At 36.1% G+C, this 72089-nt stretch overlaps 1 protein-coding gene across 1 annotated transcript; it reads left to right on the forward strand.

Moving 5' to 3' along the window:
- Window positions 1-17024: 17024 nt before the first annotated feature.
- Window positions 17025-43567, forward strand: Hapln1 (hyaluronan and proteoglycan link protein 1). Its single transcript, XM_027927861.3, has 4 exons — window positions 17025-17124; window positions 35008-35379; window positions 41012-41314; window positions 43278-43567. The coding sequence occupies exons 1-4, from the start codon at window positions 17025-17027 to the stop codon at window positions 43565-43567; spliced, it is 1065 nt and encodes a 354-aa protein (XP_027783662.3).
- Window positions 43568-72089: the final 28522 nt, after the last annotated feature.

Raw genomic sequence — 72089 nt, forward strand, 5'->3', positions numbered from 1 at the left:
AGAGGGCATTAGATGGCAATGGTAGTGAATGCCTGTCAGATCAAACTATTCACATCATGATCCAAGAAGTTGAGGGAGACAGAATGGACCAGTATCCTACAATCATCTTCTAGGACAAGTGCCCATTGACCTAAGGATATCTCACTAGTCCTCACCTTCTAAAGGTCCATAGTACCTTTCAATACTACCTCCCTGGGGACCAAACCTTTAACACATGGACCTTTGGGGGACAATATACAACCCATAACAGTAAACAACTTGATTTGTTTTCTTTTATATTTAAATACCTGCACACACATGCTGCCTTCTATATTAAAATCGCTGTAGAATTGTGGGTGTGGCTTGGTGGTCGAGTGCATGTTTAACATTAATAAGGCCATGTGTTCAAAAGCCAGCACCAAAATAATAATAATAATAATAATAAATAAAAGAAAGTCAGAATATAATAAATTAAAAATATCTGGAAATAGGTAGGAAATTTAAAGCACTCTCCATTTCTGAGAAAACTGGCCATTACTTAATCTAGTCTGCATTTTGATTTCACTTTCAAGTCTGAAATCACTCTTCGGTGTTCCTTTGATATTATCTCCCCATTTGTAGCTTGCTAAAGTTACCAAAGTTAATTTCATGTGTGCTTCATTTCCTTCAAGAGACACCCTTTTTCCTTTTACTCTTCTCTTTGGGTGATAGAAAAAAAATGTATTACAGTTGTGAAATCATTTATTGCTCTAAAAAAATCCTTTCAGCAGCTATTTATTCAAGGGAAATGTAGGAGAAAGTGTCAATATTAGTAATCTTTACTACTTACATGTTCAGAACTGTAATTTCATGACTACATGGGCTATATATATATGTAACTCTTTGATAATGAAAACAGTCACAGTTTATGTGTTCAGAAAGTTCAATTTTGTTGTTGGTTCATTTATTGGCCCTAATGTTCCACTTCCACCCTCCCAAATAAGAAGGATAGTAAAATTAATTTTTTTCATGTAAAAAAGAATCTCCTACAAACAAGGGTCTAATCACTGGAATCAGCTGAACAAATTTAAATAAGGTAGACTACACACCTACTGTAGAATTTGCAAATCCTTCAGGCAAGCTCGTTTTAAATGGCACTTTTGTCTGTGTAAACACAATGTCTGTTCAAAAAATTGTACTTAAGCTTGAACATAGAATGCTGAATTTACGTTCTCCATGGTGCTGCTCAGCTTCAGATATGGGCCAAATGGGCATAAGTTAGCAAATGAATATTGCATGAACTTCAGCATAGTTTTCTTTAGTTATTGTTTTGTTAGAGGAACTATTTGTAGTTATCTCTCACTGTACATAAGCAGAAGGTAATAGAAGAAGTCTAATTACTCTGTGCACCATTTCCCTGAATGCCTTATTTTTTTAGAGTCATAGTTTCCTCAGTCTATATTAATGTCTTTCATTTAAATATGCTTTCCTAAAATACCCACTCTCAAAATAAAGGGGGAAAAAAGACTCAAAACTGCATTTGGCAAATACTAACCCAGGAAATTATCCAAAATCATGGGTGCCCACAAAAGAGGTTAACATCCATTTGCTATTCATGTGCAGTTAATTATTGGAGAGAATTTGATTTGGCAATTATGCTAGAATTTTGAAGCCCCTCCAATTTACAGTTGAGAATGAGCTCTTCTTGAAGTGGGTACCATGCCAGAGAGCTTGTGCCAGATCCATTGTGGGTATTCAATAGGTTAGTTTGTGAGGGGAACTGAGTAGAAGATGGTGGGGGCTGTGGTGCTGAGGAGGGAGGGTGAAGCCTGACGCCTAGAAGCTGGATCTCAGGATGGAGGTGTGATGCTGTGATCAGGGATGACTCCTTGGAAAGCATAGTTCTCCTGCTGCTTATGAAACATAAACCTTTTAGTCAAAGACATTATTAGATCAGTAAGAGATTATTAGATAACTAGAGTCAAAGGAAGTGTTAGTTTTGATGGGAGAGTGTCATAAAGGAGCTAACACTTGGGTTAAGACAGCAGGACTGAGAAAACAGGCTGCAAATGTGCCTAGAATGAGAACCTAGAATGAGTACCCAGAATGTCCCAGACACGAGAGTGTTCTAAAGAGAGAAAGTCAAAGAAGCTTGGAGAGAAGGAAAGGATGGGTAGAACAAATGTATTTCACCTGACATGGACCATTTTATAACACAGAAAGTCTTATCAACCCTATATTTATTTTTTTAAGAGAAAGAGAGACAGAGAATTTTTTAATATTTATTTTTTAGTTTTTGGTGGACACAACATCTTTATTTTATTTTTATTTGGTGCTGAGGATTGAACCCAGCGACCCGCACATGCCAGGCAAGCGTGCTACCACTTGAGCCACATCCCCAGCCCTCAACCCTATGTTTATATCTTGAGAAAATTATGGTAGTAAAAACATCCTTTTGATGTTTCCATAGAAGAACAATAACTGGGAATTTTCCATACATGTATTTGCAAATTGTAAATATTTTATCTCTAAGGAGCCAAAAACAAGAGTTACCCAATTCTCTTCATGCTTTCTCTCTCTCTCTCTCATTTTTCTTTCTATTATATAGATAAAGGAATAAGACATGCCAAAACATTAAAATTGGTGGATATAACTTGCAAAATAATTATGAGTATATTTTCCAACTAATAAAACAATGTGGGCATTGCTCTGATCCTTATCAAACAGTTGCATGACAATTGGCAAAGCTGAGTATGTAATCATGTTAACAGGATTCCAAGTGCTAACTTGGAATTTAAAGAAGTCATTCCTGGTTTGGATTTCATAATTGTAAAAGATATTTGGGGGTATGGACTGCATTTTATGTGTTTGTTTTAAAAATATTGTTGAATGAATACCTTGTGTGGATGCCAACAAGTAGCTATTTATTCTGTTTGTGCATACAGCCAAACAAAAAATAAATGTTTTCCCTAAGAGGGGTTATTTTGAAAATATCTTCTTAAACTATCACCAGAAAATGCAAACCATGGTCAAGAGATTCCTAAATGTAGGGCATGCCTATAATCCCAGTGATTTAGGAGACTCAGGAAGATCACAAGTTCAAAGCCATTCTCAGTAACTTAGCAAGACCCTGTCTCAAAATAAAAAAAATGCAAAAAGGACTGGAGAGGTAGTCAGTCCTTTCTGGGCAAAGTGCCCCTGGGTTCAAACCTTATTCTCTATGAGAAATGGCAGATGCAATCCTTAGGCCATTAACTACTGATAAAGAGAATATTTGCCATTTTGTGCAGATTTTAAAAATTGATTTTTATTAGACCTGCATTGATGTTAATGATGCAGATGAGGTAATATTCTTTTCTTCTTTTCCTATGGGGTTTTTTTTTCTTTGTAACCACCAGATGCTCTGTTGTTGTTGTACACAATTCAGAATTTTAAGTTAATTTCCTATTGCTTTACATTCCGGAATACCTATCACCTTAACATTCAGTTAACTTCACCTGTTCACTCTTGTGTTTCTTTTTAGCAATAGCATTTTTACAGAAGGAAATTTTTTCGAAAATTCAGGAATGAAAAAAAAAAACACACCCTTCCAGATGCAGAGGAAATGAACCTTATCTTGCTTTTGAACTCTCTGAAATTGAAATGACCTTCTTTTGTTTACTGTCACTGCATCCCACCTGCTGCGCTCTCTACTCCCACCTCATGGCCTGGCAGCGTAGACTTAGAGAACTTTCCTACATTCACTTGATGACTACCTCCAAAATGGTGATCAGGGGGCTGAGTGGAAGGCATCTGCTGTATGTGCTTATATTGAATTGGATTTGCTACAATTTTCATCAGCAGTAGCATAAATGAAGAGGTGGTGTGATTTCCTCAGCATTCGCTCACTGCTAGAATTTACCATTTGAAGTCCAGTGACATTAAGCCTTTCTTACTCAATTGGTGCTATTACTAACATGAATTATAATATAATTAAAGTATGTGGGTTTCACCATCTTTGTCTCTGGTGAGCCAAGGGAGGTCTCCATGTGCCTAGCAGGAAAGGATAAGCAGAGTTCAGAAAGCTCCACGGGAAATGATCGATCATATTTGATGAGCTGGTCTTATTCCCTCTTCTACCTTTTCACCAGTAGCAACAGCTGCTTCTTTTTGTCCCCTGTCATAACTTTTGCTTTCTGTAACAGAGGTCAAATAATATGCACGGAGTAAATTGTAAGGCACAATCCTTAAGCAAATTTTAAATTAGCACAGAGAAGAAATTGAGATAGGCAATTCAGTCTCAAGTTTTGTCCTTTCCTTTTTTTTTTCTTTTTTGTGACATTTTTCTATCCTAATTTTTGTTTCAAGTCAGTCATTGGTGGTAGTTCAATTTAAAACAATCTCTAATGTATCAGCATAGAGAAATGAGATAAGGGATGCTAGTAGAAAATCATTCCACTCACACTAAAACTTTGATGGTCTGTACAGTATTTCTTTTCTATCAGGGTAAGAATATTCTGTCAACCTGGGCTGAGGATTGTCAGAGGAGGTGAAAAAGGTGGACAATCAGCATGAGAGACCATGTTAATGTCTCACAAACTCATATGCTTTGTTCTTCTCCTACAAATGCACTTTAAGAACTTTTGTGGAAATATTTGCAGGAAAGTATAGTCATATGCTCTTGGCCTAAAAAGGTCTTTTGCTATCAAAGTAGATCATGCTTTTCACAAAAGCAGCAAACCTTGAAAGATTTGCTTATGACAGGTTAAGACATCAACTGCCCCAAAGGGGTCATGCCAGTACACACACACATGCATACAAAAGGAATAACCAAGTTACACCAGTAACTATTTTTAATTAATGCAATTAACTCCAGTTAAACCTCACATCTAGCTGTGTTTAGAACTATAGAAATGCCAATCTCCTTTGTTCATTGACATTGAAAACTCAGTAGATGCTAGGCATACTAAGGCTAATAAAATAGAGTCCCTGTCTTGGGAGTTTACACTTTCTAAACATCAGCATTGAATTAGTTTTTGTTGCTTTGTTAATAGTTTGAAAATGATGAGATTTTTTTTTTTTTGTATTTCTTTGTAATGTGATCATTTATTTAAAAAGTAATTTGGGGTGTGTGTGTGTGTGTGTGTGTGTGTGTGTGTGTTTGCATGGTAAGTCTGATATCTACACATCTACACTATGTGGATATGCAGGTCAGGTGTTGTGCAACATTGGGGTGCACTTTTCTTCATGTGGTATATAGTACAAACCCAGCAGAGCCATCCATGGCACCCTGAGCTTCTACTGCATGCCAGAGGATGCCGGACACAGTTTCTATCTTCTGGAAGCTTGCATTGTGGCAGTTATGTATGCAGACAATGGACTGTATCTATCAAACCCCATTAAATATTCCTGGAACTTTAAAGTGTGTGGCTTGACAGTCTTTTGATATAATCCAATATGAAAGTGTATTAAATTTTTGATGTGTTTCATGATGTACTGATCATTACATTAAATATAACAATACTTGTTAATCTGGCCTACTGATGAGTGAATGAGAACCCAGTAACTGAATGTTAACATATTACATTTGGAAGTGTAGTATACATGTCTCTTTCTTTGTAAACAGAGTATATATGACACGATTAAGAAACTTCCTCTGTGTATTGTGTTCAAACCCAGTTGGGTATTCATAACCAGCAGTGGTGCCAGAACTTTGTTTAGAACATCTGCTTGCATTGGGAAAAACTGATATTAGCATGTTGTGGAAGGCTTTCTCCCTGCCCTACCTGCCAGTCCAGACAGAGGACTAGTCAGTCATGATCATCCCACTGTCCAGTCATACTGAGCTACAGGCAGTCACACCAGCATCCAGGCTCTCTCACAGCTCATTTTCCTTGTATGTGACATTCTCAGAGGCTGTGGTATCCATTCCCTCCTCTCCATCTCCTTGTCCTCCAGATCCATCTTCTTCATGAAACCATTCCTATCCCTGTCAGGCTGGGTTAGGTGCCCACCGAGGCTACTGCTTTGCACAGCTCCAGGAGAGCATCATTCCCGTTGTATGCAGGTGTCTTCGTTTTCCAGTACTATCCTGCATCTACCTCTATGCATCCTGTTCTGTTACCATTCTGTGGTTTTATTGCTTCACAATTGCTCTTGAGGGTGACCGCTTTGAGAGCTGATGCTGAGCTTTGTTTCTACTTCTCTGGCATAAAAATGTCAGTCAATTGATAATTATTTGAATTTGGCTTCACATGGCACAGAGCATAATTTAGAAGCTTGAGATATGTGACTGCAATTCATCTGCCTGGACCTACACAAATTATTCAAATAGCCTATGTAGCAAATTTTCTCTATTGTGATGTCTATTGCTCCAGTCATTTCTCTCATTTCCTGTGGCCATGCTGCTGATCTTCTTGCTGGGGTATCTATTAACACCAAAAACACTGCTCTTTCTCCTCTTTCTAGTTATTGCCTTTGCCCCCAACTCCTTTTCCTCCTCATCCTTACCTTTTTCCTTCTCTTTTTTGTCCCCCTCCTCTTTCTCTTCCTTGTTCTTTTGTTCTTCTTTGCTTGTATCTGAGCAGTAGAGGCTTTGCTTTTTAATAAATACCTACTAAGAGTATGCTTTTTTAGAAGTCATCCTCTGAAATAGCTTCTTACCTTATATTTTCCATGATATTTTTATCACTAGTATTCGCTCATTCATCTCAGTATGGTGTGAACCAAAAAGTATTTTCAAATATGTGGTTTTATCAGCCTCTGAGGTTAATGACTGACAGCTGTACATGTGAGGTTTCTCTGCAATTTGGGGCAGCAGTTCATTGTTGACAAGCAGTCTTACCATTTTTCTTGGCTTCCATGTACTGTGTTCTCAGGATTACATTTCATTATCTAGATATAAATGTATCTCTGTACTTTCTAAAATTAACAAAGTATAAGAGATTATCCAAAGGTCATTACTATGCAAATAATCCTCAATAGTCATTTGTCCAGCATTGATGAGAATCTGGGTCTTTTATATAATAATCATGGAATGATCTTTGTTTTCTGTGAAAATTATGGAAGTGAAAAGCTTAGGTTTTTGTGACTTCTTTTCTCTTTCTTTTTACTTCATTAGCACCTTCCCATGGACTCAGTCACATCTACACAGCTCTCACTAGCATGGAAGTGAGACTTTCCATAATATTTCACATATCATGCTCCAGTTTGAAATGGAAAAAAATATTGGGGAACTATGTAGTGATAACTAATGGTGGGAATTTGGAGCCAAGTTGAGAGGGAGGATCTATGAGAGGGCTGGGGCTGATAATTTTGTAACATTGAGAATACTGAAAAACCTTGCAGGCAGGTATACCTAATTTCCACACTTCTTCAGATAATGCTAACCTTCTTTTTATGTATCATACTCATAGTGATTATTTGGCTGAGTTGATGACAAGCCTAAACACACACACACACACACACACACACACACATTTTAAATGCCATTTTTGTTTGTAAAAGCTACAGATTGTGCAGATTTTTTCAGTCTAGTTAGTTCTGATGAAGCTTCACTGACTATAAAGTTGGCTAAGTGATTTTGTTTTCACATGAACAAGTTTCTTAAATAAGATAGTTGTAAATGAGAATAATTTAATTTTAAAAACACTTTTGAAGATCACTATAATTTAAAAATCTATGAATTTTTAAATTGATGAATTCATGGACTATATCTTATATCATAAAAAAAACCTAGCCATCAATATTTACAAAGCTGGAGAATGATGTATTTTCTGGGTTTTATGTTGTGCAGACACAGAGTTTTGGGCTGCAACAGACTTTGTTTCTTATAAACTAATGGATTGACTTCTGATGAGAACCATGCTTTGTCATAGGATGTCAAAGTAAATCTGCTTCATGTCTTTCAAAGATATCTTAAAAGTGACAGCCCAAATGGTGGGAGATTCCTCAACAGGAGAGAAGAGATTTGTTTCTGATACTGAAAATTGTTACTTTAATACATTTTTGTTTTTATGATGATTTAGTGTAATCAAAGAATCAAAGATCATAAAATTCTTAGCTATATGTACAAAAAATCAGAACTGACATATTTTAAATCTTACTACAACCTCCCAGAATTTAGTCACTGTTCAAAATATGAGTTGCCTAATTTGTTGTGTGTCAACTAGTTCTAAGTTAGGTGTGGTATGCAGTGGTGAGCTTAGTGTTGGATTTTACACCATGTGGAAAGCTGTGGCATCTGGGACAGCACCCAAGCTGTCTCGCAGATGATTCACAGTTGCATTTTTAGATCCAGTGTTAATATAATGTTTAATTGACAGCTGTTGAAATTTTGAGGTTTTAAAGAGATGCTAAAATTTTAAATGAGATGGAGTCTTAAAATATTGTTTCCCTAGCCCAGTTAGAAACACTTTCAAAAGTAATTTGGTTGAAAGTGAGGTTATGATAAATATTCTATTCATATAAATCTTGCTTCTAAATATTTTACTTTACAAAATTTATTTCAAATCATAAAATTTATAACTAAGAGATTCATTTTCATCTGGCTGTGTCCATAGTGCTAGAGTCTAAACTCATTTTCACATAACCTACATTTGAAAAAACCTAAAAATTCTCATATTTGCACATTACAGTGTGATGGGCAGTTATGTTCCATGTTTTGAAAGTGATGTAGGAAAATAACTAAAAATGGATGTTGCTTAATTTCATTTGCTTTCTTTATTTTGGATTTTCATTTGATGGGTAACAATGAGAAGGCAATCTAAGTTCTTTATAATTCCTAGAATATTCCTTTAAAGTATTTCAAAAAATAAGTGTTTATTATACATATTGTTGATTAAAAGTGCCCTTCCAACTTCTTTAAAATCCCTCTAAGTTCTACTTAAATTATATTTCATTGGAGATAAGACATATCTACTTGTGCAGGGTTTTTACTTTAGTGACAAGATCCTTGTCAGTATTCAAAAATCATGTACTGTTACTAAAAATAAATTATTTGATTTTATATATTAAGAAAAAATATTGTACAGAATAATTTTCTCCCATTCAATGTAATGCATTTTTACTGATACTACTGAGATTTTTGATGATGGAATCAAGAACAAAGGAATCTATACAGCAATGACTTTCCTGTGTAGTCATGCCTAACAAGCATATCCTTTAAAGATTATGCTTATTCACTCTTGAGAGATTCTTTTTCCAAGAAATGCTATATGAGAAGTGGCAGCTGATTTAACAGTCTCTCAAGAATTGTTCAGGAGGCAATTTGATTTTGATGGTTTTCTTGCTATTTAAGGGTAGAATACAAAGTTTTCTTCTGCATCCTGTAAAGGATTCATTTGTCATGACATCACTGTGACGTATTCATATTGGTTGCTGTCCAATTTTTAATGTTCTATGGTAAAATTTGAGTTCTTAGGGCAACAATTATTGAATAAGTTCCCCAAAAATGAACAAAGGGAGAGATAAGAAGTTTATTTACTCTATCACCAGCATTATCAAAACATATTTTAACATGTTTTTAATTATTCTCTCTACCAACAACCATCTGATAGAGAAACAGAGTACTAATTATGGAAGAAGGCATGCCCTCCGAACACTTAGAAATTTCAGATAATTGAAAAATTTCAGGTAGAATGTAAGAACATCTGCAGATGTTATTTAAGCTGATGTCACAGAAAAATGCTGCAGCCATTATAGGAATTTCTTTTTATATGCTAAGGCTTTGAGACTCTAAGTTTCCTTGTTCATCTATCATACCAACTTTTTCTCCAATAGACTGTGAACTATTCCCCAGACCTTGACCTATAATATTGGACAATATTGAGAACAAATCTAGAATTTCCTCTGCCTGACCTGGGAGGCAAGTCTTGCTAACTACTCATGTAAATGTATAGGAAAAAGACATTTTAAATGGAAATATCAGGATGAATTGATTATTTCCCTGTTCACATGCCATCTCACCCTTGTGGTGTAATAAATAATGACATGCAAAAGTCACTTAGAACATGCAGTGACAATTAAGTCCATTTCTTTCCTTCTTGTCACTGTCCATCTACCTATATTGATAGCTACCTATCCACTGGTATTATCCCATTTGAAAAGATTTCTGGTTGAAGAAGACACACTACATCATTGAGGAAACATACATTACTCTTTGTCCTCCTTTTGTAGTAAAGAAATGAGTCAAATAAGAGATAAGATAAACATGTAATTTTATGTTTTTATGTCTGTAAATTACATCTCCAACCTCAAGGTAAACTGAGTTAGAGAAAAAATCTGTCTTGAGCTGTTGCATACAAATAGAATTTGAATGATATGTTCAGGACTTTTAGGAATCACTTTAGGGAACAAAAATGAGGATTTAATATAGTTTATAACATGGGTATCAAAATCATGCTATATGTATTTCTTTACTTATTCAGCAAAATTCAGAGTTTCAGTTACTCAGAAATAAGAAAAATGATCCTTGTGCTTATTAATATGTGTATATAGTGCTTTCTTCATATTCCTTAGATATTCAATAAAAAGCTGTAGATTTGAGCACTATAAACACCAAATATAATTTGTGCTTTTATTAGGGCATGTTTTCTATATTTATTTTAGAAAATCAATAAAAATCAAATAAACACTTGCCAAATACATTTAAAAAATGATTACAGAAAAATCTAACTCGTAGCTCCTGAACTGTTTAAAGTAGGTTCTGATTTGCCAAAGATCAGCTGGAGCAAATGCACTTTAAGTGAAAGGTTGCTGAGTTTGCCCAAACTCTCAATATTTTCTAAGAGAGAGCTAGCATAAAGCCAGCCAAAAACAATAAGTAAATTGAACTGCTTCTTAAACAAAGGTTATTGATATCATTACTTTAAAATCCTATAAATTTATTGTTGAAAAGGACAGTCCTAGCTAGCATTCCTTGTAAGAAGAATGGATAGCCTGATATCTCCAATAAGAAAAATAAATTAAGCAATGATAACAACAACTAATGTAAGGCTTTGACACCAACTCTACCAATTGACCAACAAAAACTTGGCCCTGAAGCAGTTGAATGACTTCTTACAAGCCATACAACAAGAAAGTTGCAGACCAAGTAATGAAACTAAATTTTGCCTTTTCTTCATTACACCTACGATATCTCCCCACATCCCTGAGACAGCCCGCATATGTTACTGTTTTCCCCAAGTAGTTTTAAAAAGTTTTCCTGTTTACTCTGTGCCATGACTTGGATGATAAATAATACTAAGGCCTTCTTAACCATCAGACAATTTAGTGAACATTCAAAATGTAGGGGAAAGAGAAGAGATGAAATGAAGAATAGATGGGTAAGAGACAGAGGAAATAAATGGAGAAATGGAAACATAAAAGAAAAATAAGATGGATAGAAAGTTGGAAAATTTAGGGGGTATTTTAGGCCGATTTCAAAATATGATTCTGATTCAGTATACCTGGGATGATGCCCAAGAATGTACACATCTGACAAGTTCCTAGGTGCTGCTGCTGCTGCTGCTCTGGGTACCACACTAATTTTACTCCTCAGCTCAATTAGAATAATGGACTTACAGGGGCACTCACCTGCCTCTGAGATGGAGACAGCTGCTGTTTTCTTTTTTGCAAACATTTATCCATGTAAATTGATCACATTTGAGGTAGGCCATGCTAGCTTGATAAAAACAGTGGTGTAGTTTTTTACTTTTTCAAGAACACTTCTCAACCTAAGGGGAATTTGTCATTACTCCTATTTTGTAGGTAGAGAAATTGAGACCTGAAGTACACTTCACATTTTCTCCCCTCAGAGATCTGACTTTTTCCAGTCCTCCACGCTGACAAAGAGCATATTAAGCATATCAAGGGCAAGGAAGCAAGAGAGTGACTGTGGCCAGACTGGAGGGGCTCTTTGCCAAGGTCTGAGGCTGGGCAGCCAGCTCAGGACCCCAGGAAAGCTGATTTCACTTCTGGGGGTTTCATGCAGCTGTGCAACGTGGCAGGGAAATTGTTGTGTTCACCTTGAAGCTTACACACACTCTCCTGGAGGACATCTGTCATTGCATAATTGAGCAAAACTTTTTGTTTGTTTGTTCATCTGTTTGGCTTCTCTCTTGAGTTTTGGGTGTACTCCAAGCAGTTCCTCATTCTCTGCCACTGTATGTAGTACATCCTGAGGCTTAGGAAAATCTATTATTAACCTATCAACACTAGCAATTGTCTCTCTTTACATTGAAGAATCCAAATGCATCACTAATCTGAGTCCATTAGCCTGTGTTCTGACTTCTAGATTTCTCCCTACAAATCCAAAAGAGAAAACAAAATCAAAAGCCCCGAACAGAGCAATTGAGAAGCCAGTATATTGTTACCTCTTTGGGGAGGAGGAGAAGACAGTGAAGATTAAAAAAAAAAAAAAAAAAACCTACAGTCTCAAAGTCTAATATATAGAATTCCATGGAACAAAGGCTATTTTAACAGCTAAAAGGAAAAAGAGTTACTTCAGGAAAAAAAAGAAAAAAAACAATGTTTTTGAATTAAGTTAATTTAAACCTAATGAAAATGTTCTCATGATCCCTATTTTATTTTTTTTATTTTGTTTCACTGCAATATTCACCAGCATTTGAAAAGCACTGATCTTCCTTCTTCTCTCTCTAATTAGATAAGACTTAAGTGGTATTATAAGAAAAAAAGGTCAATCTATTTTAAAATAATTCTGTAGAACAAAATGGTTTCTTTTCTCTTTCAATTTTCAACAACTTTTGTATTGATTCTCATAATTTTTTAGCCAAATCTCACAACATAAATTGATGGTGGATTATTTTATTATATCCCCGGTGAACGCAAATGTAAATTTTCAATCTCCTTCGTAGAGATTAATGTTTAAACAGTATGAACACACCTCTATCCAGGCTCCTGTATTACTTTTAACTGTTTCTCCCTGGTACAATTTCTACTCAGCCCTCCTCTGTGCACACAGGCACAGTTCTGGGTAGGTAGCACATAGTGAGAGAAGCATTCAGATTTCATCTCAAACCTCCCATGGGTAATAGGACTATGCCCCCAACCCAACAAGAGAGGGCCCCCGGGAGCCACTCCAGCTTGCATGAAGAGCCTCAGAAGAGTTTTGATGTGACACTCATGAGGAGAAAGTTAACAGTATTCCATGGGGCACATAGGGCACCAATATGGTGGTGAGTGTGCAATCCTTAGGATCAGAAGACATGGACTCCCACCTCCTCCCTGCTCATGCTGGGTATTTCTCCACTCTGAGATTCCATTTCCAGAACTATAAAATATTTATTACAATATGCTTACCTCAATTGAGTTATTCTGAGAAATAACAATTAAGTAGATGAGGCTTCAAGGACAGTGCCCAGCATGTGATTGCACCTCAGAAAACATATAGTGTTGCTCTTGGCCAGAGAAAATAGAATGCATTCCTTCCACTTGGTTTTATTTCCCTGTAACCTAATGTACGAATTTTTAAATAGGTACCTAAGCAATGTCAGTTAAGCACTTTAGTATTAGACTTTTGGTATTGGTATATCTGTATATCAAACTGTTAGACTTTTGGTAGGATATCTTGCTTCAAAAATAGTGGTTTGATTATCACCAAAGTCCAAGGGCAAAATTACATTCTTATCATCTGTCTTTGAGCATAGACATTTCAATTTGGGCTCATTTTGAAGATGGGTGTATCTCCATGGCAGCAAGACTTTGTAGACTATAAAAAGAGACCATCAAATATGTGAGTTTCAGGTAAACGAACAGTGCTAATTCAAGGACTGGTAATAAGCTGATTGTTTTAAAGTACCCCTAATTTTCTAAATTTTAATTATATCAAAACTGAAATTTTTTTATTCAACATATCTAGATAGCCAGAGGAGACATGATCACAAAATGCAAATAAGCAGGACTCAGATGGATTCACTCACATGATCACCTATGTTTGAGTTGTCCTTCTCTGTTGGAGACCATCAAAAGGCCCCTGGCATATTCCATGTCCTCAAGGGCCTCCGTCTGATGTACAGGACCTTCTGTTATACATGCAGTTTACTCAGATACCCAGAGATTTTGTTCCTGAAGTTTGCTTTGTTAGTTTCCTCTCTGTTGATGGGGCAGTTGCTGTGCTGCCAGGGTAAAAAAAAAGACAATGTCCACTTTCGCCTCCTTGGGTTGCATTAATGTTAGTGAAGGATGCCTAAAAATGTTCATTAGATATGCCTCCATATTAATCACCAATCACTACAGATGTGCAATATCCTTGGATTTTTCATAGATGGTGGTGGTGGTAGTGTATGTGTGTGTCTGTGTGTATATCATACACATGAGCCATCAGGGCAGTGTTCATGGCACCAGGCACCAGGGAAGTAACATAAACGAGTCAGGGAACAATAATGATAAGAAAAGTGCCACAGGGCTGACTTTTTATATGTTAAGTAAGTCTTTTTTTTAAGAAAGTTTATATTCACATATAACAGAAATCAAAGTTTTAAGATCATAATAGTTTTAAGATTAAAATCCTGAATAAAAAAGGCACCAACAACAAAATAAGAAATTAAGCGCCCTTCAGAAAAAATAAGCACACCTCAAAGTAGGTGTTGCTTTTACATAAAAGCAAATCTAAACCTTGCCCTTAATAGATATATGAGCTTCAGTAAGATAACTATCAAGAAATGGAAATGATTGTCTCATAATATTCTTATAATGCCATGAGCCATTATATGCAAAATTGCTTAAGACTTGACAAATAGTAGACATCCAATAAAAGGAAACAGCTGCTGTTATTAGTATCTTCTAGTCCCTTCCACCAAACACACACGTACTCTCATGATGTTTGTATTTCAGATTTGGGTACACAGCCCAAATACCTCAACTCAGTGGAAAAAACTTTTATTGATTTATGTTTGGGTACTGTAGTATGGAATTAAAGGAAATACAGATTTGAATGTAATTTCTTTTAGGCAAAAATGAATGAGGGTCTTAGGATGTAATTCACTGTGGAGTGCTTTCCTAGGATACTTGAGGCCCTGGGTTTAATCTCCATCATTGAGAAAAAAAGCAAAAAGAATGTAAGTGAAGGTAGTTGCAGTGGTCAAATGCACAATTCTACCATATGTGTACTACTTCTTTCAAAGGAAGCTTCAGTTGACCAGAGTGATATGAAAATTAATCTAGAACATTCCCTGCCTTTATTCACCTGGATCCCTCACCTGGAATGTCTCCTGTTTTCACCTGTTGAAACTGTATGTTCCTTTTGTACACCCTCTCACAACACACTCTCTCTCTCCTTTTCTGATTCCTGGGACAATGGAAGAGCACATCTCACTTCTGGGGCTGTTTGCCCACTGTTTCAAGTTTGTGAATATAATGAACCAAATGATATTACAATTCCAAAAGTCACTTTTGTTGTATTTGTACACCCAAAGCACACTTCTGGACTAAAAATAGGTAATATTTGTTAATTGTAATCCTAAGGACAAAAAGTCAATGGCTACAAAAAATCATCATTTTACAAAAAATACTCAGAGGAACAAGCAAGTGAACATCTGAAAATAAGATGAGTAGATAAGATAGAGTTTTGAAGGCAACACACTTGCCTTCCTGGACAGATAAGGTGCATAATCTGCTCATCCACCATCTTCTGTGTGTGACATAATGAAGAAAAAGAATTACAGCAACATGAAAGACTGAGTCCATGAGCATAATAAGAGCCATGCAGCTTTTCTGGCAATGTGGGGGTGGGGGATGCAGAAAAGCATATTTTCAGTCCCAAGAGGGACTCAGGGAGTGCTGTAAGGGCATTAGGCTCTGAGGGCAGCTTGCTTGCAAGGACCTCCAGGAACAGACTCAGAGCTCTTTAATAAGTATTCCAGGGAGTCCAGACTTTCCTGGAAAAAAAACAAATTAGTGTGAGAAGCCAGTCCTGTGCAATTTCAGTTTTAAAAATAGCCAGTATTGTTAAGGCTGCTGTGTGCATGAGAGGAAAAGAAAGACCTTGTTAATATTTGCCTCAGCTTTCTACATTATAACAGAAAAGCTACACTGAAATTCTTACTTGGCAAATATAGCAAAGGTCGTGAGGTTTCTATTGCTTGGAATTATTTTTGATCCTTCCAATGACAAAGTTGTAGGGGAATAAAGGATTTGTCTTTTTTTTTTAATCAAGTCAGTCTTTGGATAAAGGACAGGCAAGTGATGGCTCTGTCTCTTTCACTTAGGACCAGAGTTGTCCCTCCCTGTCTGTTTCAGCTCTTTATTTGCCTAATTGCTCTCTGAGCCTGGGAGAGATGTTCCCTGCAGCCGAGGCTCTGCTGACTGCAGAGACCCTACCTGGCACTCTAAGTTGGTGCGTCAGCTTTTTAGGTTGGAATGAATGAAAAATCAATCAGGATGACTGCAGTGGTAGCATACACAACTCTAACCTAATTTGTCCATAATTTTCAACTATTCACCATAGACCCAAGCAGTGTTTAAGATGGTAAGTGAATCTGAAACAAATGAGCTGCTTCTGCTTAATCAGGTTTTTTTTCTTTTTTTTTTTTTTTTCCTCTTTTCTATTTAGAACAAGTAAATATAACCTGCTTAGGAAGCCACATGTAAAATGAATGTCGATGTCAATTTTCATGCAAATATTCTTTATTGGCTCTGTTTAAGATTCGGTTCTCAATTAGATCAGGTGATAAATATTCATATATAAATGTATCTGATTACTGTTTTATTAACTTATACTCTAAATTCAGAGGGTTAAATGACTTAAGTCTATACATGTCCTTGGCACATCTTTTTGTAACTTGCTCTAACTATGTCAAAACTATAGTTTTAAATTTCTAGATTTACAATTCTGCAAAGATAGAGTTAAACACTATTTGGACTCTGGCTGCCTAGGGGGAACTGGAATTTTTCAAAGCTGCCTTCTTCAGCTCTCAAAGACAGCTACAGTAACTTTCTGAACAGATTGGGTTAAATATTTTTACAGACCCATTCTATGATGATAAGGCGGTAATAAGTTGTGCAGTGCAACACTCCAAAAGGTTCCAAATCTCACCAGCCTCTTTTTATGTGATGCTCTCACAGTGAGGAAGATCCTTTGGGCTACAAAGATGAAGAGTCTACTTCTTCTGGTGCTGATTTCAATCTGCTGGGCTGATCACCATTCGGACAACTATACTCTGGATCATAACAGAGTTATCCACATCCAAGGTAAGATAACACAGGTTCTCCTATGAAAGTTAAGTCAATTTCATGTTATTTACAGTTATAAGCTAGGTTAGTGCTTCTTAATCTTAGTTCTGCTGCACTGACTTCTCCTTTCCCTTTCTGTTAATTGGTGAACAACATTGAGCTGGGCTTTTGAATGCTATTGCATTACAGAAGAGTTAAGACTTGGGGACAATTAAAGTTGAACTGCTTAAGAATTTCAAACTGCAGTGGGTTGCTATAATCAGCTTCAAGGCTTTTAGTGCAATTGCTATCTTCAAGTAGAATGGGAGGCATGAAGTTCATTTAAATACAAGGTGGAGGGAAGACATAGGAAGTGAAACTTGGGATGTAAGGTCATTCTGATACAGTAACTGTTTAATGTTTAAGAGAAACAATGTAAATAATATAAAAAAATCAAAGAAGCTCTGGTTCAGTAAAAAGTAGCTTACCCTATTACAGTCTCTTTCACTGAAGCTTTAGTTTGCATAGACCCGTATATTGGTCCTGCATGTTTCTGTTGAGCTCAGCTAAATCCTCAGCCTGAGAGCTGTAGTAAGATTGGAGGCTGCAGTACAATGCAGCTCTTTCCTCAGTCCCAGCTTCAGATGAGGGACATCCTGAATTAAGAAAGCTCAGAGACTTATGCAATAAGAAGACAGTTCTAGGGGCGGTAGCTTCTCTCCTGTCCTTGTATGCTGAATAATTAAAATAAGAACTACAGAATTTAATTGTTTAAACATAGGATGGCATTAATTTTAGATAAACTCATTTTGGGGACCAGAATCATCATAAGTTTGCTAAGAGACATAAATACCAAGTTACATCTTCAAGGTCAAAAGTATAGTCTCAGAAAATTGTACTCGCTATTGAAAAGTATGACTTCATGAAGGTCAAATGACAGTGTAAATCTGACTAGAAGTATTTTCCTGTGCTTATTATGAGTACCAAAATAGAATTTCAAATTTGTCTATGCATAGCTGTTTTAAACCCATATCTTTCAGTTTTGTTTTCTTTCTATAAGTTTGTTTTTCAGAATTGAATGATGAAAAGAAATTATATAATTATAAATTTTACTCTGCAAGCTACTGACTCAGCTATTTCATACACACACACACACACACACACACACACACTCACACACACCCCAAAGCAATTTCCCAAAGACTATAAGATTCTTGTACATTGCTGATGAGATTACTGATGAGAAATAATATTCTTTTAGCTTCTAGTCACAGAATTCAATCAGCTAAAATGATAATACATAATAATTAATAATGGCAGCTTTAAATCCAATGTAAAATAATCTTTATATTTGCATAACTGTGAATTCAAATTATTAGTAGATACCTAAGTTATATTATAAACTCCGTACAAACCATTTAGTCTACATTATACCCAGTATGTGAAAATATTCTATTTAAAAATATACTAATATTTTTAAAATGGCATCTATAAGACAAATTAAAATTCCATCAGCAGGGAAAACTTCTGCTGGTCTTCTCATTCCCATATACTCCTTGAAATTTACTGCAAAGGGGTTTCTGACCCAAAGCATCAGAATTATCCAGATGATTTGCATACACTGTTCAGGTTTTCTCCAAAAGCCTTGATAGTCCACTTCATTTTAATTGTAAATTCATATTCTTAGAAAGTGTAGGCTTGCCTTGGAGGTTTGCTCAGAGCTTTCAAGTGATAGAACTGCAAAGCCTATATTTGCTTGTGGAAATTAGTTCTGAAATGTTGCTTGGGTCAGGATTATAAGGTTATATCCATATGTCAGGATTCATTTTGAATTCGCTTCAAATACCTGTTCTTATTACTTTTTCTCAATTTTTTTTTCTTTACTACAGTGTTCAAATTGAAGTTTCAGATTCTCTAATTCTTCAGAGAAGTGATTTCCAAGTCATCTGCCATAATTTCATTTGTCTTTATACTATAAAAGTAAACAAAAGAGTAAAGCACAGTAGGAAAATCAATAAGCAAATAACCTTCATTACTTTCTTGAAGTACTAGATTATTTTCTCATATTTAATTAATCAAACATGGAATTAAGAAAACTGAAGAATTTTCAGTCCAATAATTTAATTATTCATCGGAATCTCAAATTCCTGAATTGTGCTGATAAGCAGTATGATCTTCTCTGAGGGGAAGGAAAATGTTCAAAATTCACATTACTGTAAAAACACCTTTTCTTTTTTTCATTTTTTTCATTAAATTTCATTTTTTTTACTCTAACTTCCTTGGGCCTTCCTAAATAATAATGTGGGAATAGTGCACATTCGTGACTGACTTGGTACAAATTCACAGCGTTTTAATCATACATTCTTGAATCTCATACATAAGAGTTACCTAATTACTTCTCCCAAGCCTGTCTCACAGTAGGATATTCTATAGAGATGGATGCACACAAATGTTTAATCTGGGTTTAGAAAGAAAAAGAGAGAAAAATGTATCAGATAGTCAGAAAAGAAAATGGCAAAAATAGAACACTGGGCAGTGTTTCTAATGAAAAACACTTTTCTGAAATGAAAAAACAAAATCTTCTAGTTTCACTGGAGGAAGGTTTACTTTAGATAAAATTTTATGTGTTAATTCTCTTTGGTTTTTTATTGAATTCATTTGGTTACACAAGAAAACAAACTTCACTTATCCACAGAGTCTACTAATAAAAATGTGCTAATATTTTATTAGCTTGAGGAGTGGGGGTACATCTCAGTGGTAGAGCACTTACCTACCATGCAAAAGACCCTGGTTATCATCCCCAGCACCAAAAAAAAAAAAGAACTATTAGTTTGTGTATCATGTATGTCCTCCATGTCAAAGGTACAATGGTCATGAAGTTCTCAAATTATTCTACAGGAAGAGGGATTCCTGGTAATACTGTCTCCATAACATTCTCAAATGGATTATATTCCTCATATCATGATAGGTCCAGTCAATCTTTAATTCATTTGAAACTTAAGATCATTAGGAAGACTTTTACATAAAGTACAATATCAGAAGAACAGTATTTTAAGTGTTTGGATCAGGTCCAACAATTCTTTGGATAGAATTTTGATTGCTAGTAAAATTTCAGAGATGATGAATATATTTTCTAAAATACAAATTTTAAGAAAATATTTACAGACAGCTAAGTAATTATAATCATACTGAGTACATACATCTGCTTGACCTTATCAAGGTCATAATGTCCATGTTTCCTACATCTAGTGTTCAAGCACAGGTCTTTGATGATAAGTTCAAGAGTCTTTGTCTACTGCTACTTTCTAGCTTAAACTCCAGAAAATTTACTTAACCTCTACAAGTCTAAGTTACCTCACCAATACAATGACCGAATCACTGTTTATTCCATACAGTTTTGTGAGAATTAAATGAGATAATATATGCAAAATTGCTTGGCACAGGTCTAGCACAGAGCAAGCTCCCAGCGGAGGATAGCTATTATCATTATGTTTATTTCGTTCACATTGTCATGGAAAACCGACTTCCAAAATAGATAAAGCATTATGAATATTCATGAAAAACATTTTTTTTGTCTTTCAAAATACATTTGTTGGCAGAACCATATCATCACTTCAGTTCTGATAAACACTACATGAGTTGCCTTCTTTCTCTAATTTCACAATTTAAATTTCCCCAACTTGATGCAATCACTTTCCTTGTAGAAACTGAAGCTTTCCAAATGTGTGTAATATTTTTCCTTAATGTAGTTAATATGTGAACACAGAGAAACTAGATGTTTATAGAAGGAAATCTCAGAACTAAAAAATGTTTCCATATATTATTATCACTTTTCTCAATTATTTTTTAAAAAAGTATTGTCAGAAGTTCACCTGTATGGGTAGAAAAAACTAATGTGTATCAAGAAGCACGTAGAAGTGGACACACTTCCTCTGTGTGTCCCAGACCCACCCCTGCCCACTTCGCTTCACACCTGTTACTCTTTGCTAACAGGCCTCCCTCCTTCACCATTCTGCTGGTCATCTTTGTCACACTCTGGTTGTATAGCAGTGCTTGGCATGCAGTGGGTACTTAATATATGCTCACATTGACTGAACATATGAATGAGCGAATGTTATGAGACACTCCCAAATCACAGCTGTCATAATAAGGATTTCTTAAATGCGTTGACATACCTTAGCAGCACTTGATACATCCTGTAGGCTTAATGAATATCAACTAGATAATTGCAATTATTCTCTATTGTTGCCATAAACTAAGTGTAGCTCATAGGAATTAAGTACTTTACAGGACTTCAGAACATCTATGTCAGTCTCCCATTGAATAAATGGGGAAATCAAGATCCAGGAATTTGACACTGCTTGTCTTAGGTTACATGGCAGAGGAAGTGCAGTATCTCTTAGATAATTCCCTCATTTTCTTCAAATTTGGGCTGATTTCTCACTTTTTTAATGAAGCTGCACTGACGAGTACAATCTGTTTCCTCTTGGATTCCCAGTCTCTTTCATTCTGTTTTCCCTTTTTCTCTGTAGCATTGGCTAAATACTTATATTTATCTAAGTGATATCTGTCAAATATATGTGGTAGTTCCACTAGGGCAGGGATCCTTTTCTGAAATGTCCAGTCCCTGAAACCAGTACCTGCCACATACTATATGATCCATATGTTTGTTGAATAAATCCCATTATCTTATCATAATCAAGTTCTAGTTCAGTTGTTCAAAATCTGAGGGTAACCCTTCCAATTTTTGAAATGAGAGCAGTTAATGAGCAAGAAGATTATGAGTTTGAGTACCAATTTTGTTTGATCATATATGTAACTCCCACACTGATGGTAGCCTCTGCAGTCCATGACAGTCCACCAAGGCAGAATGCCTTCCTAGTGTGTGTATGAAGGTTTTAAGAGTATTGGATTTATATTTGGTTACTGTAATGCTATCTTGTTCCTTATGTAATATCTGCAGAAATGGAATCTGGTGGTGCAGAATGGATCAACAATGTGAAATGAGTTTAATAATGTATGTTCATGAACTACCTCCTGCCAAAGTTTAATGGGAGAACTGGAAAAGTGTCATACGTTTAATTTTCTCTCTGCCTCCTAAAACTCACTTGAAATCTCTGAGTCAATTACTTAATTTTAAATGAATTTACTTTTGCCTTTTTAAGGTATATGTTATTTTCGGCCATAAAGGCAAAATCCACAAATATCAAGAAAAATATGGACACAAATATTTTCTAAATCACATTTAGATAAATATGTATACTGTTAATAATTTTATCTAAAAACTAGCAGCCATAAAATATCACAGAATTTCATTATGGGATTATAAAAATTAGCAACATCATCCATATTAGATGACTAATTCTGAAAATTTTAAAAGTTTATGTTAGGTGAAAAATGATAAGAACCTAACATTAAGAACAGGCTTGCCATTTGATCAAATAAGAACATCACTATATTAATATAGCAAATAAGCCCAAAAGAAAAAAAGAAAAATGTTTCCATAAATATACACTGCATATAGAAAAAGGCCCATGTAATATGCACATATCTATGTACTCATAACAACTCATTTATTTAAAAAAATAGAGTAAGCATCTACTATGAACAGATTTTAGAATTTAATGATGGGCAAAATTCATGGTCTCTGGCTTCATCAAGCTTATAGTCTAGTGAGAGAGATAGACATTATTACGATTATAGAACTATTGGCTATGAAATACAGACAATGGTCCAACATTGCTGTGAATACAGACCTACTGACTATAGCAAATATGAGTTTTCATACCAACTGTGCTACTATCAATGTATATTTGCTAGCCCATATCTAGTTGCCTTTGCATTTGTGCATGCTTTTGGAAAGATCTACTTACTGAGGCATCTGTTCAACGTTGGCTTCTTTTGTGCAAAAACACTGGGCTATGCTTTGTAGAAGGACAAACCTCTTCATCAAGGCTTACTGACAACACTGTCTGGACAATAGATGTGAGGAGAAATAATAAAGTAAGGGTTAACTAAAGGTGGAAGTAAAGAGAAAAGAGTATTTACAAACAAAAAGATATTACTGTTTAGAACCCTGTACCTATGCTCATGAAATTTTTCATATTTAGAATATCTTACAACATTTTTAATATAGAATGTTGAATTCTAGGTTATTCTGCAAACTATACAATTTTATGTTTCCAGGCATAAAAACCTACATTTAATTGTCTTTTAAAGTAGCATCAAACTCATGCTCCATAGCTATTGCTTTCTGTTCTATCATGGATGAGGAAATTGTCAAACTATGCAAGAATCCAATTATTATTTGGAAACACCTCAAAACAACCAGAAAAAAAAATCAAAACAACAAAACACTCAACAGTGAAGCCTTTCCCTTTGGTTGCATCTCTACAAGATCTAATGTTTGCTTATAAAGCATCCACCAATAGCTTCGTGGCTTTATGTTAAAATAGTTTCAACATGCTATTTTTCTATTTTACCTGACATCAGGAAAAAAAATGATTTCTATATTGGTTCAGCTTTTTATTTTATAGGTAAATTAGAAAATTACCATCCTATTAGAGTCATTCAAAATACAAGAATCTATCAAAATCCTTGGAAAGTAAAATATTTAATCAAGAAATTATCAAAATAATAGTATCTAAGGAAAAATGAAGTCTTTGTTATAGGAATATTTTTATTTCAGAATGACAACTCAGAAACATAAGAAATCTAATAGTTCTACAAAATTACATTGAAATCACATTGCACATTTCGTATTGCCACTAAACAGTAGCCACACACTTAAGTGACCTCCAGAATGGTTGTCATGTAGTCAGTACAATGGTGGCCATTTGGCCCCTGGCTTAATTAAACGTGTATATTACTTGTCTTTGTTTAGTCAGTGACTAATCACTTTATGTATAAGCTCTGAGTAGTGTGCCATTATGCCCTTGAGTATTGTGTTGTGAAGTGTGTTGAACAGAGTTAAAAAGAATTCACCCTACCTTTCCCAAATATGGTCCACTCAAAAGCGACACAGACGTTATAGATAAAAAGAACACACATGCAGAAAGGCCATGATCCATTGTGTAAAAAACTGAAATCTTAGGACAGGAAGCATTCTACTGCTGTCCAGCATGCAGATTAGGTGAAGAGGATGGCAAAGACACAGAGTCTTTTTCTGAACAGCAATTGAAATTTTAAATTAAACACACTGTTGAAAATATGTCCTTGAAGTGAGGCAATTTTTGCTTCTAGAGATTCTGTTTGTAATGGCGCTTGCTTTGTGTCCTTGATTGTTTTTTCCTGGAAAGCAGTGGAAACTATATTTCTCTATTCACCTTTGAATTACTGAATGGCAGAGAATTAGCAAGTGAAAGATGTGTGAAGATATATATGTCCTTGTAGATTACAATATATTACATAAACCTCTTTTTTCTTGTTATGTGACTATATTTGTCAGGATGGTTTTATGATTATGACTAGTAATGTCACTAACAAAAATAATGAATGCTTTCACAAGTCTGTTTTCCTTTTTGTTTTTGCTTGTTTTCAGCATAGATGAATTTTAAAGTTTTCTCCCCCAGTATTAAATGCATTATAAGCAATGACTTTTTACTCTCTTTTTAACAGTGTTATAAATTACTCTGACGGGTTTTTTAATCTCCAAGAATCTACATATTACTGTCTTTCTGCCCTCTGCTTGTTTTGTCTCTCTTCATGCAGTCCTTAACAAAGGGTCTTAATTAGTTTAAAATACTGCAAAGCTAATTAAAGGGTTGATGTTTCATACAGATATTTCCATGCAAACAGAATACTTTGTTTTAAAAAACACATAAAGTCAGTTTTTCGATTTGGGGTTTTTTGGGGGGAGGAGGAGTACTGGGATTGAACTCAGGGGCACTCAACCACTGAGCCATATTGCCAACCTATTTTGTAGTGTATTTTAGTCTCCCTGAGTTGCTTAGCGCCTCATCATTTCTGAGGCTGGCCTTGATCCTCTTATCTCAGTGCCTCACACTACCAGGTTTGCAGGCGTGCACCACCTTTCCCAGCAAAGGAAGTTTTTTACAGAGTTCCCACAACATGGTCAAATCAAAATGTGCTCAAAAACCAAGCTCTTTGAACTCTAGCTTCCTCTTTTATAACAGATTATTTGCCCCAATTATTAAAACTGAATAAATAAATAAATAAATCAATAGTAGATACAAAAGCGGTTTAAAGGAAAAAGTGGTTTTGAGAGAGAGCACCCAAGAGCACTGAGGTGAACTCCATTAGGGAAGAGTCAGGGAAGGATTCACTAGGCAGGGAAGATCAGCTGAGACCTGAATATTAAACCAGAAATGCTCACATCAAAAATCGAAGGCAGAGCATTTCAGGTAGAAAGAGTAAAAACTATGAATTCTCTGGAATGGTGTTTAAAGCTGGAATGAAGCCTGGCAGTGAGAGGTGTGGTTTAAGATGAGATTGGAAGAGTAGGCAGGAGCCAGACCATTTCATTTTATATGTGGTACAGATTGCCAAGTTCAGATAAATGCATTTGTAAATGGTGGGAAGGTTTGAGCAAAGGAGTGACATAATATGATTTTAAATTATAAAAGACCATGCAAATAGTGGATTACAGTGTACAAAGATGAGTATTGATGTAGTTCAGATGAGAAATCACCGTGGCATGAACCAGGACTGTAGCAATGGAGGTGATGATGTTGGTACTTACTAACAGATTTGATGTAGAAGGAACCAGTCATTTCTTAAATACAGCATCTAGATTTTTGGATTGAGCAAATGGCTGGACAATGGAAGCATAAAATAAATTAAAGAAAGACTGGAAGAAGTATAGGTTTGGGCAAGGAAGGAATGGACTTAAAGATTTGACCTCCAATAACCAACCACCAAAAGCTAGAAGGTTACTTTTTTTTTCTTTTTAATTTTTTTTTTACTAAGGAAAAAGTACAATGCTAGAACATTTTGAAATTATCAGCACACAAGAGACATTTATAGGCTAGCTGATACAGTTTTCCACTGATGCTGTATCACTTATAAAAACTTACAATTTTATAAATTGTAAGAAAATACAAAGACCCGCTATTCCTTAACCCCTGTTCTGTTTGGTACAGAATCAGTGGGGACTGTGTCTGCTGGCCCTGTGGGATGGTGCATGTGCTCAGCAATGGATGCAGTCCTCTTCACCCTACTGTTCTGGTGCCCGTAGAGCCCCTTCATTTCCCCAACCCTTGCCTGGCCTGAGCGCTTGTGTTTGAGTTGTCTCTTGTTTCGTTAGCACTCTACTTAATTAACAGCTGACCCCTTATGGCTTATAGATTCATGATGGCTTACTAAATAAAGAATCAAAAGTTTCCTCTTTATTCTCTTTTGGCTCAAAGATTGACTCAGTGCTGGTATTGCCTTGATGTCTTTCACATTAAGCCTTATCAGTACAATAATCAGCTGTGCCCTCTTTGAATTCGTATTTGACCTCACACTTCACCACAGAGTAAGTGGAAGCAAGTGGGGTTGAGCTCCATCCCTTTACCACACATTTTCAATAATTAGTGAGTATGTGAATAACTACAGCCGAATGAAAAAGAATGACTCATGCTTAGATTTTAGTTTCTTTATAATTTTTGATAGAGACTATTAGAGTCAGAATCCAGGAAAGTATGTTTATCTGAAGGATGTTATTCAACATGTTAGTGAAATATTCAAATGTTATTTTCTTTTGTGTCCCTTAATATTCCCATGATAACCTGATTTAGTATTTTCCCTTCAATCTAAAGTAATAAGAATTAAATACTAATTCTTATGAATCTTTGAGAACATGAATACATTTAAATTCTAAAAAATTATTAGCCAGAGAACACAATTCTAAGTTGACAAATATACTAAAATCATCTCATGAAAAAATAGTAATACAATTATATTGACAGATAGAGTCACTTACCCTGGGTGATGCACCATGGAAAGTGTGTTGCCTGGGACATCTCATCTAGCCCTCACCACAGGTTAAGTGGTAAGGGCTAGATGATTGGCCCCAGGCATATGGTGATTGGGAAGTAAAGCTGATATTCACGTGTGTGTGGGCACTTTAGCTCTTGCGCTCCAAACCCACACAGAAACCAGATAGTCTCCATCCAAACTCCCCCCGCCCACACACACACACACACACTTTGGGTACATTTTGAGTGAATCAATGGGTAAAAATGACCTATATTTACTCCCATTCAATTTATATAAGTACATTTCAGAAGAAACAAATCACTGTGAAAATAAAGTTTGCTCTTGGTCCTTACTAGAAACTTATTCCATACACTACCATGGTGATTTTCAATAGGAGAAAGTACAGCAAGGTAGGGTGATGGCTATAAATACAAACATTCTACCCAAAGAAAGACTGTCTGGAACCACCTTCCCCCAGGAAATAGAGGTGGGCAGGAATAGAAATTGGATTACAGAAACAGACAATGTAACATAATAATAGAGAAGAGAAAGAGAAGTAGAGATTTTTTAAAAGGCTTCTAATATGTTTGTTCTAAAATGCATTATGCCAGTCCTGTTAAAAACCACTGCAATAGGAACGTCTTCAAGAGCTGATAAGATACGAATTTCTAGGAACAAATACTTTCTAGGAACTGTCCTCTGAAGGGCACAGAAAAGAAGAAAATGTAAAAGATAGAAACTGCTTTGTTTACTGAACCCACTTTGGATATTCAGTAGGTATTTGTTAGTAAGGATGAACATCGTTGGGTACCCATTGCTGGCCAGATATTCTGATATGTTCTTAGTGTGAATTACCTCATTAGACCCACAGGAGAATCCTGGGAAGAAGATGTCTTAATTCCATTTTTCTGATGAGGAAGTTGAGGCACATAAAGGGTTAAGTCCATATGTTTAACTAATTCTCTCTAAATGCTAAGAAGTGGAATAACAATTCAAAGCCCACAAAAAACTCTGGCAGCAAAACATAGCTAAACTCCCCCAGCACACTTTACTTTTTCCTGGTATAAAAAGATGTAGTAAAGGGACTTAAGAAGAGACAGGACATTTTTCAGGATATTAACAGAATTTTAGGCAGTCGTGTCAGAACTACAATTTTTATACTGTGTTCAGTTGACCCCTTAGAGCTCACTGGGGCCTCCTGATTCCCATTTCAAGTAAAGAGGCTCACCTTTATCAGCTTTGTATGGCAAAGCTTTGCCTAAGATGCCTTTTGAAGGAAAAAGAGATTCCACTGCCCCTCAAATTTTTTTCTTTAAATATTGCCATAAATAAACCTTGGGCCTCCAAATAGTGAAGGTATGTGTCTTTACTTTGTATTATTGGCTATGACAATAACATAATACATGTTTATGATCAGCATCACACAAAACAATTCTATATTTTGGTGGTGGGCAGTTTCTCATGGCAGAATCAATTTAGCCAGAAGGCAAGGGAGGAAGATGAATTTAAGCCATACCTAAGAGAATGCTCCATAGCACATCACATCAGATAGCGCAGGTCTCAAAAGGAAGAATACATGCCATTTGAGGAGAATGTAAAAATACAATCCCAGGCAATTTGTTTTACTGAAGATTGGCAAGAAAGAGTAGGGTACAAAGAGGTGACAGTGGTAAGAGAGATTAGAGCTGGTATACAGAGGTGTTTCTCAAAGGAAGAGGGGTGAAATGGCTGGAAGGAATATCATCACGGAGCCCAGAGCCTGTGAGATCAAACGGTAGTGTCACAGATGGTGAAAAACAGCAGCAATAACTTTCCATCTTAGAGCAATCTTAATTTATTCTGTTTCAGCAATGGGTTTTTTCTTTATGACTAAAAGCTTCACCATAGTCTATAACCTATGCAACATCATTTAAAGGAATAGGGAAAGTGAGATAAAACTTTGGTGCTTTAAAGGCATGTTTAAAGATACCATTTTGATTAACTGAACAATAAGCCTTCTGCAAAAATACAATCCTTTAATTACAACAATATACTACAGTCATGGCTTCCAGCTTCCTGTGTGTCTCCCTGGAGATAATCTAAAAAGGGCTTTTTGTTTATTGATTCAAATTTCTTCAATTTTTAAAATTTATTTTCACACCATTTTATTTAGTCTGTGCATACATAATACACTCACATGCTACAAAATATGAAAGTATGCACAGTAAAAATCTTCCATACATTCCTCTGTCCAGACTTCCACTTCACCTTCCCATAGGTTACCAACACTGATAGTTACTGGTAAATCCTTTCAAGTATAATTTATGGGGGAACCACATATAATCTTTTGGATTTACAAAATGGTAAGAAGCAGACATGTACTTGTGTGTCTGCAAGCCAAAATTTGAATTCCAGATGAAAGCAAAGGTGGGACAGGGATAAATTCAAGATTTCAATCTCTTATCAAGTAGATGAGGGCATAGGACAAGAATGAGGTCAGATCATTTCTCTACTGCCCTCTTCTATAGAAGAGGCTCAAAATTCTTTGCATTCAAGAATTAGCTGGGGAAGGAAGCTAATGCTTTGTCTCTCACATGTGAAAAGTAACCAGTGCTCTGAAAGGACAGCAAAGGGAGAAGGGACAGGGCACATGTAAAGGTTTCCAATGTAAGCCAGCACAGATGAGCACTTCTGACTCTCAGGAACAATTCAATTCATTCCTGTCTGAAGGAAACAAAAATAATTATAAAGAGTTAAAGGAGTAAGGCACTCTTTAATTTTTTTCCTAAATTATGTATTCTATGCAAATATAATATGTAAATTACAATGAGATATAAAATGTCTAAATTATGTAATCTACTTAAATATTAAAAGGCTTAACTATTTTTATGAACTGTATTCATTTTAGAGCTAAAATGTGGTCGAAAGCAAGCTCAGGAATCCATGTCAGACACCATAACTCAGTACACACTCTATGCAGCACTAGTACACTTTATTCACAGACTGCATGCCAGGCACTGTCGTCATGCTGTAAAAACAATGTAAACTGGATAGAGAGATTGCTTTCAATAGATTAAGGTAAGCCTAGTGATAAGGATTCCAGTTGATCCTGCTTACTCATCCCCTAGCCAGCTTTGGCCACTCTAAGGAAAATAACAGCTTCCAAAGTGTTAGTCTTACACATCCAAACTTAAAGAAACAATAACAAATGTCACAAAAATAAGGAAGTATTTTTAAAACCTTATGCAAGTTTTTTCAAATGACTCATCACAGAGCTTACAATTTAGTTAATGGATATGAGTTTGTAATGTTAAGAGAGAAATTAGCTTAGACTGGGAATAAGAAAAAGTTTTAGAAAGAGACAGTGGTGATGATCATACCACATGGTTAAAGTAATTAATGGCACCAAATTGCATACCAACTATGGTTAAAGTGGTGTATATTTACAGATGTGTGTACACATACATACACACACCAAAAAAGAATATTTTTTAAAAAAGTTAAATGATGTGGTCTTTTTTTTTTTTTTTTGGAGGGCGAGATATATTTTAATGCCTGTATTTAGCATTTTATTTAGCCTGTTTGAATAAGTTCCCAGGTATTTTCTTTTTTAACTAGCCTAAGAAATCCAATCTGGAGTCTACTTTATTTATACCCCAGTGGTCAAAGTAACCAACATCAAGACTCATTATCTTGCACAATCCATAATTCATTTCAAAAAGGCAAACTTTGATCCACACTACCTGCTCATATTCTGTCACCTGAATTCCTTTGTATAGCAACTAACAAAAACAATTCCACTTTTAATAGAACTGAGAACTACAGGTAATGGTTTCATAGCATTTTGTTAATATTGTTTTCTGCAAATACTTTTAAAAGGCTTAATTTAAATACAGAGCAAGTACAAAGATCAGTTAAGTTTGGCCATACCATTGCTTTCATTATTTGGTAAAACTAAATGATATCCTCCGGATTTCACAGCAGAATTTGTAAAATAATAAAGAGGCCCCAGTTCAGTGAGTCCCCATCAGTGTTCTCACCATGCCCTGCTGTTTTCCCTGGAGACAACTCTGGGCTTTGAAGGGCATCAAATCTTTCAAGTCCCTGTCATTGACCCTCACTAATAAAGGCAGAGAATTTTTTTACTTAAAGGTTATATTTAAAAATTCAATACCCACTGGACATCTTTAATTTCCCCAATTAGCCTCATAGATTGAATAAGCAGCCTTGCTCAAAGGCACAATCACCAGGGTCGTCAGCCCTATGCTTAAGTGTGTTTTAGCACTGAAAGACAAAGGAAAATGAACACAGTTTATTTATTCTTTCCTTAAAAAAAAAAGAAAGAAATACTTATGCTACCAATCAAGGTTTATTTTTATATTTTACATTTTAATTGCTGCCAACTGCCCTGTAGATCAAACAGTTTTTATTTAAGCATGAATTTAAAACTGATCCAGATTTTTAAATCCAATGATCAGATCCAAGACCCTCCCTAGGCAACACTCTGCAGTTCGTGATCAACATTCTTGGTCCCTTTTTTTTGCTGACTTTGTAGTTTCCCTCTCTCCTTCCCAACTCAGTTTGTTTCCTGGCTGATCCCTCTGATCACAAACTGTGACACAGAACCTGATAACTCTAGTATGCCCCAAGTTTTCAGGAGGTGAACTTGTCAAAGCTGAGCTATGGTAGTACCCTCAATAGAACCCAGAGAGTCCCTGACTCAGAGGCCAGTGCTTATTTTCCACAGCCTGTTCCAAAACAAGCCACCTCCAGCCAAGCTCCATGCTGTATAATGGTAGCCTGATCTTCTGAAAACAAGCACATGAAAAACATTACTCTCAAGGTCATGTTGGGGATTTAGGTTAATGAACCTCAAGGGCTCTAAATGTCACTAAATGTGTTACACACCATTCTTAGGGTTCTTCGAATTTCAGCTAGGAACTTCTGGCACATATTACCTCAACTCCTCCCTAAAGAAATAAGAATGCTAGGATTGTATACATTCTGGTAACCTTGCTATAAAAATGATTTTGTGTCAAGTCAGGAGATTTTGGTGTCTGATCAATACTCACTAATATACCACATTAAGTAATCCTTCACTCACAGTGCTAGAGTAGAAGAAAAACATCTGGGGTATATACTCCTAAAACCCTATGAAAAAATTCACAAGTTAACCACAGAGGGAAAAGCATTAGAAGTCTCAGCCTCTTTGTACAGGAGTTTTGATCTTTACTCTAGCTCTTTAATTTGTAAAACATTCAGACTTTGTATTCATTCTGGAATAGCTTATGATTACACTAAACCACACAAATTTCCAAGTCTCCTATATAACACAGGTGGCATTTTATGTATTTATTTTCACTCCATATGGTTTAAAAGTTTATACTTAGGTGAAATTATGGAAGGCTAATATATGCAAAATTTTTGCTTAGTGATGAGCAGTATCATATCAGAGACATAGTAACTAAAAGCTGTGAAATAGGAACAGTTAGCAGTTAGTACCCACTTACTTTTGGTGAGCCATTGTTCTAGGTGCTTTATGAGAATTAGGTCCACTACATACGGTAGTTCTTACTAAATATAACTCACTTATGAGGAAATTAGAGTTGAGCTTGCACAACTTGCCAAAGACTAAAGAGATAGCAAATTGAGGAAGTGAGGTTAACCTTACCTAAGGTCTATATCACATGAAAGCCCTTGTTCCTCACATCCCAGCATGGGAAAGCCCAGTTTTCCAGTGTTCCCCAAGACACTGGGTTGGAAACCTATGGCCCTCAGGCATTACTGAGCACCAAGTCAATAGCACCTTTTTCTCTTTCCAGATAGAAGACTAGAGATGTTTAGATAGAAATGGTATGCAGTCATTGGGGAGATTGTGGCAGGGGTGGGGGGGGCAGGATTCCAGGAAAGATAGAGTGAAAAGATATTTATCTTTATCTTTTAAGGTTTTCTTGCCCTAAATAAGGAGTTACAGAATGGAATATAAAGGATGTGCCTAATCATCTGGATTTATGATTTATTTTGACTAAATACTAAATAAAGTCATTATTTTCTTGTTTCATTATTTATTGAAAGTGAGAGCATTGATGGCTTATAAAACTTTCTAGTTTTTGACAATTGGGAAACACTTGTAAATTAAATGATATTCTCATTTTAAATTCCGAGTGCCATATGATAAAAATAGCAAAGCAACATCTGTTTTGCAGACATTTTATCTTAAATTCAGTATCCTATGTATGAATGCCACTAAATAACTGAGGTGTTGAAATCTGTCTCAAGGTGAATGGTTACTCTTCCTTGTGATTTGTACGTCTTAAATGACTCATGGGCAAAGATTATTCAATACCTATCAATATTCTGAAAGCTATGGACAAAAGGTGTGTTCAGGAGCGGTTACATTGCTTTCTCATTTTTGAATCTTGCACATCCTCAAGAGACCTTGTCAAGGTGAAAAGAACATTGTGCTAACCAGGGGAAACCCCAGAGAAAGCCAAGATCTGAAAATAACAGCTGGCTCTCTTTAAAAAATAACAATAACATACAACAAAGAAAAAACAAATAGCAGCCCCTACTGACTTGGCAGACTTGGAATATTGTGGTGCTCTTTGGAAAGCGGTAAAGTCCTTGGAGGAGGGAGAAGGAAGACAAAGGGCAAGGAAAGAAAAGGAAGAAGTGATAAGAAAACTATAAAACAAGGCATAGTAGAAAGGAAAAAGAAGGAATACAATGACATTTAAAGAAAATAAATCAGCAAATAATTTTTTTGGTTAATCAGAAAAACAAGTATAACTTTGGGTACACTTTTAACACTCAAATTTTGAAGAATATATTTCAAAATCAGTAGTTTGATAACAGCATTCATTAAAAGTACCTTTGTGAGGTCTATCTTTTGGGTAGAAATGAAATATAAACACATTGTCTGAAATGCTTCAGAATAGCATATCACAGATGCATGTTTGAAGAGAAGCCATAAGTGTGAGGATATCTTGAATTCTTTGGCCAGAGCCAAAAAATAAAAGTAAATCAGACTGCTTTTTAGTTTTTTCTATAAATATAATATGGACTTAACTGTAGTAGAATGTCCAGATGAAATTAACTGACCTTGGAATTTGGAGGTTTATATTAATGAAAAAATCTTGGAACTCTGTCACTTCTCTTGAACTTGTTTCTATATTTCCAAAATTTAAATAAAGGAAAATGGAACCAGAAATATAAATAGAATTTATAATGAAATAAATCATCAAACTTCGGATGACTATGGAGTCTTGAATCCAATATTTCTTAATAATTATACTGTCTATCTTCCCCTTTTTTGTGATTTAAAAGACATGACTACCTTATAGATACCTTCTAAATTTTACAGATACCTTTCTATCTTGTTCAAAAGAGATTACATTCATTTACTGGTAAATGGGTAGCACTGGAGAACATTATGCTAAGTGAAATAAACCAGACTCAAAAATTCAGGGGTCAAATATTTTGCTTCCTATGTGTAACCTGGAGAAAAACAAAAGGGGGTGGGGCATTTTGTGAAAATAGAAGGAAGAAAGGTGGAATAGAGTAGATGAAAGGGGAGAAAGGATGAATAGGAAAGACAGAATGAAATCAACTTAATTATGTTATATGCATGTATAAATGTATCAAAATGAAGTTCACTTTTATGTATAAACATTTTGCACCAATTTAAAAAAAAACAATAAATAGAAGAAAAAACAAAAGAGTAGAAGAAGAGAACAAGGAGAGAGAGAGAAGAGGATGGAAATGGGAAGTAATAGGGACTGAAATGGAGAAAATTTTGTTATATGCATTTATAAGTCAGAATGAACTGTACTTTTATGTATAAATATAATGCACTAATAAAAAAATTAAAAGATTATATATAGAGACAATCATCAAAGCTATTTTTGTCAGATATCCTATAATGTAGCACATTTCATTATACAAAACAAGAAAGCACATTTAATGGTTACTTTCTTTCTTTCTTTTTTCCTTCTTTTCTTTCTTTTTGTTTTTTAACCATAGCAGAAAATGGCCCCCGTCTACTCGTGGAAGCAGAACAAGCCAAGGTGTTCTCACACAGAGGTGGCAACGTTACACTGCCATGTAAATTTTATCGAGACCCTACAGCATTTGGCTCAGGAATCCACAAAATCCGAATTAAGTGGACCAAGCTAACTTCAGATTACCTCAAGGAAGTGGATGTTTTTGTTTCTATGGGATACCACAAGAAAACCTATGGAGGCTACCAGGGTAGAGTGTTTCTGAAAGGAGACAGTGACAATGACGCTTCTCTGGTGATCACCCATCTCACCCTGGAGGATTACGGGAGATACAAGTGCGAGGTGATTGAAGGGTTAGAAGACGATACTGCTGTGGTAGCCCTAGACTTACAAGGTAAGTGTCTACAAAGCATGTTGAACTTAGAAATAAATAGTAATTCATCACTACCGTATTTTCATTAGGAATAATGTGTAGTGGTTACCATAGTAATAGTGTGAGAAACCAAAACTCCGTGCCCAGCATATTTTTCTATTCTTCTGTATTTTCCAGTCTGCCTACAATTTCAGCCTTCGTATTTGAAATGCACACACAGTGCTTATGCACAAAATTGAAGCTATTTGCATCTAGGAGAAACACAGTGGAACTGAATTAATAATTTTTGGAAATTGCCTTATGCTATTCAAAATTTAAATCCCATTATATGGTTATTGAGAAACTCGAATTGGATTCTTTTTTATTATGCTTCTAAAATTATCTGTTTCAAAATAATGGCAATTTTTATAAAGGACATCCACACTAAAATACATGTACTTATATTCTGTACAGTGACTGAAAAAAACTTAATTTAACATAAGAGTAACCTCTAATTTATTTAAATATTCTTGTAAAGAAATATTTTTTTTAAATAGCCCAGGATCTCTTAGACATTGAATACCAACTGATTAAGCCATTTTGGAGAGGAATTCCATTTCCTGAACATGTAATACATTCAGTAGATTCAAAGGCTAACATGTGTGCTAAGCTATATAGATGAAAATTGTTCTTCCCTTCCTTGCCTCCTTTCTTCACAATATCTGGGTGAAATTTTTCCTTTGTTTCTTATGTTATCTCAAGCCATCTTACTTTTCCTGAATTTCTGCGGTATTTTACATTAAGGAGTGAATTTTGGCTGTGTTGATAGAATAATTTCCTTCTATAAAACTATAGGTATGGGGCTGTGGCTCAGCGATAGTGCACTTGCCTGGCATGTGTGAGGCACTGGATTCAATTCTCAGTACCACATATAAATAAAGATCTATCAACAACTAAAAAATAAAACTAAAAATTTTTTTTAAAAAACTATAGGTATGAATTTGCTAGAATCTCCTTTCAGCTCCTAGGATAGATTTGTGGCTTTTGAAATATTACCCATCTGGTCACTGAAGATTTGTCCTTCTGAATCCCATAAGCCCATAGAATTCCACAGAATTCCATCACATGTTAGGAGACTTATTAGCTTTATATGTCTAATAATTGCATGATGCTGTAAAGCATAGTTCTGTGAACTTTTCAGATCTTTCTTTGTTCCAGTTCTTGGTTCCTGATGGCAGGCAGTTTTGTACTTCCAGGTTTCGTTTTGGTACCAGGGATTGAAATCAGGGATGCTTAACCACAGAGCCACATCCCCAGCCCTTTTAAAATTTATTATTATTATTATTATTATTATTATTATTATTATTATTATTAAGAAAATCTTACTGAGTTGCTTACAATCTTGCTAAGGCTGGCTTTGAACTTGGGATCCTCCTGCCTCAGCCTCCCAAGCCACTGAGATTAGACGTGTGTGCCACCGTGCCCAACTGTACTTCCAGTTTTTATTGATTTATACTCATACCCATGAACATTGACATTATTCAGGATAGAAGAAGTAATTGTCTTAGAGAAGACAGTCACTTAATATTCATAATTTATTTGCTTTATCAAAGGACCCTTGACAGGCTAATAAATGATAGCCATAATGTTTGTCTTTTTTGCTTTCAACCTGTTACACATATAATTTGCTGCATCTTGATTGTCTGTTCCATACTATGTAGAGACTTTCCTCAGGTTATTGACCAAAATTCTACAAATTTTATTCTTATGAATTTTATCTTATTCTTGTGCCTATCATTATACTTTTTGATATTTCATTTGAAGTACAAATCTTTATAGAGTATAGAATTTTGATAGGATAAATCTTCTTATCATTACCAATTAACCACATTGCTACAAACAGCATACCACAAAGAATAAGCTTTATATATATATGACAAGAAGAGTCACTAGAGATACTGTGAAATAAGGGTTACAGAATTTATTTCAGCAATCAATAAATACAATAAACAATATTAAAAACAAGAGGTTTGCTCTTCAAATCTTCCATTGTATAAATATTCTTTTTTATTTATTTGTTCTTTCTAGATATATATGATAGTAGTATATTTTGACATATTGTACATACATAAAATAAGTATAACCTGTTCCAATTAGGATCCCATTATTGTGATTGTATATGAAGTGGAGTTACTTGATCATGTATTCATACATAAGGATAGGAAAAATATGCCTGATTCATTCTAATGTCTTTTCTATTCCCAACCCCTCTCCCTATAGGAAGATTAGAAGTCCATTGTATTAATATTCTATTAGTGAAAATAGGGCCAGGCATATAAACATATAGTCTTAGAACATTTAGAAACAGAAAATAACTTCAGATATGTGCATAGTGCTTCTAGGCACTATAAGAGGCACTAAGGGGGATACAATTATTTATACTACATGGCCTCTGCCCTTTATATTACCAGAAATATTTACTTTATGAAAACAAATTTTATGAGTATCAGAACAGGAAAACCCTTCATCTGCCTAACAAATTTTATTTGCCAACAAATAGATAGAATCAATTGGGCTGTGTGATTATGAATCTTAAAGACTGTATCCTCAAAATATACTTCAACTGACTAAACTCTTCATATTATTTACTATTATTGTTTCCCATGTGATGTGTCATCTTATTAATCCCATTTGCAGTTATATATACCAGCCTTTCATATAAAATAAAAGAGCTTTAATTATAGTCTGACATAATAACAAAGGATAAATGAGTCAAATATGGCTTGGAAAAAAGTCCTAAACCCTTATTTCCTACCCATGAAAGTTTAACATCTCTTATTTTTAAAACACTTCATGAAAGCAACCATGAACCTCATAATTCAGCTGTAGGAATTGCACATTTTTCCATATATAAGAAGAATTCTAAAATTAAGATTGTTGAATTATTAACCACTTGGAAATAAAATTAAGTAAATATGCAGAATATACATTTAAAAACTTAGACTGCTTAAGGCACAGAAGCTGATATTGTTTTACTTGGAACTTGTTTTTTTTTCCAGCATCATCAAACATTAATTAAAATTTGTTAAGTAAAAGTTTTAGATTGATACAATAGTAAGTTTACATTTTATGCTATTGTTGAAAAATACTAAAATTTTAACATGAGGTTTCACTTTACTTTAGGAAATGATTGTAGGGAACCACATGAAATTTGAAAACTACTCAAAGAAAAATATATTACACTGGATTTGGAACTTAATTATATTTCAGTAACATTCAATAGTTAGTCAAGGAGAAATTACTAAAAAAAATGTTCCCCTAATTCCTATAAGAATCCCCCATAGTACACTATAGTGGATTTAAACCGGAAGGGTTTTCCTCTTCTTTAAAATTATTATAAAATAAAAATATCCCATTTTACCACTGCTTCAGTCTTTAGCCATTTGGGGAAAGGAAGGCAACCCAAACCATTTCTTTCTTCAGGTTGAAATACTTTTGAGATTTTTGTCACTTGAACTCTAGCTTCCAAAGACATTGCTACTAGATAAATGGAATATATTCCTTTCCTGCGCATTCCTGGTGCTGCTGAGGAGAGAAGACAGCAGTCATGAGGGACAGAAGCAGAGAAGTTCTTTCCAGGAGCTCACTGGGTTCTTAGCTGGGAGCCTGGGCAAAGCCCTTCTTAGATAGAGCCTTCTCCAGGTTCTGCCTCCCGCTTGCCACAGCAGGAGTCAGTGGCAACCAAGAGAATCTTTTCCTTCTTCCTCTGGCTCCCATTCAGCTTATAGATCCTTCAGCCAAGAACCTGAGAAAGCAGAATGAGATCAGGAAGCTTTCTTGGATTTCTGCCTCCTGTGGTCAGTGCCAGCTGGACTGTTCTAGTGGGACAAACGTGTCCTACAGAGTCCTTCAGGATTTAGACTTTATTTTCAGCTACTGAAATCTCTTTTTGTAGTCTTCCAGGACAATTTATAAAAGAAAATATTTCCTGTGTACTGGTTATGCTGTCCATGAATTGTACGTCATATTCAATAGGTTCCACAGTCTTGGAATGTAGTATATGTGACATAACCCACCAAATTTACTCAGTTGCACAAGCTTATGCTTTTCGTATGCTAAATACAAATAACTTTTAGTCACTTTAGAAACATAATCACTCTGAATTAATTATTTCATTAACTATGGGAGAGATACTCGGACACATGGTCTTTCTTAATGTACAGTAAAAGGTATAGCTTTGCTTTCTTAATCCGATAATAATTGTCCTTTAAGACACTGCTTAGAATGTCAAGGGATAGCTCAATCAACTACTATAATTAGTTGACCAACAGAAATGCTTTTGAAAACCATGTATCTTCCCAGGCAAAGTCAAATGCTGAGTAATGCCATATTCAGTTGTTAAGGAATTTTATTCTTTTTTAAAAATATTTTATTTTTCAGTTTTCGGTGGACACAACATCTTTATTTTATTTGTACGTGGTGCTGAGGATCGAACCCAGCGCCTCGTGCATGCCAGGCGAGCGTGTTACTGCTTGAGCCACATCCCCAGCCCAGGAATTTTATTCTTTAATATTTAATTTCTTAAGTAAGATGAAGATGTTAAAACATGCCTATGCTGTGCCTGTATCATATAGGACAAGTTTAGGGAAACTTTAAAAAAAAATCTATCCATAATAAAATTGTTTTTTAAACCTTATTTTCAGTTTGCATTATGTAAACCCGTATTTTTTTTAATTAAAGCTCTCATTTTAGTTGTACCTTTCAAGGACAGTAAAACAATAACATTAAAAGCTATATTAAAAGTTGAAACAGATAAAAGAGCCACAGTGCTTAATGGGGGAATACTTCCTTGTACAAAATTATCTTATTAATATGAAATAAGACCATTAATTAGATTTTTGTCAGATATGCAATTTCCTTTAGATGTTCTCCAAATTAGAATCCCACTAAGTGGTCTGCAAGTTTTTAGGAACACAGGTAAAATGAAATACATATATGTGCATCTGTGTATATATATGTATGTATATATCTGTATAGTCATGAGAGAACTGGAGCACTATTATATGATACTATATGATATATGTGAACACATAGACATATATGTAATATACACATTTGAATTATTTAGCATGTTTTTTATACATTTCAAAGACTAGGTAAAACTCATCACTAATTCCAAGAATAATGACTAAGAATAACATTGTAAATTTTAATAAATATCCTATCTCCAAGCACTATTTCTTGCCACTCTTACTGTTTAATACTGGATTTTCCCTAGATGGAAAGAGTTTAGTAGTTACTTGTTACAGGGTTAGTAACCAGTAGCAGTGCTTGTGGAGGACTATTGGGACTGCAGACAAATCATTTTTAGAAAGAGGGTTTTAAGGCATGAATCAAATTCTTAGCAAAGGCAGCCAATCCCTTCATTATCAAATTATGAGATCCTCAGGGCTGAGAGGTTGTTTGAAGGAGAAAGGAACTATGGGCAGCTGTTGCAATTAACCCAAACTACCTCTTCTAATGGAGATTCTAGTATTTTTGTCATCAGTGAAGTGAATTTGCTCAGGTTTGTTTTTTTTTGTTGTTGTTGTTTGTGTGTGTGTGTGTGTGTGTGTGTGTGCGCGCGCGCGCGCGCGTGCGCTACTAATGACCTCTTGCATTCTCTTTTGCATAGGTGTGGTATTCCCTTACTTTCCACGACTGGGGCGCTACAATCTCAATTTTCATGAGGCACAACAGGCTTGTTTGGACCAAGATGCTGTGATTGCCTCCTTCGACCAGCTCTATGATGCCTGGCGGGGCGGGCTGGACTGGTGTAATGCCGGCTGGCTCAGCGATGGGTCTGTGCAATACCCCATCACAAAACCTAGAGAGCCCTGTGGGGGCCAGAACACAGTGCCCGGCGTCAGGAACTATGGGTTCTGGGATAAAGATAAAAGCAGATATGATGTTTTCTGTTTTACATCCAACTTCAATGGTAAGATATGAACTTCACTGCCTTCTTTCCTACCCCAGGGACCAAGCTGCACTATAACACTATATTTGGCTATTAAAGTATTACCTCCTTAAAAAAATAAAAACTTTGAAGTATTGGTTTAGTTTGAAAAGATATTAAGAGTTCTTGAAAAATATCCACATAAGTCAAGCAAAAAATGCATATTTCCAATACTCCTAGGTTTTAGTGTCCAATTTTTATTATGAAATATTTGAAACTATCACATGTTATGGAGGTCCTTTCTTATTGCCACAGGTAATGCTGCCACTGTGCATCCTCCATGGATATGGTTCTCTCCATTGAAAAAAAGAGAGCTTTTGTATCACACATGTTCTCCCCTTCTCAATTATAATATGATGATCAGCAAAGCCCAGGATGAAGGGGAGTAAGCAAAAAAAAAAAAAAAAAAAAAGGATAAAATTGGAAGCAAAAGCCAAAAAAAAGTTTGCATCCATTTTAATGACACATCTGTTACATTCATCCAATCCCAGCCCTTCTCTTGCCCCATCCAGAACCTGATACATAGTTTGTAAGGCCCAGTGCAAAATGAAAATGTGGGCCCTTTGTTAAAAATGATTGAGAATTTTAAGATGGTGACTGCAGAGCACTAAACCTAGCATAGGGCCCAAGGGACTGCTCAGGTAACATACCCATGAAGAAAGTCCTGGTGTCATCATTTTATGTTTTAGGTTCCCATTGATACTTTGAGGAAAACAGAAAGGAATGAAGGTCAACAAACTTTCTCTGCAAATAGCCAAATAGTACATATTTTTGGCTTTGATGACCATTTATTCCCTGTTGTATCTATTCAACAGAGCTTATTATGTTGTAGCACAAAAACAGCCACACACAATATTGAGTAGATTCACGGCTGTATTCCAGCAAACTTCACTTACAAAAACATTTAAGAGGTCAGATTTGACTTATGCACTGTGGTTTGCTGACCTCTGGTATAGATGACAGAACTAACTAATTAATGTTCCTGTGGTCTCTACTTTTTTTTTTTTTCCAAATTATATCCCCTCAGTCTAGAAAGAACTAGTATGTATTAATTTATACTTCAATAACCTGTATTTAATGAAGGTCAGGGGGACATCAATTATAAAATGTAATCAAACAAAAGAAGGTGATTATTTTATAACTGAAACTGAGATGACAGAGAAGTTTCTCAGTGTGTTTTTATGTATATTTAATACATACCAACAGTATCTCAGTAATTAACACTATGCAAGAAATGGTTAAAGACTAACTTGTCTTCCTTATGAAATTGAGAAATGGCAAAGTGTCAGTGCTCAAAAGAAGGAAGTTGAATAAAATCAATGAATTCATCTTCTTTACTAGTCAGGGAACACAGACTGGGTTTACATTCTGAGTATGTATTATTTGTGGCAAGTGACTTCCTGTATTTTATGCATTTTCATACTGTAGTCTTTGAAGGAGAATAATGTCTTATTGATACCTGTAATGAAAAGAACTTGAGGGCTTTTGAATTTCTCAAATGGACTTTTATGTCAGGAATGTTTTTTGATCCTTTCACATTCAAATTTCGCCTCTCCAGAAACTTGTACTGGGGTTCAGTCTTGCTACTGCTAGAATTTAAATAGCCCTTGCTTTTAACATGGGATTCTGTCTTCTCTAATGCCACAGAAGGGCCCTTTTAGTCACTAATTAGCTAAGAGAAACTGCATCTGTCATCTCCCTTTTCTTTTTAAAGCTATAAAGAGCATATCTGAACACACATTAAGGGACAAGGAGAAAGATGAATTTAATGGAGAGCGACCCACGGATATTACATTCAATTGACAATCTTAACATTCCAGAAACATCACAAATATTGCTTTACAACTCCCTTCATTGAGAAGCACTTCTGTTTTTTTCTCCCTCCATTTCGGTGTGGCTCTATTGCAGACAAGCCCATTGATCTGTCTCTCTCCTTCCTCCACAGGCCGTTTTTACTATCTGATCCACCCCACCAAGCTAACCTATGACGAAGCTGTGCAAGCTTGTCTCAATGATGGTGCTCAGATTGCCAAAGTGGGTCAGATATTTGCTGCCTGGAAACTTCTCGGCTATGACCGCTGCGATGCTGGCTGGTTGGCAGATGGTAGCGTTCGCTACCCTATCTCTAGACCAAGAAGGCGCTGCAGTCCCACTGAGGCGGCAGTGCGCTTCGTGGGCTTCCCAGATAAAAAGCATAAGCTGTATGGTGTCTACTGCTTCAGAGCATACAACTGAGTGTGCGCCTAGAGTGCATCTGTTTTAAAGTCATTAAGAACATGTGAAAGGTTTTTTTTTTTGTTGTTTTTTTTTTCCAGTATGAACTCATGCAAGTTACCAAAACTGTGACAACCCTTTTTTACTTACTGTAAAGAGTCATTTTCATAAAAACCAATTCATGAATTTGTTTTTGTAAAGCTATCATTCAATATATATTATAAATTAATATAATTTTAAGGGAAGCTCTACATAAGGAGGCTTTTGAGCCAAAATGTTTAAGCTACATCATCCCAACAAAGTATCCTTTCATGAGCGGAGCATGCAATAGCTTGAAAAGTGCTAGGATTAAATTAAAGAATGTAAAGCTACTCAGAACAGCAGCTTCCATAAGCACAAGTTTTACACATTTCTACAATTTTGAAATGCACTATGATGAAAAAAATTAGAGCAACAGATTTGAAATACAGACTTCTTTACATAAATTGAGATTCTGAGAGGTTGCACAAAACTCAGTTTCACAAGGGAACAATCTACACTTTTCTAAAAGTTAATATTTCAATTCTCCAGTATTTTACTCTTTAAAAATTTTGCCTTTTTGACCAAAAAGAATTCATATGGATTCAAATGCATAGTAATAAGCACAGTTAAAACTCCCTAATAACCCCATTTATATGTAGTATGAGACTCAAATAAGCAAATGATATTTAACCATTAAGAAACTCCTACTTTCTTCTAATTAAATTACACATGTCTCAGAAGAATTGTTTTATCTTTTGAGTAGCTTTACTGAGTTATATTTAAATTCTAAGGGCCCTTTGCTAAGCAGCATTTAGCATCTACTCAGGGCAGTTACATAGATAAACTGCTGGACAGAAAAATTATAAAATTAGCTGCTTGATTTTGTGTTAGCCTATGAAACATTATTATCCTTTATAAAAATAACTTTATTTAATATTTCTTTCTTATTTACATTACATGAAAAAAGTTAAATCATAGAATGAATTAATAACTGTATACTTGCCTAACCAAGAAACAAAGACCCAACTTTCAAAATTCTTATTATCTCTATTGAATATACACAGCAAATCCTAAATGGTGCCTACTTTTGGGGGAAAAAGTCAACAATATAGTTCTAAACCTTCACCCAAATAGAAAACGAAGTCAGTGTCTCTTTCTTTGCTGGTCATCATTGGGCATAAGTGAAATGCTAAAGCTGTCATCCAACAGTTTACATTAAAATCTTCAGGTCTTTAAATGAAAAGTTAAGTCCAACTTCAGAAAAACAACTTTCCATATCAACAGCTCCAATCTTAAATATAGCTCTCTTTTCCTATATTTTTATGACATGTTGAGACCCCACAGGGACCAATATTTGTATTCAAATTACATTTCATGGTTTCCCATTGTTTTGCAATGAGTTCTAATAAATGGGATTTAGTATAATAATCCAAGTATGACATAGCTGGAATGCTTTCATGAATGTTTTTATGTAGATTTTTCTCCCATGGACATAAGTAAATAAATATGTTTCCTGAATTGATTGTGGTTGCATTTAAAGCTCTGTAATAATTCTAATAAATTTACTCTATAAATATAGAGTTATGTGTGTGGAAGGTATAAAACAATTGGAAGTCCATGAAACCATAACTATACTCATATATTATCTAGACAAAATATTGTAAATAAAAGTAGATCCTTTCTTTCATCAGAAGCATATTTGAAAATTTCAGATGCTTTAATAATAAAGGATGGCAATGTATGCATGCACATATTTAAGTTAGTTTGGATATGCAAATTATGCAAAACTTTAAATCCAAAGAGATTCTGAGGTTTAATTCAAACATTGCTGGTATAAATAGAACTCATACTTCTAAAGTATAGATAGATGCCTGAGTGGTCTAGAATAAGATGAATATATTATTTAAAGAGGGGACTATTTCCAAAGGAGCAACTCCAACACCTTAAGCATGAGGGTTAGCTTACTGGGAAAAAGCTCATACTTGAAAAATTATTACCTATATTACAAAAATCTTATTAGAAATGTAAGTGGGAAAACTTTCTATTGAAGCAAGTATGTAGTCCTCAGTTATTGTTGCAGAATATGCCTTTATAATGTTGAGCATAGCAGCATTTCTTAACTTTTGAATACTTATAAGTATAGGAATTGGTGCTGATCAAAATCTCTATAGTGACCGTTAACTGATTAAAACCTTTACGAATTGCCCACCATTCCCCCATGCTCAGAAAACAAAACAATCTTAACAGAACAAACACTGCTGAGCAGAATTTTAAACTGTTTATTTTACCCAAAGTAAATCTTCACTCTCCTTGGACTCCTAATTGAATAAGGGGTCTTTTTAATGTTCTCATTTTGTTATTTTGTCCATCAGATGTATATTTTCCTACTTCATTACCCAAGGTATCTCACTGAGAATGTTTGAGAAAGAAAAGTGTCTCCTAGTACAATACCTAACATAAAGGTGGTATAACAAGCACTAATTCAGAAATTACTTTTTAAGACTATAATTCCAAAAGTATCAAGCAAATGAGATGGAAGGCTGGGTTACAAAATCTTGTTTCCATCATTTTATCTATAATTAGCTCTTGTGATCTATATAAGGAGCAAAATATATTTACAAATTTCACTGAAACACACTTGAAATCCAAATAAAAAGAAGTAATTCATACACAAACACAGTACTAAGATTGAAAACAAGTTGTCACATTAACACTGGAAGCCATCTTTGAATGACTGCTGCCATATTTTATCACAGTAATTTTTAGCTATCGACGGCATTTGTAAACTTAAACTTTCTCTCATAGAAAGGGGGCTGGTACCTATTAAAGTTTTGTTTTATGCAATACTATAGTGGCTTGTTATTTTGGCAATTAGAAGTAGACTCAATGGAGCTTCCAGTTTGGTTGCTGGCAGCCATACTGGCTTTCTTGATTTCAGTACTCCAAAGAATATGGTGGTCTTATGGAGTAGCTGACCACTAAAGAGGGGAGGATTAAAAGGGAATCAGTTATCAGTTTGTAGTATAGAATGCACCAAGAAAGATCAATGGACAACTGACATAGTTGTGTTGAAAAATTAACTGTATCATAGCTCTCTACTGCCAGAACAGCAATGGTGTACAACAAAAGAAATGAATAATACAAAAGTCATCAAGCCACAAAGAAAACCAGTATTTAAAGGCATTTAATACCTACTAGTGCAAATTCGAAGAGAAGAAACAATCTGTATTTAAAAAATGTTTTCATTTTCTGTAAGATAAAATGAACTGGCAAACAAACATTAAAAGTCAATTTTGTGTTACTGCAGTATCTTTTGATTCTTCTGAGTTGTAGAACCAGCTATTTTGCTTTGTGTCAAACTCTGTAAATGCATTATTTCAAGAAAAAAAATCTATCCTTGCTATGATATTTTTGAGTTTGAATTGTAAACATGTAGCTGTTTGTATTTCCTAGTATTTTTGCGAGGTTAAAAAAGGAATATATATATATATATATATACACACACACACACACACACACACACACATATACATGCATACATATATATATTTGCAAGGTTAAAAAAGGAATACACACACACACACACAAATAATCAGTAGTGCTCTCTTTTTAATTTTCTCTTTTATACAGTTCAAAGCATAATTTATTTTGCTCACCAGGTGAGCAATTCCAGAAATTTGTGGTATGTTGATTAAATTAATATAGCTGACATATCTTATGACACCATTCATGAGTATTCAGTTAAAAGAAAGAGATTTGGTAAAGTCTTTTTTCTCTAGTATAGAACAGCGAGGAATATGTTTTCTAATATTTTCATCCCTACTTTGAATTTTGAACAGGAAAAGCAGTTTCTGGATTTTCCTGGTATGTAGAATAGACTCTTGGGCACAAGAATCTTTCTGGAGCAATGATTTGCATGAAAACACTCCTTAATGAGTCTGAGTTCTTGACATTCAAACAAACAAACAAAAATGTTTTTCGAGAGTTTCCCCATACTTACTAGGAGTACACTATACAGGCTTGGAGAAGAACACATTCCAAAGGTAATGTGAATTAAAACTTATTTTAGAGTTTCTGTTCTCACACAGTGAGGATCTTGCTCACTTTGCAGCCACTTCCATGTATAATTGCAGCCTGGTCATAGGAAGACTTGTTTGATAGTTATATTGAAGGGTCTTATGAACTTTCACGATGCTTAAGTAAAAGCATCATGAAATAAACTGCTCAGACATAAAGAAGCCCTTAGTTCCCTACCAAGTGACAAGGTTTAAAACTAAATCTATTCTTCAGTAGAATGAATACTGTCCTTGATGACCCCATGTGTAAAAGGAAAAGATTGTTGGGGAGCAGGAGAAAGAACATAAACTATGAAGAAACTGACATAATATTTCTTTTCATATCTTGGCTCCTTGGGCCTTTTATGTAGGATTATTTAAAGGTTCTCAGTCTTTGCTTCTCTGTAGGTGGTATATTCAGGGCCCTAAAAACAGGTTGTGTGCTCAATATTAGGGAAAAAAACCACACTGCACATACTTCTTTTTCCACTAAAAAGCAAATCAAATTTATTCATTTTCTTTGTGTTTATTTTAGGCCAGTAAACTTCTGTCACATCCATAGCCACTTACCATCTGAGACATTTTGGGTCAGCCCAGGGTGAAATTCCATGTCTTTTATGAATCAAGCAATTTTTCTTCTCAGTTTAACTATTACTCTCTTGTTCATTGAGGTTGTCTGGCATCTGGTTCATCTGCTAATAAAAGTTGACTCTGCTATTGAAGGATGAGCTCTTATCTATTTGGGAAAGTATCCCCAAGATAGAAAGCTCAGATTCTCTACTCCCTAATAATGAAACTATTCACTCTAATTAGAAACACAAGATTCCTGGAAGATAATAGAGTTCTAAGAATATTGTATTCCAATATTTTTCTTTCTAAGGATCTTCATCCTGCTTGCAATATCTGTTTGATTTTTATTTTTGCCTTTAAAAAATTGTCCCTTTGATTTTGATCAATGCAAATTCCACCTGCCAAAAATCACATATATGTAGGGAGCAGAAAAAGATAAAAAGCAATTGAGTTTGAGGTTTTAGAAATTATGGAACACTTTTCTTTGAAGATGCTGAGAATCTTGCATGTGAATCTAAACACAGAGCTGCAGAACAACTCATTTATTAGTCTGATAAATAAACATATTTGCATGGAATGATTGGTAAAGCCCATTGAAAGATAAATAATGTCCTTTGTGATTCTTCCTTACTCCTTGGGAAGATGCTTCCTCCTGTGATGAGAGGCACATTTCAAATGACTGAGAAGTAAATCCTATTTTTCTAGCAGAAAGAATACTATTAAAAGCCATTCATTCAGTTTAGAGTGCATGAAAGTCCAGTAATCTGTTAAATTGGCTTGTTCAGCATAGTAGAGTCATCTGGGTAGCCTTAGAAAAATACCAAAGCCAGAGTCCCTTCCCAAGATTATAGTCAGGGCAGTGCTTGGACAGCAGAGTTTTTTTAACCACTTCACTTCCACACTGACCAGCATGCTCATTGACGCTAATGAGCCATCAGAGTACTCAAGGTCTTTAACAGGCAGGGTCTTAGCAAATTTAGGCAATGGGAACCAAAGCCATTCCATTGATACATAATTAGGCTGATATTTGTAGCTCACAATGTAACATTCTTTTTAAAATTATGAAGGTAGTTTGGACTTGACCTAACTTTGAATATATTTAAAACATAAATATAATTGCTTTGATTTGTTCTTCCTCTTCAGGAGATAGTTGATGTTATATTAGGGAATATGTGTCTAATAAGCTATTTATATGTCTGTACTCTTATCATTGTTAACTCTTTCTGTAAAAACTATTTTAAACCATTCACATATCATCTTGACATAAAACCATACAGTGAAAACTACAGATGTTTAAAGGATAAAATAATAATTGTATAAAATATTTTGGACATAGAAATTTGAACTCCACATTAAGGTCAAAGTCTTCTGATATTCCAATTACATCTCAGAAAAAAAAAAGAACTATATTCCTGTTCACTGTGAACTCTACATTACGAACATGGGATCTTGGACCAAAAACAGTCAATGCAAAGTAGAGGAGAGGAGAGAATTAAGGCAACCAAACAAAGCAAAACCAAACTAAACAAAATAACCTAAGAGAAAGAGATCAGAGAGAAGAATTCTTTCTTTGTCCTCAGTGAGGGTATATTGTTTGATAAATTAGCTTACCAAGCACCAGATATAACTGTCTATTTTAAAAACTCCAGCATCACATGTTAAAATAGACAAATACTATTATTTTACAAAAGCATATTTATTTTATGACATCATGCACATTGAAAACGTGTTCCTTATAACTTGTGAAAAATGCTGAAATGTTTATGATCTGCAGGCACACTGCTATATAGAGTTAGTTTCTCAGAGCATAGAGACTAGAGCCGTAATGCCATAGTTCGAATTTAGCTCTGGCAGATATTCTTTCTGTACAATCATTTAATAATGATTGGCCTTGCTTTCTCCATCTAAAAGTAGAACTATTAATATTAATGATATCATTACTGCTTGACTCATAGGATAATAAAATTTGAATGAGTTAATATAGTTTGGTAACAGCTAACACAATATACCACATTGTGTTAAGTATTTTACATTTAAATTTAGGTGGATTAAATAAATTGCTTATGTAAAATACACAATACAATGTGATACATACCTTCCTTTTTAAATCGAGGAAATGAAGGCCCAGAAAAGTTAAATGACTTGAGGAAGATCAAGGTTATTGTTAGTAGCAAGTAAAGATCTAAATCAAGTGTCAGTTTCAAGGAATTGCCCTCTACATCACTGCATCATAATTAACTCATGTAAAACCAAAATTCAAAAATCAGGCTGTTCAATTTTGTTTCATAATGTGTAATGTTAAAAGTGTTATATATTTGTACAGCTACAGAATTTGGCAGGTCAGATCCAGTAGACAATACAAATATTCTCTTATACAACATTATATTTATTTTAGTAATAATATAGAAACAAGAGCAAAAGCTAAAATGATAGGTGAGAGAGAAAGAGAAGAAAATACATCGCTAAATTGGGGGAAACACCAACACTTGAAGTCATGTAGCTTTGGAGTCCTGGGGCAGCTTTACAGGGTCCCTACTGGGAAGTCCTGGGCAGAGCACCTTCTCCATGGGTGAGACTCCAAAGTCATTCCCAGCAGGGCTCCCTGAATACAAGTTAGAACCAACAGAACTCTGTTCTAACAACTTGCATGACTTAGTGATCTCCTCATGAATGCTTCATTCCCCAAGGACTGGCCAGGTCCCTGAAGGGAGGGAGTGATAACCTTGAGATAAATGAATGACTGAGTTCTTGTGAGTGAGCCAAACCCACCAAGAAGTCAGATTTCTTTAAATGTTCCATCAAGTATGTATGAAGGTCATGAAAGGCACTTGGACAGGGGAGATCTTTATGATTTTCCTTAGACTTTTACTATGTCATATTTTCTGTTATGTATATGAATATGTCACAGCTTTTAATAAAAAGTAGCCCATTATAGACTTTAAACACTTAGAAATTATTCAATCAATTCTATAAAATATAACTTGTGTAAACCATTAAAATAACTATAAATGATGTTCCTAATTTACCTGTAGATAAAGTAGAACTGTTTGAATCCACTGAAACTTATCCAGGTGAAAGATATGAACAATTCACTGACACACTAGATTAAAATGTTGGTCTAACCCACTAGGAGAGAGGACCTAAGCACTCCCTTAGCCTCCTTCTAGATTCCTTAATTCTTTGGCTTTCCCAGAGAGCACAGAGCAGGGAGCACAGGACCTGGTATTTGCACCAGGGAATGAGGGCCTGCCCCTTTCTAACATAGCTTTAGACTGCACCGGGAGAGATGGGTGGCTAAAGACCATAGGAGTTTCCTAACACAAAAGAAAAAGTAATGAGCAAAAGAAAGAGTAATGTTCTAGATTTTACCTTTTCTCCAGGGAAGAACAATTGTGAATTCTAAAGAAAGGTTATGGCAATCAATTATATGATCAGATTGCAAAGATAAATATTAATTAGAAAGGTGCACTACTAATACCACAGTACTTATCAAAAAATATGGAGAGCTGCTGAAATATGACAAATTCATTGACAACTGGCTCCATTTAAAGGGTCGGGAAGAAGTTCAGGCATCAGGGTTTTGCAAATGAGGACATACTTTGGAAACTTGGACATACTTGAGCCAGCGTGCAGTATAACCTAGCCAAGAGACTGATGCTTTATGCTCTAGAAAGTCTATGGAGGAGAAATTTCTCTATGATCCTTGTCTATAGAAATGCCCTCATCTTACTGATTAAGACCACTTCACAAGTCAGCTCTGACATATAATATAAATAACTCCTCTAACTTCACTTAGAATAGTGCGAGTATAAGAAAACACTGAAATATAATTAAAATTGCTCCTTTAGATAACCATTTAATGAATTTTTAACATATATAACCCTTAAGAAGCTCCAAAATTTAACGGGAACAGAGATGCAGTATTGATCTGAGCCTCTTATTATTCCCTCTTGATACGAATAATAAAAAATGGCAACTAAAAATATGTGTAGTCTTTATGATCTTAACTATGTGCAATAAGTTAAGTAATATGTCTGGAGGGGAACATATCAATGTATTAATTGAGTTCTTCTTTTCTTTTTTTTACTTCTAAAATTCCCACAGAAAAAAAATATGCTATTTAACAGATGAATGTGCCTCAATATTGACACATTCTCATTAGGGCCTGAATATTTCCAAAAAATTTGGGAAAATATTCCAGATTTAATTCTATAAATCCTTCTCTACTACATTATTTTCTATTCCAGTTCTACTATAGTAAAGCCATCCTGAGTCTTGGGGAGGACCTGAATACTCTTCAGTGTATCTTAATAAATGCCATGAACATTTTGGATAAAATGATTCTTTACGTAATGGACTATCTCAGCTTTCAGGATACTTAACATCCCTTACTCGTTCGGCAGCTCTTTGACAATGATTACTCCTTTCCAATTATTTTAACAACTCAAAACATGTCTCACCTATTTCCTTACATTCTCAAGAGAGGCAAAACTGTCTGAGCTTACTGTTACAAGATGATCTGATAAAAGGGTATTAAAGAAGATATCATGCTCCTCCAATAGATCTTTGTTTCATCTGCTATGACATGGTCACCCCAAGTTCCTGCCATAATGTGTCCCACAGCTGATTGGGGCCACCCCTAAGAGGCTCATTCAAAGTTGGTCTTCTTCAGGAAGTGCCCAGATATTTTAGCCAGCTCTAGTCTCTTCTTAGCTCCAGTCCCTTTATAAGTGCCAGAGATTAGGAGGAAAACTAGCGCATCTGAGCACTTACTGCATTGGTTAAGATTAGTAACTGATTAAATAAGTTGATGTGTAAGTGCTTCCTAGAGTGCCTAACACCACAGTAAAGGTTTGGTCAATGTTATATTCATCATCAATCAGCAATCATCATCATCATCTCACTACCACCTGCATATCTGTGATTTTCTTTATAATCATGACATATCAGAAAGCACTTTTTTAACATAGCTCAAGCCTGTTAACGTATACTATATACTATCTACCATGTGGTACACAAAGTAAGTTATTCCCCCTTCAGTATGGTGATAATCAACTTAAAACCTTAATGGTTCCTGCCAAACAGTCAAGCTATTGGGTTACTTGTGTTTCTAGTAGGCATAATAATTCTGTCCCTGACAAAGTAATTTTCAAAATTCTTACCAAATTCTTCATAAATACACATTTTATAAAAATTGATGGAGTTGTAAAATCAAGTGCAATGTATTTGTATCATACTTGTTCCTTTGGAAATTTTCTACATTGGCTAGACAATTTGGAGTGTCTTAAAATACAAGACCAATGATATTTACATCAAAAATATTTTCTTCCTAGCTTAGCTCATCTTCCAATAGCAAATGAAACTTTTATCCATTGATTTAAGATCCTCTGTCTAGGATTCAAAATTAGAGTCAATATCTCAAATTTGCTCAGTGTCAGTCACCTGCTTGAGAAGTTTCAGATATCTTTAAATGACAGTTCAAGAACACAGCATGAGGCCTGTGTTGTTCTAGGCTGCAGTCCCTTGGTGAAAGTAGATGCAGTTCTAGTAGTCAAGAAAGTAGGAAATGTTCTTATTAATGATTATAATAAGATAATAAGGTCTAAATTTTGTGTTTACTAAGCTATTGTAAGCTGAAGATTAACAATATTCTGACCCAGAACCGTTCACTTATGTTCTTATACATGACGATATAGGAACATGGCAAGTTTCTTCAGATTGAACACTGAATACTGTTCACTACTTCCTGACCTTTCCAGAAGTATGTACTCTCATACATGGGCTGCTAAGGATCCTCAGTGGACCTGCAACTTGATAGTTGGGAGAATGAAAATCATTGCACTAATGAAAAATTAGCTGTTAGTTTAGAGTCTCTGAACTTGTCTAAACACCTTGAGTTTCATTTACTGATCCTCTTTCCCTGGAAACTGACAAATGAGAAACCACACATACAATGGATTTTGTTTTGTTTTATTCTGACTAACAGCAGAGCAGACTTTTTGGATTAATTTAAAATACATCTTGAGGAGAGGAAGATGGCGGCGAGGGGAGTGCATTGCCCCCGTGTGCTGCTTCACTGTATGGGAGTATGACAAGTCAGGACGGCTAAAGGCTATCTTGTTAGGAATTTCCAGCAATAGTGGGGTGCTCCGGAACCTGGAAGAAGGATTTCCATTGCACAAGGATTGGCTACGGGGACTCAAACGCGAGAGGTTTGTCGCACGGAGGGTAACACTGCTTATTCAGCAAATCGCCCCGCGGCTAGAGTCTGCAGCGCGCGCTGGGAAACGAGGAGATAGCGACGCAGGGATACAGCGCTGCAGTTTCTGCCAGCCGTGCAAGCGCCGTACTCAGGGCTGAATTCTGGGTTCGAGATGGGGGAAGGAAGCGGTCCATCTCGGTTCTCCACACCGGTCAGACCACAGAGGAGGCCAGCGGCCTTCATGTTGGAAAGCTGACGTCACCATCCCTGTTTTCGACTGACCGCAGCTCATTCAGCCATAGAACAGGTAATTTCAGGCTGCCATTCGCCTGTGGCTTGCAGACAGATTGCTCGGGCTCAGTGCCTGGGTGCTTCTTAGTGCCTGCTCTTATCGGAGCGAGCACCGAGCGCGGGGCGGCCGAGTTCCGGCTCCCGGAACCGCCCTGGCCCAGGGCTGGGGAGCCTGCGGAGGCTGCTTCTTGGAGTCTGCTCTTATCAGAGCATACACCAAGCACGGAGCGGCCGAGTTCCAGCTCCCGGAACTGCCCTGGCCCAGGGCTAGGAGCCCGCGGAAACTGCTTCTCGGTCCGGGTCCTGCTGAGGGCCGGTCAGGACTCACCCGTTGCTTTGGTTGCCTGGCAAGGGGAACGAAATGCTGCCATTCGCATAGGATACCAACATGACAGAGATCTGATGTCATCAGAAAGCGGCGGAGGAGAGAACTTCATCAATACCAGCGGCGACAGAAACAGTATATCTCCTGGTAGGGGGGGTGAGGCACAGACACCCGAGTCTCTCTCGATTTGTCGTCGAGCCAGAGGGGAGGAGCCGGGCCGCTGCCAGCGCCCTGAGCAGGCCCAGCGGCTCGCCGGCGTGGTGACCGCGTGACCCCAATTGGAGAGGGGGCGGAGCGGAGCCGCCACCCGCGCCCGCAAGGTGGGCAGACCCGCGACCCAGTGGTACACGGGCGTGGTAGGAAGGGCAGGGCAGAGCCGCCGCCCGCACTTGCAAGGTAAGCAGACCTGTGACAGACTGGCGGGTCAGGCCCAGCGGCCTGCCAGTGTGGTACACACGTCACCCCAACTGGAGTAGGGGCAGAGCAGATCCTTCGCCCACACCCGGATCAGGCCCTGCCGGTGTGGTGGTCACGTGACCCCAATTGGAGTGGGGGCGGAGCGAAACCGCCACCCGTGCCCACAGGGTGAGCAGACCTGTGAGCAACCTGCAGATCAGGCACAGTGGTCCGCAGGCGTGGTAGGAGGGGCAGGGCAGAGCCACCGCCCACGCCTGCAAGGTAGGCAGGCCTGCGACAGACCAGTGGATCAGGCCCAGGAGCCTGCCGGCGTGGTAGCAGAGTCGCCGCCCGTGCCAGGAACAGGCCCAGAGACCTGCCGGCGGGGTAGTCACGACACCCCAATTGGAGTAGGGGCAGAGCAGAGCCACCATCCGTGCCCGAAAGGTGGGCATATCTTCAACCGACCAGCAGGACAGGCCCAGTGGCCTGCCTGTACGACAGACACGTCACCCCATTTGGAGTAGGGGCAGAGTAGAGCCGCCGCCCGCGCCTGCAGGGTAGGCAAACCTGCAACCGACCGGCGGATCAGTCCCGATGGCCTGCCGGCGTGGTACACTCGTCACCCCAATTGGAGTAGGGGCAGAACAGAGCCGCCGCCAGCTCCCAGAACAGGCCCAGTGACCTGCCGGCGTGGTAGTCACGACACCCCAATTGGAATAAGGAGAGAGCAGAGCCGCCGCCCGCGCCTGCAGGAAAGAAACGCAAGCAGTATGAAAAGACAAGGAGAGAAAGGACCACAAGCAATGCAGGTCAACGCAACTTTAGAAGAGGTAACAGCTGCAGCAGAGGGAATGTCAGATAAAGAATTCAGGATATACATGCTTCAGATGATCTGGAGTATCAAGGAAGACATTAGACAGCAAAATCAGACAATGAAAGATCACTTCGACAGTGAATTACGCAAACAAATCCAGGAAGCAAAGGATCAACTTTACAGGGAGATAGAGGTTATAAAAAACAAACAAACAGAAATCCTAGAAATGCAGGAAGCAATAAACCAACTTAAAAACTCAATGGAGAATACTACCAGCAGAGTAGAACACTTAGAAGATAGAACATCAGACAATGAAGACAAAGTATTTCAACTGGAAAAGAACATAGACAGCTCAGCAAGACTGTTAAGAAACCATGAGCAGAACATCCAAGAAATATGGGATAACATTAAGAGACCAAACTTAAGAGTCATTGGGATACAGGAAGGTACAGAGCTCCAAACCAAAGGAATGAGCAATCTATTTAATGAAATAATAGGAGAAAACTTCCCAGACTTGAAGAATGAGACAGAATCCCAAATCCTAGAAGCCTACAGGACGCCGAATGTGCAAAATCATAAGAGATCCACACCTAGACACATTATAATGAAGATGCCCAACATACAGAATAAGGAGAGAATTTTAAAAGCTACAGGAGAAAGGAAGCAGATTACATTTAGGGGTAAGCCAATCAGGATAACAGCTGATCTTTCAACACAGACTCTGAAAGCTAGAAGATCCTGGAATAACATATTTCAAACACTGAAAGAAAATGGGTTCCAACCAAGAATTGTGTATCCAGCGAAATTAAGCTTCAGGATGGAAGATGAAATTAAAACCTTCCACGATAAACAAAAGTTTAAAGAATTCGCAGCTAGAAAACCATCTCTTCAAAACATCCTCGGCAAAACATTACAGGAAGAGGAAATGGAAAATAACAATGAAAACCAACAGTGGGAGGTAGGACAGTAAAGGGGGGAAAATAATCAAAGAGGAAAACAAACCATGTTTAGTAAGAGAAATAAACAAATATGGCTGGAAGAACAACCCATATCTCAATAATAACCCTAAATGTTAATGGCTTAAACTCACCAATTAAGAGACACAGGCTAGTAGAATGGATCACAAAACAAGACCCAACAATATGCTGCCTACAGGAGACACATTTGATAGGAAAAGACATACATAGGCTGAAGGTGAAAGGTTGGGAAAAATCATATCACTCATATGGACTTCAGAAACAAGCAGGAGTGTCCATACTCATATCAAATAAAATAGATTTCAAGACAAAGTTAATCAAAAGGGATAAAGAGGGACACTACATACTGCTTAAGGGAACCATACACCAACAAGACATAACAATCATAAATATTTATGCCCCAAACAATGGTGCAGCTATGTTCGTCAAACAAACTCTTCTCAAGTTCAAGAGTCTAATAGACCACCATACCATAATCATGGGAGACTTCAACACACCTCTCTCGCCACTGGACAGATCTTCCAAACAAAAGTTGAATAAGGAAACTATAGAACTCAATAACACAATTAATAACCTAGACTTAATTGACATATATAGAATATACCACCCAACATCAAGCAGTTACACTTTTTTCTCAGCAGCACATGGATCCTTCTCAAAAATAGATCATATATTATGTCACAGGGCAACTCTTATACAATATAAAGGAGTAGAGATAATGCCATGCATCTTATCTGATCATAATGGAATGAAACTGAAAATCAACGATAAAAGAAGGAAGGAAAAAGCATACATCACTTGGAGAATGAACAATAGGTTACTGAATGATCAATGGGTTATAGAAGACATCAAGGAGGAAATTAAAAAATTCTTAGAGATAAATGAAAACACAGACACAACATATCGGAATCGATGGGACACATTGAAAGCAGTTCTAAGAGGAAAATTCATTGCTTGGAGTTCATTCCTTAAAAAAAGAAAAAAACAAGAAATAAATCATCTCCTACTTCATCTCAAGATCCTTGAAAAAGAAGAGCAAAACAACAGCAAAAGAAGTAGAAGGCAAGAAATAATTAAAATCAGAGCTGAAATGAATGAAATCGAAACAAAAGAAACAATTGAAAAAATTGACAAAACTAAAAGTTGGTTCTTTGAAAAAATAAACAAAATCGACAGACCCTTAGCCATGCTAGCAAAGAGAAGAAGAGAGAGAACTCAAATTACTAGCATACGGGATGAAAAAGGCAATATCACAACAGACACTTCAGAAATACAGAAGATAATCAAAAATTATTTTGAATCCTTATACTCCAATAAATTAGAAGATAGTGAAGTCATAGATAAATTTCTTAAGTCATATGATCTGCCCAGATTGAGTCAGGAGGATATAGACAACCTAAACAGACCAATATCAATTGAGGAAATAGAAGAAACCATAAAAAGACTACCAACTAAGAAAAGCCCAGGACCGGATGGGTATACAGCAGAGTTTTACAAAACCTTTAAAGAGGAACTAATACCAATACTTTTCAAGCTACTTCAGGAAATAGAAAAAGAGGGAGAACTTCCAAATTCATTCTACGAGGCCAACATCACCCTGATACCTAAACCAGACAAAGACACTTCAAAGAAAGAAAACTACAGACCAAAATCTCTAATGAACCTAGATGCAAAAATCCTCAATAAAATTCTGGCGAATCGGATACAAAAACATATCAAAAAAATTGTGCACCATGATCAAGTAGGATTCATCCCTGGGATGCAAGGCTGGTTCATATACGGAAATCAATAAATGTTATTCACCACATCAATAGACTTAAAAATAAGAACCATATGATCATCTCGATAGATGCGGAAAAAGCATTCGACAAAGTACAGCATCCCTTTATGTTCAAAACTCTAGAAAAACTAGGGATAACAGGAACATACCTCAATATTGCAAAAGCAATCTATGCTAAGCCTCAGGCTAGCATCATTCTGAATGGAGAAAAACTGAAGGCATTCCCTATAAAATCTGGAACAAGACAGGGATGCCCTCTCTCACCACTTCTGTTCAACATAGTTCTCAAAACACTGGCCAGAGCAATTAGACAGACGAAAGAAATTAAAGGCATAAAAATAGGAAAAGAAGAACTTAAATTATCACTATTTGCAGATGATATGATTCTATACCTAGCAGACCCAAAAGGCTCTACAAAGAAACTATTAGAGCTAATAAATGAATTCAGCAAAGTGGCAGGATATAAAATCAACACGCATAAATCAAAGGCATTCCTGTATATCAGCGACAAATCCTCTGAAATGGAAATGAGGACAACCACTCCATTCACAATATCTTCAAAAAAAATAAAATACTTGGGAATAAACCTAACAAAAGAGGTGAAAGACTTATACAGTGAAAACTACAGAACCCTAAAGAGAGAAATAGAAGAAGATCTTAGAAGATGGAAAAATATACCCTGTTCATGGATAGGCAGAACCATCATCATCAAAATGGCAATATTACCAAAAGTTCTCTATAGGTTTAATGCAATGCCAATCAAAATCCCAACGGCATTTCTTGTAGAAATAGAGAAAGCAATCATGAAATTCATATGGAAAAATAAAAGACCCAGAATAGCAAAAACAATGCTAAGCAGGAAGTGTGAATCAGGCGGTATAGCGATACCAGACTTCAAACTATACTACAGAGCAATAGTAACAAAAACAGCATGGTACTGGTACCAAAACAGGCGGGTGGACCAATGGTACAGAATAGAGGACACAGAAACCAATCCACAAAACTACAACTATCTTATATTTGATAAAGGGGCTAAAAGCATGCAATGGAGGAAGGATAGCATCTTCAACAAATGGTGCTGGGAAAACTGGAAATCCATATGCAACAAAATGAAACTGAATCCCTTTCTCTCACCATGCACAAAAGTGAATTCAAAATGGATCAAGGAGCTTGATATCAAATCAGAGACGCGCCGTCTGATAGAAGAAAAATTTGGCTACGATCTACATTCGGTGGGATCGGGCTCCAAATTCCTCAATAGGACACCCATAGCACAAAAGTTAATAACTAGAATCAACAAATGGGACTTACTCAAACTAAAAAGTTTTTTCTCAGCAAAAGAAACAATAAGAAAGGTAAATAGGGAGCCTACACCCTGGGAACAAATCTTTACTCCTCACACTTTAGATAGAGCCCTAATATCCAGAGTATACAAAGAACTCAAAAAATTAGACAATAAGAGAACAAACAACCCAATCAACAAATGGGCCAAGGACCTGAACAGACACTTCTCAGAGGAGGACATACAGTCAATCAACAAGTACATGAAAAAATGCTCACCATCTCTAGCTGTCAGAGAAATGCAAATCAAAACCACCCTAAGATACCATCTCACTCCAGTAAGATTGGCAGCCATTAGGAAGTCAAACAACAACAAGTGCTGGCGAGGATGTGGGAAAAAGGGTACACTTGTACATTGCTGGTGGGACTGCAAATTGGTGCAGCCAATTTGGAAAGCAGTATGGAGATTTCTTGGAAAGCTGGGAATGGAGCCACCATTTGACCCAGCTATTCCCCTTCTTGGTCTATTCCCTAAAGACCTAAAAAGAGCATGCTACAGGGACACTGCTACATCAATGTTCATAGCAGCACAATTCACAATAGCAAGACTGTGGAACCAACCTAGATGCCCTTCAATAGACGAATGGATAAAAAAAAAGTGGCATTTATACACAATGGAGTATTACTCTGCATTAAAAAATGACAAAATCATAGAATTTGCAGGGAAATGGATGGCATTAGAGCAGATTATGCTAAGTGAAGCTAGCCAATCCCTAAAAAACAAATGCCAAATATCTTCTTTGATATAAGGAGAGTAACTAAGAACAGAGTAGGGATGAAGAGCATGAGAAGAAGATTAACATTTAACAGGGATGATAGGTGGGAGGGAATGGGAGAGAGAAGGGAAATTGCTTGGAAATGGAAGGAGACCCTCAGGGTTATACAGTGGAGGGGGTAGAGAGAGAGGAGGGGAGGGGAGGGGAGAGGTGGGGAGGGGGGATGGCGGAGGATGGGAAAGGCAGCGGAGCACAACAGACACTAGTATGGCAATATGTAAATCAATGGATGTGTAACTGATGTGATTCTGCAATTTGTGTATGGGGTGAAGGTGGGAGTTCATAACCCACTTGAATCAAAGTGTGGAATAGGATATGTCAAGAAATTTGTAATGTTTTTAACAACCAACAATAAAAAATTAAAATAAATAAATAAATAAATAAAAGCGCAGAAATACATAAAAAATTACCAATGTAATTTTGGATAAAAGTCAACTCTTAGGTATTCCTTATTAAATTGGGGGGATCACATAGCCCAATTTTAATTAGATGAATGTAGACTTTATATGTTATATTCTCCCTCTCCTGCTTGTTATTTGAATTATGTATATCAACTGCTTTATGTAGGAATTTAAATTAAATGTGTTAATTAAATATTAAAAAAAATAATAAAAATAAAAAATGGTTAAAATAAAAAAAAATAAAATAAAATACATCTTACAGGTATAGTTTAATTTGGAGACAGAGCTTTTAATCAAGTATTAACGAGTGTTTGTATCCTTTTTTATTTTCTCTAAGGAAATGAAAATATCATGGAACATAAGGCTCAGAATAGAATTATTCATTAGTCCTTGCTAAGTGTCTGTGCATAGTCTGGGTTACCACATTTTATGTCCCAATTTAAAAGTCATTCAAGTTCAAAATCTTTTCAGTTGCAAATATGTTCAGGATCCCTGGGGAGTTTATGACTGAACCAGATGGCTGGTAAATATGTGGAGTTCCACCTAATCTAACTTTTTATCTTAAAATAATTGAGTTTCTCCTCTTCAAGTAGTCTTCAATGGAAAACAAATTGTGTAAGAAGAAAATGTTATTGATGCTCATTCATGGTTTATTGAGTGATTTAGTATGAGTCAATCTTGGTAAATATGGGAAGAAATTGGGGCCATAAGATAAAGTTCCAAGCCTGCCAGTGATCCCTATCATGCTAAATAAACATTGTTGAATGAGAATACACGTAGCCTGACCCAGAGGAATTCGTGAGAGCCCATGAATTTTTAAAGTAGATCAAAAAACTTCCAGATTTGACTGAAATGTTTTCTGATGAGTGTAGTCAGAACATGTTATGTATTTCAGCAGTTCACAAACTATTTCCTGCCACTTCCCATACAACAAACCATATAGAGGTTCATGATGTGGTAAAATATCAGTTTATGTCTTTCCTCCCAATTATGGAATCTGTGCATTCAAACCCTGAGGGTTTTCTCTCTCCTGAGGTGCTCCAGGACAGATACACACCACCCAGGTAGACCCTGAAGAATAAAGCTAAGATAACACAGCTTTTCAAGCACCCCGTCATCTAACATGAGGTTGAGAGTTTCAAATCCATGCATGCAGAGGGGGGTTACCATTCCCCAGAAGTAGAAAAATGATGCAGTGGATGAGAGAATAGAGAACAAGGGACTGCATATGAACAGGAGTGTGGTTGAGAGACTCAAAAAGACTCTGCCAGGGGTTCCCATCAGTGCCAGGTAGAGATTTGGTCACAATGTGGTACAGAGTTCATGGCCTGAAAGAATCACCAGTCACCAGCACTTATCCCACCACTTTTCTATCCCCACTCATTGCTTATACCGCAAAGCTCTGTCCATCTCCCCACCTGATCTATCCAGAATGGGGAGACTTATGTATCTTACAGGAGGGAAAACCATTTCTCTGAACAACTACGGACTATACAGAATTGGAGCTATGAGTGAGCCTTTCTTTTACTCTTTCTCATCATACATGTGTAGTTAAAAACAAACAAACAACAATCACATACTAACCACATACCCTCCCCCAAAAAAATTACTCAGAATATGATGGATACAACTATTATCTGATTATCTGCAAATGATATGCAACCTGAAATTTTTAGAATACAGGAGGACAAGTTTGGTTTTGTTTTCCTTTATGAATCAGTCAAATGAAATTCAATTTCATAAACATGTATTGATTTCCTATCACACATTAAATGCCAAGGACAAAAGATATAAACCAGGTACAGAACAGAAAACCACAGCCACCAACTGTAACTGTCCCTCAGTATTCACTGGTGACTAGAAACTTAACACTGCTTCAAAAAAAAAAAAAAAAATGCAATGCCTCTAAATGGTTATGGCCACCAGAAACAGTCAAAGAATCAAAAAAAATGACTTCCACCATACTTTCACTTTTTGAATTTCTTCAGTGGAACCTGAAAATTATATATCAAAAATCCATGGAAAGGAAATATTGGAAATGAACTCTTAAAAAAATCTTTCTAGGTTCAGCTATAGAATAAGGGATCTAGATGAAGATCAAAATTAATATTGAGTGCCAATCCATCATAGCCAAAGCAGACTTTCCTATTGACTACTAGACATACATGTGTATTTTTCTACCCCTATATAAACTTCTGAAAAATTAGGATCAACAGCATGCTCCTGCCAATATCATGCAAAAAATTGCACTGATTACTATGGGGCTTCCTTCCATTCCCCTTTCTTTTATTGGTCAAAATTGACCCTACAAGGCACTAATTCCCCCACAGCTCTAGGTGGTGCTGCTCAGCCCCCTGTGCAGCCACTAGGAAGTCAGAGCTCATGCTCCCAAGCATGTTGTTTCCTGGTAGTTCAGACATAGTGGGAAAAGCTTCTGGTTGGCCCTTATCCAAAGGAGGGTGAAAAGGCAGGCAGAAGTTTGAGACTGAAACAGTGGCAGTGATTACCAGAGCTTTCCATTGAGCAAATAATTGGAATAAGTGGAAGGAGAGTAAAGTGAGGGAAAAAAAGGAGAGAAAAGTGTATAGACTGGATTCAGTATCTATTCCAGTGAGAGTGTGTGGCTTTTACCTCCATAATGGTACCAGATTGGTAACTGGTTCTGCCAGATCATGTATCCATATCAGAGGTTTGGTATTAGTCTTCACTGTTGACTAATTTACATCCATGATGTTGTCAGTCAGACTAGGATTTGTCCATATTGTTAAGCCCATGTATAATGTGCATTCATGCCACAATCTCTCTTTGTTTAACACCATCAGGCAATAGAGTAGTGTGAGGTGGGCTAATTAACCTGAATCGATTGGGTCTAGTTTCTGATCCTTTAGACATAGTTGTAGTCACTATCCATAAATCAGTGTATATTCACGTCTAGTTCTACCACCTTTCAGGCAAAATGAACACCAGATAGGTAAATGGCTTGAATTTTTACCTACCAGAAGTTCACTAACTTTTTTTTTTACTTGCAGTTGAGAGCCACTCTTGCATGAAACTACAATGCTATTATGATCCACTTCTTTCTTTTCCTAACACAATAATCTATAAAACAGACATAAATATTTTCTTCCTTAGTAAATTGATCATGAATGTTGAATCGGGAGTTGGAATGCAAAAGAATGGATGCACTGGGTGGCTGAGCTATCAACTTATATAAATTCTTCATGCTTTTGGGACCTACCGAAGCCCAATCTCTTATCTACCCCTTCCATTTGATGTTGGTTTAATCCAAATTTGTGATTTGTTGACTCAGAAAAATCAAGGTTCATGAAGAGCATCTCAGGTCACTTAGATACTCCATATCCACAAGTCATGTGCTTGTTCTTTACCAGGACTCTCAAGGTTGACCGCTTTACATATTTCTTTTTTTTTCTTTTTTTTCTTTTTTTAGGTGTAGATGGACACAACACAATGCCTTTATTTCCATGTGGTGCTGAGGATTGAACCCGGGTCCCGCACATGCTAGGCAGGCACTCAATCGCTGAGCCACAAGTATTTCTTAATTGGAGCAAAGCACCCAAATCCTTTCTTAACAATAAGGAGTCTAAGGTGCAAGACCTCATATTCCACTTTGGAGAGACAAACTTTTCATTCCCAGGCCACTTGACTATTCCAAAACTTCATTGCAAGGGCAGGATTCTGAACTCTTCTGCAATTATTTTTTACCCGCTGCTATGTACATTTCTAACCAAAGGATCTAGAATGTCCCTTACACTTCAGTTCACCATAAATGTCAACAATATCCAAAGGAGATGCTCTCTGTTATGGTGAGACAATGAATATGGACAATTATGACATAGACTGTTGGATACAACTCTGATGTACAGCAATGAAGCTATGCATTTGTTGTCAAATGAAAGTGAACTGCTCTGGGAAGCATCTATTAAAATGAGGTGGTACACCAGAGGTTTCAAACTTGGTAAGTGCTTACCAGTTGCAGAGTTCTGTTGGTTTATTCCAATGAAGAAAGTACCTTTGGAATATCAGCTTCATCTGTAATCTTCTTTTTTATTAAGCTTCTGATACTGAATTATTATTATCAAGAATGATCTTTGAGTTTTCCAAGCTAAACAGATAAGTTAAATAGGAATATGGAAAGAATCACCATAACTACATCTCTCATACCTGTAACTTTCTTGGGAAGTTGTAGTTAGTGTGTTTTCTGCCTTTACATAACATACCCGTATAACAAGTCTATTTTAATTCTTAGATATTGTGATTTTCCACCATTTGACTCAGAAATTCTGACACTTCTATTTGGTTTAGTGTGGATCATTATTTTGGAAATATTCCCCAGGTCCTTGTCAGGGTATGAAATCTTGTATCACAAAAGTATTTCCATGTTGAAAATCTGTCTCCTATTCAACTTCATGTTCTATGTTCCTGATCCAGCACCAGAAGAATCCATTATCCCCCATCCATCCATCATCCCCCAACTCCTGCTGGTACATATTAGCTAAGTCTTACAGCTACTTTAAGACACCTTGTCTTTCTTCCCTTAATAAACACAGCACTTTCCTAGCAAGGATGCATTGTAACTCAGCTGCAGTAATTGCTGACTTTCAATTTCAGAGAGAGAGATAAATCTCAAGTGGGGTACTTATTATCTTTCAAGGTCTATGTATTGTGTACAAAGGGGCAGAGGATTAACACAAGTGAGAGTGGATAATTTCTTAGGCTCAGAGGTTTCAGAGATTAAAAGTACTTTAGTCCATCAAACTCAAGACTCAGACTCCCTCTGATTTCCCTGTGGCAGCTCAGACCTTGGTATACACACGTGGAAGAAATGAAATTTCAATAACCCTTCTCTGTAGCTTGGCTACTCTTCTAACTAAATCCCGAGCCTTATACTTAGGTTTTTTTTCCCCTGCCTTGCAGTTACAGAAAGTGAGAGTCTCTTTATATACTTCCAAAGATATCTCGTGATTTCACATTTGGCTTTTAATTGGTAGTTAATCACCCTTGAATTTTCTTTGGCTTTCTCCAATGCCTTAGTGGTCCCCAGAAACACCCATCTCTTTCCATAGCCCTTATACTACTTCTCCCTGAATCTCTAAAGCATCTTCTGTATCCACCAGTGTATCCCTTCACCAAAATCCATCACAATATCAGAGGCTGTTCATACGGTACTTAGAAGCAGTGATGAAGTTCTCACTGCCAGCAGTGCCGAATGATCCAGCTCCAATATCCTATTTTAAAGTCAGATTCTATAGATTACTCTTGGCACAAACTATCTTAGATATGATTCTCTTGGAAAGAACCCTGAGATGTGAATTTCTATGGAAAGAGCTTTTTGGACTGTGCTTTCAGAAATAACATTTGTGAGAGAGCAATAGAAGTAAACTTGAGCAGAAAGAGAAGTTGAACTACAAAGCACTAGCAATCAAGCCTTTGGTCCACACTGTAGGGACTCTAGAGCCAGGATGTTCCTGAATTGAAGGAAGGTAGCATGGTCTTTGTGTCTCTGAACTGACCAGTCTTTAGATGCAGGTTGCTTCACAGAGAAGTGGTTTCAACAGAGGTCAACTACTATTGAGAAATCCATATGTGAGATTTTAGCAACCAATATTTCCAGCAGCTGGGAGAATGAATGCCTTCTAAAATTATTTACTTTCTTCTGTGTTTAGGATCACGTGCATCATCCTCATACATATCTCCTTGTGATTTTTTTATTTTAAAATTATAGATTCATAGCAAGTTGCAAACCTAAATTAAAAGAAATTGCAAACATAGTATAGAGAGATTCCATGTACCTTCACCAGTTTCTACCAATGTTTACATCTTATAAAAACCTAAAGCAACATAACATTTAGAATTGAAATTGGTACAATCTGTGTACATAGTTCTATATCATTTTGCCATGTGTGTAGGTTTGCATACTGATCGTCACAATTAAGATACACAACTATGTCCGTTTCATAGTCTTTACTCCCAAGATCATCCCCAATTTCCAGCAACTCCTAATCTGTTTTCCCCATAATTTGGTTATTTTGAGAATGTTATATAAATGTAAATATACAGTAAGAGATTTTTTAGAAACTATTTTTATTGTGGTATAACACAGATAACATAAAATTAAGTGAGAAGTTTAGTGATACTACTGTGTGACCATTCCACCATCTACCTCCAGAACTCTTCATTTTGTAAAACTGGAATTCTATACAAATTAAACAGTAACTGCTCCCTTTTCCCTCCATCTAGCACCTGGTAACTATCATTCTATTTCTGTGTCTATGTTTTTGACTACTGTAAATACCTCATTTTAATAGAATCACACAGTATTTGTCTTTTTATTACTATCTTAGTCCATGTTATGCTACTATAATAGAATAATTCAGACTGGGTAATTTATTTTTTAAAAAAACAGAATTGTATTTTTTTTCACAGTTCTGCAGTTTGGAAAGCCCAAGTTAAGGTAGTGGCAGGTATGTCTAGTTAAGGCCTGGTTTCCCCTTCTAAGATGGTTTGAATGCTGCATCCTCCATATAAGAGGAATGCTTATCCTCCTGTGGCAGAAGACTGGAGGGGGCATTCCAATTTCCAAAGGGCTTTCTATTACACTGGTAATTTGTTCATGAGGAGAAGCATTCACATGAGTTTTGGAGGAAACTAATCCAGACCACAGCACTGGCTTATTTCACTTAATGTAATGTTCTTGAGGTTCATCCATATTGCACCATAAGTCTATGTGTGCCTTCCTTTTAAGGCAGAATAACTTTCAACATGTGGCTATATTAGATTTTGCTTATCCATTCATCTGTCAGTGGATACTTAGGTTTCTTCTGTATTTTAGCTATTATGAATAATGCACTGCAAATAAACATGCATGCAAAAATATCCCTTTAAGATGCTGATTTCAATTGCAAGGGAGTTATATACCCAGAGGTAAGACTGCTGGATCACACAGTAGCTCTCCTTTTAATTTTTTAAGGATTTGCCATACTGTTTTCCAGAGCAGCTATAGCATTTTATATTTTTAATATTAGTGCACAAGTGTTCCAATTTCCCCACATTTTTGCCAACATTTGTTATTTCTGTTTCTTTAATAATAGTCATTTTAATTAGTGTGAGGTGACAGTTTGATGATTGCATAAATTGTAAAGATCTTATAAATCTTTCATAATTATTCTGAAATCACAATTTTTATTTGTCCCCCTGGGATTTGGTGGGGCTTGAATCTACTTGTAGATTTGCATGGAGGAGAAAAAGTTATATCTTTACCCATCCCAAGGGTTGTGGCTGACACATCTAAAATACAAGAGAGACTTGCACAACTACTTTGTTTAATATATAATTTGTTTAATCCAAATTATATATGATACAAGACTTTCGAAAACAAAGACTCTGAAACTCCAAAAACTGTGTTTTTATGCTTATATTTGATGAAGAATAAACATTCATACAGAAGTACAACTGGGCAAAAAGGGGTTTGATTTAATGATGATAAATTGGGGAAACTTATAAAGCCTGGCTTTTTTGATCTAGTTTGTTTCAGATTCCTCTTGCATTCCTTCCCTCCAGGTATAAGACAAGACAACTGTCATTAGAAAGGGTGGGGGAGAAGGTCAGAGAGTCCTTGCTGCTTATGCAGTTTTCTCAATTTCCTTCAAATTAAAACAGTGTGCCAAAATGATACCTTTGTGGCTGTTTTTCTGAACCCCATTATTTAGAAATAATGAGAGTTAAGAAGGGTAGTTCAGCACCCCTATTTGCAGCATAAACATCTCAGATGAGGTCATTTCAGGTTACCAGGCAAGCAGGACCAGTTTTGTCAGCCAAGCAGGGAGGTGCCATTGCTGCTGGCAAGGAGGTCCTGTGGGGACTAGGTCTGGGACACTCGGCATCCTTCAAATTGATATAAATGTTCCTTTCCAATCCTCACAATTTTCCTGCTTCTCAGTCACAGAAAAGATGCAATGAAACCATAAATTCAACCTCTGTAATCAACAGCAACTCCCAGTTCTTATTTTAGCTGTGACATCTCTGAGGTTATCAAGGATAAACAATTATTTTAAGATAGTCCTGATTCTCTGACCATGCCTTGAACCAAAAATTAAAAATTTTTATTTTGAAACCCTGCAGAGCACTGAGAAGCAGCCAACCCTATTTTTTATTATAAGGAGTTCTGTACCATGACCACAACAACATCCAAGGAGCAATCTGCACCATCACTGTTCATCAAAAATATCATTTCCAATAAAACCACAATGTTAATTTACTTTGTTAAATCTTTTCAAAGGCTAAATATGACTGGTTTTCCAGAATCTGAAGAACATTAGACATGACAGTGCAATATTTTAAGTTTTTAATAGCTGTTTTTGTGTATGCCCTTCAAACAACATCTAAAACTATACAATCACGCTAATAGCTTCATGGAATGCTAACTATTTTAAAGCAAATAAGCATGTTAAGTAAACAATGTCCGTATAAACATTGAAGAGGAATTTGATTTTTTTTTCACGTGTACATAATTTAAAGTGTTGCAAGCAGGGACATTCCATGAAATTACAAAGTAAATTCTAAACCTTTAGTACTGACCAAAACCTCAAGATCTTCTAACACTGTGACTAAGTGAAATACTAAAGAAATGGGATTATAGTTTGCAAAAATAGATAGAAACAAACATGTTCAAACAACTCAAGATTAGGCTAAAAGGGAATAAAGAATAAGAAATAACTTGATACATATTTTAAAATATGACTATTTGAATATTTTTATGCATTAGATTCACATAATCTTTACGTAAAAAGTGTTTAGACACTGGGTGCTACATCAGCTCCTAACTGATCCTTTTGAACTAACACTGATAGAATCCTTTTCTTTAGGAGAAAAGCATTTCTAATCATATGATTAGAGTTCTTCTAACACATGAAGCAATATCTTTGCTAATGATAAATTTGTTGGGGGAGGATGGTAATACTTCTTTTAAATTTGTTCTAATTAGTTATATGTGACAGTAGAATGCATTTTGACACATTATACATAAATGGAGTATAAACTTTTTATTCTTCTGGCTGTACATGATGTAGAATTACACCAGTCAGCTAATCATATATACACATAGAATAGTAATGTCAGATTCATTAGTAGAATGAATTAGATGGTAATAGTTTAAATATATACTACCCTATAGGGTTTTTGTTGGTTGGTTTATTCATTTGGTTTAGTGGTAACTACCTATCACTAACTACCTACTCAACCCTTTTTAAAAAATTTTTGTTTGTTTGTTTTAAGACAGGGTCTCACTAAGTTGCTGAGTCTAGCCTCAAATTTATGATGCTCCTGCCTCAGCCTCCCAAGTAGCTAGGATTACAGGTATGTGCTACCATGCTCAGCTATCCTACAGTTTTATGTAACTACATTTACCCAGAATTTTGAAAAACAGTATTTCTATATAACACAATTCCTAGATAAAAGCGTTGACTTCATATTTAAACAAGAGAAATGGTTGTAGGGAATTGCTAACTGTTAAAGTTTATGGACCCAAGTTTCTAGCTAACAATATATGTAAGGGATATTTAAAACTTCAAATATCAACAAGGTAGAGTCCCAGCATCCAAAGTGCTTGCATGTGTGTAATACTGGGCACTACACCAGTAAACTACATCCTCAGCCCTGTTTATTTATTTATTTGTTTGTTTGTTTTTATTTGTTAAGATTTTGCTAAATTGCTCAGGATAACCTGGAACTTGGAATCCTCCTGCTTCAGCCTCTAAAACTGCTGGTGTGCACCATCACACCTGGCCAAGGTGAACTGATTTTGACAATATGTAGAATTGGACTAACAAATTGCTTTCTAAATAATGTAACTGTATCTTGCTACTTTAAAGGGGGGATGAAAATACTTTAAACCAAAGTCTACTTCAGGCTTTGGTAGGAGTAAAGTAACTTCCAGATGAACAATACCTTTAAAAACCCTTCCTTTGTGTCTGATAAATCCTATGCACTGTAATATCCTATGAAACATCATAATATATTCTCCTACTTTTCCAGATCCTGGAATATCTTTTCTTTTTATTTTTTAAAATGTTTTTTATAGTTGTAGATGGACAGCATGCCTTTATTTTATTTATTTTTTTATGTGGTGCTGAGGATTGAACCCAGTGCCTCACACATGCTAGGCAAGTGGTCCACCACTGAGCTACAGGCCCAGCCCAGATCCTGTGATTTCTTGATTTAAGCCTATTCATCAGAAACATGCTTAGACAAAACCATCAAAGGTAAAAATTGGAAAAAAAAAAAAAAAAAGGAACTTTGTCAACATAAAAGATAATCAGTGGGCATTGCTTGATGGAGAAAACTAAAACTAAACAAACACAACAGCCTATGAATTTTTTTTTTAATTTTTATCATGGAAAAGAAGTTCTTTAACATCCATTTGCCAAGAAAAATCTTTCCATAATCACTCTGCTCACTAAAATAAACCAATTTCATTATCTCAGTGCATCCTAAAAAATACCTCAGTTTTACAAACTGAAACAATGTTTCAAATATGGCCCCTTTATCAGTGATGACAGCCTTGATTAGACCATTT

Source organism: Marmota flaviventris, chromosome 5, assembly GCF_047511675.1.
Source record: "Marmota flaviventris isolate mMarFla1 chromosome 5, mMarFla1.hap1, whole genome shotgun sequence".
NCBI lineage: Eukaryota > Metazoa > Chordata > Mammalia > Rodentia > Sciuridae > Marmota > Marmota flaviventris.

What these genes read in the sequence shown, in the direction of transcription:
- Hapln1 (XM_027927861.3), top strand. Translation starts at nt 17,025, where the DNA reads ATGAAGAGTCTACTTCTTCTGGTGCTGATTTCAATCTGCTGGGCTGAT. An exon ending in CAGAGTTATCCACATCCAAG is followed by an intron (nt 17,125 to 35,007) that starts GTAAGATAACAC and finishes TTTTAACCATAG; the next exon opens with CAGAAAATGGCCCCCGTCTA. An exon ending in TTTTACATCCAACTTCAATG is followed by an intron (nt 41,315 to 43,277) that starts GTAAGATATGAA and finishes CTTCCTCCACAG; the next exon opens with GCCGTTTTTACTATCTGATC.